Below are 72089 nucleotides of genomic sequence, written 5' to 3'. Positions count from 1 at the left end.
CTGAGCAGCCTGGACACAGGACAACCTATGACTGCACAGACCTGACTGTTTATCTGCTGCTGCAGTCAGCAATTTGTCAGGGAGTTGTGCACATCCGGTTGCCTGAGCTGCTCTACATTTGGAAATTGGAAGATCACTAGTCACACAAAGGAAAAGGCTTACAGGTCTGGAGGGCCTGACTTCAGCAAAGAGCAAGAAATCAAAACTGCAAACCCTTCTACTCACCCACTTTTTTCCTTGGGCATAAAGATGTCCCATCCCAGCTTGCTTTGAATGTTCATTTGGCCCTTAGGCCGAGAAACAGAAAGAAGAAAACTGAGTCCCTGACATGGAGTAGGTCTTTCTTATAGGAAACAAACCTGAAATGTCCCGACTGAAGATGGAAGCATTAGCCAAAGCCACCCCTTCTGCAAAAGGACCTTTCCCACCACGTAACTCCTCAGAGCCTCCCTTAGCTGAAACTGAGCCAGAAGTGAATGAGGACTGGACCATGGTCCCACAGCTGAATGTTTTGGGACTTGCCTGGAAAGCAGCTGAATTCTAGTTGCTTATTCAATATTTTCATTTTTAATTCAGTGACAAGACAGTTTAAAAAATGCATTTCCAAGACTCCCCAAAAACAGGCTACAGTGTCATACCATTTCCTATGTTGCCTGGGTGGTTCCTGCATTGCTAAATTTGTCCAGACATGTGATTCTGAAAAGAGCCTGGGGAGAGACAGTATCCCAAATGGAGCACTGGCTGACAGCGATGTGAAACAGGGAGCAAAAGGACTGTCACCTGCAGCTTGAGACCTCCAGAGAAAGGATAGTTTTCAAATTCCTTTGTAAGTAAACAGGAGAGGCAGCTGACACCATCTTCTGTTTCCCATGCAACACCTGCAGCTCCACATATTTGGCTGAAGTGTGGGTCAAAAAAAGGGTAACATTAATATAATCAAAGTAATGTAATGGATTTAACTCGGTGGATGATTTCTAAACAGCCCAAGGTCTTTTGGGCTGTGGACTATTGGGATTTGGGACCTAAAACTTGTCAATCTTTTCCAAAAATGCCAGTGAGCATTTAGGAAATAGAGTTTACCTTCAATGACAACTTAATTGACACTGTGTTCCCAGTGAGCTAGAAAGGCTTTCACCCACATGGAGACATTTCCAGTGCCCTCAAAAGTTGTGGTTTAGAGCTTCAGTTCTGGTTCTATCCCTCTATCCCATTTCCCACTGGGGAGAACAGGACAAAGAGTGCTGGAGACTACAGTCCTGGCATTGCCCACTACACAGCTGATCATAAAGAACATGTAGGATTCTCACCCTGAAAAAAAAATATCTCTGAATCATATCCTGAGTATTCCCTAAACTCTATATCATCTTACTTACTTTTTCCAGTTTCCTCAGATGCATTTTTATTCCCAGCTTTATGCACAGTATCTTCCAGAACTCTGTGGTTTACCTGCATTGAGTAGTTCCTTAGTTTACACCTCTCAATACAGATCATGTCTGCAGCTGAAAGAATGTCCCTCCATCCCCTCCCAACACTACATATTCTCATAAATCTTTGAAAAACCCTGTTGATAAAGAGCAGGTTGTTGGTTGTTCTCACCCCCTTGGCAGGTAAACCAGCCTGGAGGAACAAGGAGCTCTCTACCCTCACGCCAGTGGAGGTACAGCCTCCCTACCACTGTTGCCAGCAGTCTCCAAGAGTACAGAATAACAAAAAAAGTACCCTAAAGAGCCAAGGAAATGTGACACTGTCTAAATTCAGGTAAAAGGATTTTTTACACTAGTTGCTTTGTGTGGTCAGGAATACTGATGGGGTAAGGAAGGAGTGGAAGCTGTTTTCTTGCCTTTCAGCAGAGGCAGCATCCATTAGTATAGTGTCACTTATGAGAGAAATATGGAGAACTGCTGTAAGCAGTAGCAAACTGCTTGCCACAGGGCAGATTTTACACAGAATAAGCCATGGGTTCTGGATGCAGACTGGGGGTGCTGAAAGAGAGGAGGTAAAGATGAGAGCTTTGGCATGTGCGTGTCCATACCCAAAACCCCTCACTACAAAGCCCAAACTAGAATCTGTACCATTTCAAACAGGGGGAACTCTAGAAAATCAAACTGCTCTGTGAGTAAAAATAACAGATTTAAAACCTAAAATATCTTTTTCATTCTTTACTTCTAGTCCACTCAAGTTTCAGTGGTTTCAAAGGACTTTCTTGAAAGAAGAAAAAAAACGGAAAAAAAAAGCCTGACCAGCAATTTGAGCTTATGTTTTGTGTAACAGTCTCTTGCTTTATCTTTGATTCAAACACAGGCTGCTCAGTTCACTAACATGTCAGAGCCTACAAGTTAGCTCATGGTTTACTCCTGCAGCCCAGAGAGTTAGCTGAAGGATCCATCCCATTGATCTATTTTTATTATCCTGTTTTTTTGTTTATTTCCTGGAAGATGATATTTTTCAAATTCATTGATGGACTTTTTAGGTATTAGCTACTGAGATGCTGAATGCACAGGTGCTCTGAAAAACCTGAAGTACTGGGTTACAGAATAACTGATGTGATCTTTTGACTTTTGCATCTGATTGTTAAATTAAGAAAAAAGAAGAAGAAGAAAAAGCATGAAAATACTATATTTCATTAGAGCTTTTCGTCCAGCAAAGAGGCCAGATGAACTTTTTAATTCTACGTTTCATTTTGGGACCTTATTTGTAATATCAAACAGAGTAAGTGAATTGCATCAATCCCTGATTCAGCACATGTAGACCCTTGTTGCTGAAGTTTCCCAGTCAATCTATCCTCTTCCCCCCACTCCTGACATAAATAAAGTCAGGAGTGGAAGATTCCCTTCAAGGAAATTTATCTCTTTGACAGTCAAACAGGTGGTGAAGTTAATGCAAACCCTCAAGAGAACTTGGTTGGTAAGAAGGGCTCTGCAATAACTAACCACAATGATTTACAAGGGACTAAATTGCCAGATTAGGCCTTGATAATTTTTCAACTCTTGACTTCATTATTACCTTGTGGATCTGGATCTTACATCACCTCTAGGAATGCCTGGGATCAAATTAAAGTGGAAACACCTGGTTGAAAGTCAGTTCAAAATACAGATTTAAGAACTAGGGAGGTATTTGTTTGCTGGATCTGCTTTTCATGCATTGTAGGCAGCTATAAAATTCTGTTTCTCTGTGTTCAAGCTTTGTCAAATGCCAATTTGCTTTGTGTGTATGCTTGCTAATAATCTCTTTGCAAGCACACTCAGTGCTTAGAGATCTACAGATCTGTCATGTGAAGCAGATTTAGAAGTTAAATGGAGTGTTCAAGTGAGTCAAACTACAAATTCAAAGACTTAGATTGGTTCGAAAATCTGCGGTTTGACCTAACGCAGCATGACTGTCTAAGGAAGAAGGCAGAGGTACTCATGCAGCAAGGATTTGCACAAAAAAAAATATGATGCAGTAGTTAAGATAAAATGAAAATAATTTTTTTAAAGTAACGTGTGAGAACAAATAATTTTTGACAGGAATCTGTAGCTGGAAAATATCAGTGGAACACTCAAAGGAACAGTAGACAGTGATTTAATGTCACAGTACTGCTACCACACAGCTCACCTTGAGGAGAGTCTCCTACAAGCCTTCACGCATTTCTTCCCTCTGCATCTTAGCTCTCCTTCACCAGCTCTCCTGTTCAGCTGGGGAACTGCAGCCAGCACTCATGGCTGCATTTCCATAAGTCAGGGACTTCAGCACTGGCACAGGAGAGGCAAAGCTATACAACACTACAGCAGTAAGAACCCTGCACACGACACCAGGTGGAAAGTCAAAAATTTATCTAGTCCAGACAGCTGCCAGGCCACTTAATGAGAAGATGGCTATTTATGGACTAGAAGAGAAATCCTTTCAGTTAGTTCTGCTGCTGGTACACAAGCAATGGCTGCTTCATCAAAGAGTGTCCAGCTCCAGTGAATCCTGCTGATTTTAATGGGACCCTGCCTGGATGGCTTCAAATGCCAGTTCTGGTCTAACAACCTTGATGGGTGAAAAAAGTTCAACCACACTTCATATGTGGAAAGACTTAATTTGATCTGGAACCATTCCTCAAGGGTACCACTTCAGGTGGCTGATAGCACAACTAGGAACGACATGGCATTCAGAGACCAGGGTACTGGTGAAGCTGGGAAGGACTTGTTGCCAAGTTTCAGAAACCACTGCATTGCTTGGTCCTCTTTAACGGGTGAGATTCTCCCATGTGTTTGATAAAGATGTATCTGCAACAGGCTCCTGCCTGGGAAAGAATCAAATGTGCTTGACAGAAAATGACTGCCCATGGGCACTGGGGCTTCCTGCAGATGTGTGCTCTTTGCCTTTGTCCCCACATTTGACTTTTCCAGGACTAAAGATGCTTTCATAGGGCTCTAGGTGGGCAGTGCAGCACAGAGGCTTGATGGGAAACTTCTCTAACTTAGAAGACTGGGCCCAAAAAATCACATCCATGCATGGACCAAACTGCAAGTGGTAACTCCCTCTCCTGCTTTGTTGAGGGCACTTGAAACTTCCCAGTGTAGGAAGGGAGAGAAGCAAAAGCACAGAGATGATAGTAAATAACTTCCCCTTTCCACCTTGTGAAAATAACATGACAGATGGGGAGCTCTCACACTGCCCATGCAATTGGGCTCCTGTTCCCCTGGGACCAGACCTGGCAGCCCCAGCAGGAAGAGAAAGCCAGGGTGCAGCACCTTGGCAGGTGAGAAAGCTCAGAATCCTGACCATGACACTGGAATTGTCTTCAGGGAGTGAGACTCGAGGAAAAGCTCCAGACAGTGACAGAGCAGGAAGTTACAGCAGCTGTAGGAGCTGTGGTTAATGAATTTCCCAGTGGGGCTTTAGCTTTTGCTCTGCCTTGCTCCCTCTGGCCCAGAGTGCCGTATTAGTTTCTCCGCTTCCCAGCCATCCCAGTCCCACAGGCTGTTTCGAGTAAGAATTTTCAAGGCAGCAGATTGTGTTATGAGTCCCCAGTGAGAGTATAATTTTAGGTCCATTTCCAAATATTTAGTAACAAAGGCTCGACTTCCCAAGGTGAATCCCAGGAACACTGACAGGATCTCCACATCTGATCATTCAAGCATCGCAGGAAGAAAAAAAAAAAAACAAACAACAACAACAAAAGATTTGTTTAGAAAACAAGAAACTTGGGTCCCACAAGCTCAAGGGTTGCAGGATTTCATGTGCAATTTTCTCCCTTCAGTAAAATGGGGTTACCTTGGCTGACCTGACTGCTCCTATTAGATGCTCTAGGTCTTCAGAGGAGAACCTCCACAGGGGACTGCAAATATTTATAATACCAAAAAGACAGAGAAAGGTAAAAGCTGCTTGTTGGAGAGTCTGGAAACACTTACTTCCAAATCTATGTTAGCCACTAATTTCAGCTAAAAGTTAGCATCTTGTCCAGATATGAAGATCTTGGGGACAAATTCTCTTCTGGTCCCTATCCCCATCTCAGTCCCAACCCCAACCTGGCCTGGACAGTGGCTTGGTAAAAGTTACTACTGTTCCCTTCAAGCAAAGTAGAAATTAATTATTTCCTGGAGAAAATACCATCTACCAACAGCTGTGGCTCAGAAGTGTTCTGCCTATAAATAAGGATTCCATACCAAAATATAGTTAAAATTATTTTTTTAAACTTACCCCCAAAGCTTATAAACTCTTCATCAGCCTGTTGTTACTTTGTTTGTTATCCCATATAGTAAGAACAATTACACATTTTCTAATTGCTTCATTGGTTCTAGTTTGCTACACAAAATAAAGATGTAAAAGAGACTGAATGACTGCTTGAACAACTTGGATTTTCGGAACTAGTCCAGTATTCCTTCAAAATTCCCAGATTAGTCCTGGGACTAACAGAGTGCTTTATGTTGCACATGTTGACAGATGATGCATTACATGAGTCACATGTTAGTTTTAAATGTCAAAACTGTTAAAGAACTGAAGAAGTGATCACTTCTATAATTCAAAAATAAAATACAGAAGACAATTGTTAAATGATCTTTGTTTAGAGTCACTGCAAGCAGAGAAAAGCTGGCATTTTTATCAGGTTGTTTGGATTGTGGATACAAGAGATGAGGAAATCCACATGTCAATACCTTTGCTGGACTGTTCTAGTTTATGATGTCTCCGATGGAAGCCTTGGTCCCATCTATTCCATGCTTATTTCCCACCACAGTGAGGACTTGCTGGACAAGGAGCTGGCAACCCTCAGCATTTCAAGCACTGCAGTTCACAGGCAAGCCCTTGCAAAGCAGAGGTCTTGAGGGGACACTGGGCCCTTGGAGCTTTATCTACGTGAGGGCTCCCACTGCTGCTACCACAGTGAATTAATAGGGGCCACGAGACAAGACCTGGCGATGAGATCTCTGAAGACACCAATAAAACAAAGAGCACTGACACTGGATAAATTTGAAGATATTTGGGAGACCTTAATTCCACCCTCTGCTCCAATCCTACTGTTGACATATAGCTCCTTACCTTACATGCCGAAGGTTTAACTAGGCAGAAGCTCTTTTTTAAAACAGTGCAGAGGTCAGTGTTCCTGGCTCAGCGTGGCAGGAAAACCTAACATCCTTAATCACTGTGGGATGCTTCTGTCTGCCCATTAACTACTGAACTATGTAGAGATCTATCTTGTATTGAGTAACATCTGTTCTAAACATGGATCCAAATGCACTTGCCTGTTAAGAAAATATTACAAGTTTAAGCTAACTTCACTTATCTGTATGTTAAGTGGTTACATCCGAACGAAAGTTTGTAATTATCTTCTAAGGGCTTGTTTAGATGTGAGAGTTGATGGAAATGGGAGCATGACAGGCAATCCAAAGGCACTGGCCAGTCCCAAGTCCCACAGCACAGAACTTCTTACTCCAGAGTGTCCTTCTTGTTTAAGTTGGGCTGAAACAGTTTGTGCTTATTGCATGATATGAAGGTAAGCACCCACACACGCACTGAAGAGCAGCTATTTCAGAATAATTCTTGTGCATGGCTGTGTGCAGAAGAGCCCTGGTGGTTGAGCTCAGGACTGGGGCTGCCTGCAGCTGCGATGCAAAGGGAGGGCTGGATGTCAGCGCGAGCAGACACTGTGCACGCACACACCCTGCAACAGGAGCTGCTAGAGCGGGTACAAAGGGGACATCCCCAGAGCCATCTTAGCACCCCATTCTTCCTCTCCCACTAAGAACCTGTCCCTGGATACAGCTACTAGATTTCCAAATGCTTCAGCATTAGCTATTTTCCATATCTTACTGCCACAGCAGCTTTTACTGATAATTGGATTAGGAGAGAAAAGCTCCAGTCATCCCAGTGCCATAGGCACTGGCCCAGGCACACTGTTTGCCAAAATGTTTTCAATCAGAATAGATAACATTTCAAAGACAGTTTGGTCAGCCTCTACAGACAGGGATGTGTTTAAAGGTTTGATTTTTTTTTCCAAATACATTGTGGCTCCTTAGCTAAGTGCTACAATTTCCCTGCTTAAGAAGAGGGAACTAAACATCCTGCCAATTTAACTTTGGCACAAACACACTGACACTTGATCCTGACTTCTGAATATTCATTATTTATTTCAAATGCTTTTTTTCTTAGTTTTGTGGAAGAAATTAATTGTTTGTGTATTGTCAGCACTAAGCAGATAGATAAGTATGTAAGCTGGAATGTTACTCCTGTAGTTATTTTAAATATTTGGGTTGTCTACTTAAGCTATGTTTAAATGAAGTTACTATGGATTTCTTCATTTCACTGAAGCCATTATAAAGCCACACTTTCTGTCACTAGATACATCAGCATTTAATGGTCAGGAAAAATCATGGCAGGCTAATTAGAACACGAGGAGTTTGGGGTTTCTGTAATTACATTTTTAACTTTGTTGGGTACTGTCCCTAGACTCCCCAGCCTTTTTTTGCAAGGTGTTACTAAACACCTGGAATTTAGGCTTAGGAGCTTCAGAACAAAGTAGCACTTAAATAGGTGCCTTCATCAAGCATTCTGCCTGATCTGCTGTTTCAGGGACTGTTCAAAGACATCTAACAGTCTCATCTCTGTGATAGTTTTATTTGCTGCTTGTGTGCTACGAAGTTGGCTGCAATAGAAAACTGAGCAGAGCCCCAAAGCATCTGTACTTGGAAAACCTGGGTTTTAATAGAAAGAAGCAATCTCCTGAGGTTAAATACTTACCCAATTACCATTTGCATTATGATTATCTCCTTTTGTTGAACAGAGGACTTATCTACCCAGAGACACAAAAAAAAAATTAGGAATCAAATTCAGAGGTTAGGTTAATAATTTTATATGCATCAAAACTTGAGCAGGCACACACTTTCAGAACCATAGTGGCCAATAATTTACTCCTTTATGCACATTCAATACACAGCTCTGATCTCTCTGAATTTTCCCAAGTTGCTTCGGAAGACAAGACTCATAAGGGTTTGTCTATACACAAAAATTAGGACAGATTATGATGGTGTTTGAACATTAAGAATAATGGTTGCTGCTGAATTATTTATTCATTATGAAGCTAAAGGATATTGTTCCTGATTAGCTCACCTCACACAGGTCTTCTGCACAAGTCCTTATGATGTAAGGTAAATATACATTTATTGTGTGTTACCAACTCCACATACACAGACAGGCCTAATGGGGGAAAGAACAATTTATACTACAATGGGCATCCAGCTTAGATGCTCCAAGCTGCATCTGCATTAATACATAAAATACAAAAAAACCCTATAAGTACATGATACAGGAAACTACTATCACCAAAAGCAAGGATACTTGAAGCCTAAACTTGTCTATCTCATTCCAGTGACTGAGTGGATACACCAAGTTTAGAGATCTGGCAACCCAAGATTCTTTGTAAAGGCTAAGTAATAGAGCAGAAGCCCTAGAAGCCTCCTATAGATGAGCCAGTGATGTAAATTGTCCTTCGCACTGGAAAGTAGAGTACTACAGAATGATATTCAAACACCCTTTTTACGTGGCTTTAAGCTTAGCATTATTAAATAGGAGCTTTCTGAGAAAACTGTCATCAGCTTGTTACACAAAGACAAAAAATACCAAGAAGTTCACCCATGTCAGCTCATCTGAGTTAAACAGTAAACTTTCATAGCATTGTTCCACAGAATGAAGGAAAATGTTCCTACATCAAGCTACTAATCTGAAGTACTAAATTAGAGCTTTTACCTGAACTGCTTCCACTAGGTTGGCTTTATGTGAATTAGCACAGTCTATCAGTCACAGCCCTGAAGAGACACAATTCTCATGGTTTCTGATTGTAGTGTTATAGGAAACTCTTACCATCAAATGGTATTTGCAGCAGTTTAGGGCAATATAAACAAAGAATACCCTGGTTCCCACTCCATCCTGTCACAAATCTCTCCCTGCTTCACATGAATCACCCATGCAACTGAGAAGTCATCAGAAAACCTTCTTAGAGAGGTGAGATTGACTTCTTTACATTATTTTTTTCTAATGTGTGGCTAGAAGTGACAGGAGTTTTGGGATTGTTTCCAAAATAGCTCATGCATATCAAAGAAACTACCAAAAATTATTTTGGAGGCTTGAATTAAATTTAGGCACAGTCTCCCACTCTGCAAGAAAAGCACTATACAGCCTCAAATATCCTCCCCCCCAGCGAATCTCATTAGATCTATATGGCATCTGGTATTCCCTTTCTCTATGTGTATCAGTGAATTTGAATAGAAGATGAAAAATTAAGAGAATGAGTTTTAAAATCACGCTCACAGAGTACAACAGCCACAAGCCACCCCCCAGCCACAGAGCTGAAGAACTGAGAAAAAGTAGTGAATTCAGAGAAACCAGGATGATCACACATTCCATAACAAAGCAAAACTCTGCAAGCCTTGAAACTTGCTTTTAAAGTAAGCATTGTAAATTGGCAGAATGCTTTATAGAACACCTAGGTATTGCTGGTCAGCTTATTTTTCCTTTGTCAGGCTAGTAAGTGTCAAGCATAAATATATCAAACTTTAAAAGTTGCTTTTTAGTCTGCCACAGCAGCAAAGATTGAGACATCTTAGACAACAAAAGTGCAATACAATGATGCTATGCAATAGAATTAAGTGTTGTACTTGGTTTTAATGAGTTGCTGTAAGAACATAGGAGGTAACTTGGCCCAGGGGAAATCTTCTAATGACTTTTTCAAAAGAGCATGGAATTTGGAGTAAGGGTTAATGTAAACATTTTCTTCTACTTTCAATTAGTTTCTAAACAGAGTTCATTAACAACCCTGTTCTTGACACAGATATCACTTTATATGCGTGTTACATATATGCAGCAATAACTACAGCTGTACTGAAACCACATTTACTTTTAAACTCACTAAAAATTGCATCCACACCAGATCATTTTTTCCACAGACTTGAATGCAGCTCTACAGAACACCAAAATTAATATTCTTTATAACCTCTCTGACCAGCTACTTCATCAGTGAATTTAGAAGACAAAACTGTCAGCTCCTAAAGCAAATTTCACAGTACCTACTGATAGCCTTCAGAGATTACACTGTAAACCATGTAGCTGACAAAATGGATAAAGGAGTTGAGCCATAAATATTTGATCTGTGTTGACACCAAAGAGCTGTGGAATAAGTAGTTTGTGTTAGTTTAGTCTTTAAAGGAAACATTCCAATCACCATTTTAAGGAAAAGGTGGCTCACTTTAATAACCACAGGCATTGGTCACTATTTAACAAGACATCCTAAAAAAGTAATCACAATTTTTCTGATAGCAGTTTACAAGTGGATGGTATACATTAAGATACAGAGGTAGAATTTCACTTTTACAATGCTTCACTAATACAGATTACCAAATTCAAGGCACAAAATTGTTCGCTTTACAAAAAATACTGTAAAAATGTCATTTGCTGTTCTACAACATGAGTACAACTCAAAAAAATCTTTACACCCTTTCATATTCTGAATGTAGAGTTGCATCAGGCATTATTCTATTTTTCCTTTACTAATAATTGGCATATGACCAGCACTTACATAAACAGTTTGTATCTCAGCTGAGTTGCTTTGTCTTTTAGGCACAAGACCAGTTAGAGAATTTAAAACCGTTTCCTTGGGGGAGGTGAGAGAAGTCAGAAGTAAGAATGAGGAAGAAGAAATGAAACATGTAGTTTCCATAATAGCAAATTGGACTCTGACATATAGAGGGAAATGGAACAGAGCGTATTTCAAATTAAGTCAACTTGGAAAAAAGTCAAATTAAATCACTGACTGCATTCCTAAAAAAAGAGATACCCAATACAAGTTTGCTCTGACAGCATGTAAGACATTCATTTGCCTTTGAGTCGGCAGAGATTTACAAATTTCTTTTCATCTTTGTTTAAATAGAACACACACAGTCGCAACAAAGGAGAATTACACCACAATTTGGCCATGTGTCCTTTAGAGAACTTGGGTGAATGAGTGAAGAGATGCATTCAGAAACTGTCCTTGAATTTGCTGTAAGATCATGAGCAGTAGCTTGAATTGCAAGATTTCCCTCCCTTCCTAAATAACGTAGGGAAAGCCAAACCATTTCTGAAACATTCCATCTTCTGGTTGGAGACAGCTCTTAGAAGCCTTAGCAGACTAAGGAAGAGATATCACATAGTGCATCCCTACAAGTAGTTTGACTAGTTTACTGTACAGAGATACGGAATACAGTGATATTCTAAAGGACAATGGAGGCAGCTACATTGTAAATTAATTTTAGTTACCTATCACATTTCCCAAGTACTCTAGTCAGTTTTATTTACAGTATATAAAAATCCATTGATTTTTAGAGTTCAATACACAGGTTTAGGACTCAAGAGAATGCCACAGTAAGATGTTGACATTTGCATCTGTTAGATGCAAGTGCACTTTGCAATTCAGTCATGTAACATTATTGCATTCACCTATAAATGTTAGTCTGTCCAAAACTGTTAAATTCCATTTTTTGCTTCATTGTTGTTTGTAGCCTGTTTCCGTTGAGCGATGAAAGGATACATACACTTGTCCGCTCCCAGAAATCGGTACATGCATACAACTGCTTCAAATGGCAGAATACTGCGAAAAAGAGGTTATAGATTTGTTAGAAGACAGCATAAAACAAAGAACTCTGCTTACATGCACATGTAGGCACATGTACTTTATCTCCTTAAAAACAATATAATACCTATTGGAGAGTCTTCTTAAAAGACTTAAGGGATTTTTATTTCACAGGGATACTTTCAGAGAGAATTTAAATTCTAGAGTCCCAACCATACAGGCAAGCAGAAAGGAGAAAGAAGCTGTTTATTCACATGCTTCCATCTTAGGCCAGATTTTCTGTTTCTTCACAAGCAGTGTGATAACTTGTTCTAAAGAAGAGGGGCAGGGGGGATGGAAGGGGGAGGGGGTGAGTGCAATGGTATCACAGAAGGCCTGGTAAAAGCATCTGCTAAAAGCCACATCAGCAGAGGTCATCAGACATTTAAGATATTCTTTAATGTGGGATTAGTGTTAGTTAATGCCATTCTTTGATCACCAGATGTCTAACAACCTTGATTTATATTCTAAACACAATCATCCATCCTCAAGAAGAAAGATCCAAAGTAAAAAGAGCAATTTCCTTCCCCACTTCAGATAAAATTCCAAGAGGCGATTATGTGATGGATACCTGGCTACAGATCCTCTCCTTGTTCTCATGTGAACAAAATATTGTTTTTATGTCAAGTGTAATACTCAGGAGCTTTAGTGAAGGAACAAAATGGGATTCCTCTGCCCTGGAAATAGTAGCAAGCACCTGTTCACTGGCAAGAAGTACAATTCCAGCCATTAGGAGTAATGACCACTGAAGCCACCAAGAAGATGATGTCACTGGTACAGGTATCTTCAGTGCCAGCAGTACTGCTTGTGCAGTGACTGAAGGGCCTTTGATCTAAAGGCTGCTGCCTGGGGCATGGATTATGCAGAACCTTTGATCTCCCTGTTGGAAACTGAAGTGTTGAACCAAGAAAACCCAAAGGGCTTTTGATGTGGCTGTTGCTGCGTAAGGCACTGCTTGTGCAGGAAGCACCCTCTGAGCTTCTGGGTGAAGAAGTTAGTTTTTAAATATAATGACAGTGGCCTTCATTTAGTGTCAGAATAGACACATACATCTCTTTCAGGAAGGAGGTGACCAGTGAAGATACCTCTATTTTTTGGTGAGCCTGTCCACCAAGAGACACTTGAGCCAGAGGAGAATAACCACCTTGTAAGTGGAATAAAAATCACCAAGGTGCTCAGTTTCAACCACCCCTTGCAGAAAGAAAATAATACAATGCTCTATTTTATAGGTTCCCCGTACACATTACAGATTTAAAATGCAGACACCTGTGGAGCTGTTCTCTATAAACTAGAATTCGAGTGATGGTCTATCACAGGAATTGAAGCAGCTCCTGAATTATCCTGCATCATTGAAATATCAGCCTGATTACAGATTAAAAAGGTTTTCATCCTAAAACTGCAGTGTGTTAGAATGAAAGTAGTAATTCCTTTAAATAGGCCAAATTAAGGCTCTGAAAATTGATAGATAAATTTTCAGTTTATCTACCATATCTGTGCAAGTTCTGAAGAATCTGCAGGTAGGAAGGGCCTTCTCACACACTTGTTCTAGAAAAAAGCAGCTAGAGATTCCTCTGCTGGTAGCTGCCTCATTCCTAAAGAGGAACTCAAACAGTGGAATTAAGTCTCTTGAAAGGAAAATAGGAATCCAAGGAGGATGGAAGAAAGTTAAAACAAAGCTCCATAGATACACAGGATCTCAGTTAAATGAAGCTTCGCAAGCAAGCAACCAACAAGCATGCAAGCCAAGAGAGACTTATGAATTCTAGCAAAACAGCACCTATGGCCTGTGTGGGTGGGAGGGTGTTTTATCCAGAAACTGGACATGCTTGTGTATTTTGTGGACTGCATTGCCAAATAACTGGCACTTCAGTTCTTACCTTTTCATGAAGGTGACCATATACATGAGGCGTGGTGTGCAGATCATTGGCTGGTCCGTAAGGATGGCTCTCATAGCCTGCTTCACACAGTATTCAGGTTTCAAGGGTGGCAGGAAAGGCTCAATCTCTTTTCTGGAACATTTGATTAAGACAGATTAATATGATACATAAAGGACCAGAGACCCCAATGAACAGTTCATTAACTCAACTTCTTTGGAACATTTTATATTCACTGTTAAGTTAAAAAGACTATAGCTCAAAACCTGCATTGCTGGTGTGCAAAAGAACAGAAGACCGTGAATTCAGAAAGTTTTGTGTTTAACACTACCATGTACTAAAGCAGATATAATATTTAATATTTTTATGGTAACACTGGCATTACCTTTAAATACTTTTATGACACTACAAGCTCAGAGCAGAAGGAGAATTCTACTCACCTGATCCTGCACCCTCTAAACATTCCTGTATCTACAAGATAAGGGCAGACTAAAGTAGTTTTTATTCCATCCTTTTCAGCAGCCTTCAATTCATGGCTCAAAGACTCATGGAAGCCTACAGCTCCAAATTTGCTGGCACAATAATCCTGTGTTGGCAATGAACAAAGCAGAAAAAAAATAAGACATATGAATATAAGAATGATGTTCAAAGCCATCATACCTGAGGTGATTCTGCACAGATTTTCAAAGCAGCAACAAAAGACACCCTCTGAACAGTGCATTACACCAACTCATTTATCACTTTACTTTTGAGGTAATTAGTACAGAACCATGAAAGCAGGAAAGCTGAATGTAGGAGGATATTACCTTGGATTCAAGTCTTTGAATCAGAAAGGCTCACATGACAAGTTACTCCAATTACCAGTTTGCTTAAAAATAAATGGAGCAACAAAGGACTGAGATACCTAATACTACCTCTGGTCAGATTTAAAATAGCTTGAAGAATTGGCAGGGCATAGGTGTAAAAATCTTAAAAAGTGTTATTTTTAAGGTTAGTTTCAACAGAAGACACAACCAATATTTGAGTCTCTATTTGAGACACACAAATAACTCACATGCTACTGCTGTCTATGCAATTATTTTTTTATTGTTGCTGAACTTAGCGTGTTTTCAATTGGATGTGTCCATCTCTGTTGGTGGCCACACCCAGTCTAGGAAATTCCTTGCAGCTTTCTCAAGACAGTGAACACTCTAAAAAGCCCTAAGTTATACCATCTTCATTCATTTATGTTATGAAACACTGAAGTTTAAGGTCCTGAATTGAGCCTTACCTATACACAAACAAGCCTTTGCTTATGGGGTAATATGACCCTTATTTTAGACACCTTAATTAATTAATTTTCACTAACTGAATGCTTTTTGTTCACACTTGCATTTGTATTAATAACTCAAAAAACAAGACAAGCTCTAATCCTAACCTATTCTTATGCACCAGAGAAGTCTCTCAAACTGGAGTTCTCAAACAGCTGCTAGTGAAGCAGGCGAGCCATATATTCTAGAAGGTTTGGAGTCATTACTTCATAGAAACAATAAACATTACTTTTGAAAGCTCTTGCCTTTGGTTTCAAGCTTAGCTCTGAAGATCTTGACAGGAGTAGGCTGAATGGCACCTTTCAAGTTCCTAAATTTATCAACTAACTCAAAGATCACCTGGCACTCTGAAACCCCCACCCATCCTAGGCTTTTGCTCTAAGTTCTAACTCCACCATGCAAGTAAATGAATGCAATGCCTGCCCAAGTTCTGTGGCTCCCAATCACAGGGAACCATGTGTTGATATGGCACTCAGCACTATAACCTCCAAATATCTTTGATTTGACCTTATTTCCTCTCACCAATAATATTAATAATTATTATAATAATTATTAAAAATTATTATAATAATTATGAAAAATTACTATAATTTATAAAAACCCTTATATTTTGCAAAAAGTGCGAATTTTTTTGTTCATTATAGTCTAACAAACCTCCACTCCAGCAGTACTGAATAACCCCAAGGAACTTGCAACTGTCACAATGTGTCCATGGTTCATTTCCAGCATCTTGGGAAGGAATGCTTTAGTGGTCTACAACATAAAAAAAGAAAAAAAGTACACGTAAACAACAAACAAAAAGCCACTTCATGAACAAGATAGATTAGCAATGAGTTCTCAGAATTTCTCAGTTTATCATCAAGAATATAGAAATACAATCAAGGTACAGGTTTTGAACTTGAGTTTGTCAAAATGCTAGTGGAAAATCAACAGCTTGTTTGTGAATCCAGATAGCAAGGTAGCAAGGATTGTATCTCCAGCAATCCTAAGGTTAAAAGATCAATTGAGCTCAGACATGTTTATTTTTCCAGAAGAGACTAGTTATCAGAAGTAGATAATTTGACCTTAAAATGGAAGTCACACTTTTTTTTAGACAGAAAATGAAATGCCAAGTGTTTAATTACACCATCCAGCACATCTCTGTTGAGACCAGTCCCAATTATCAGCTCTAATTATTGACAGTGCTTTTTAAGTTAGATATTGCTAATTTTATCCAAGTAACATCATGTATTAGGCATATCAAATTAAAAGAAATACTACAGGTAGAGTTTTTGCTGTTGTTGCTTTTTACTCATGATAGAGACAACATCTGCTACTTTGAGTTACTTCCCATCTTTACAAGTATCCATAGCACTGCTATAGCTAAAAAGACAAAATATACATTTCTGTTACTAATTCCTTAAAAGTTTAAAAACAAAACAAAAAAACCCCAAAGCTAGTCTCAAGATGAAACTTTCATTTCAAAATCCAATTTTTATGTTTTGATTATAACAAAGTTTGTTTCTGTTTAAAAACCTGAGTCAGAGTTAGCACCTTTAAAAATTAAGTTTTATGCAACACTTTGAAGGTACTTGCTGGAAGATCACCCCTACCAGAATACCTAGCTTGGTCATATCTCTTCTGAAGCTGACTCAACATTTCCCCATTTTAAATAAGTATTAAGCAGAGTATCATATTTACATCAAAAATTAATGAAGAAGTAAAATTGTATGTGTAGTTATGTTGTACTTCAGCTCCTAGGTTGTCAGTGTACTTTATGAGATCACTCAAATTGCCCAAGAACTTCAGACAATGCTTTTTAATCACAAACATGCCTAGTTAATATGTTAATCTATTAGTGACAGAGCTGCTAATCTATTCCAACTCACTCAGGACCATGAATGCTTTATCCTCCCAAAAACCTACTCTTCCCATGTAATTTGTATCCAAACTCAGAGCATGCAAATGCTTCTTAAGTATTTTCTACTTGCTTAATTGTTGGTCTGAGTCTTGTCAGCTGCATTCCTAAAAAGACATGCAAACTACAGCTGAATCCATCTAATTCCATTCTTATGCTGTCTGCATTTTCCAATCACAGACGTCAGGACAGTTTTGCTCTAATGATTTTCACATGTTCTTGTACAACATTTTTGCCTGCAGGTGTTAAATGACTAATCCAGACCTCCTAACACCACACAAAAGAGTGTTTTCACTGGACAGCTGGCAGATGATAGAAGATTAACAGACCTCCTGACTCCTTGCCTTTTCTACTGTTGATTCATATAATTCCTAGATTCTGTCATAACTACATAACAAAGCTAATTATAAAAAATAATCTGAGAGCAAGCTGCCTTACATTTATTTCTTTCCTCATGGCAGGGATCTCTAAACCTCTTACACAGAGCCTCGGACAAGAACGCAGTTTGCTGTTAAACTAATCTGTGCCAGGCACACAAAGTTTCAGCCTCTCTTCCCATGTTGCGTGGCAACAAAGCCCAGTCATCATCGGGCAGCACCACCCGAAAAAAGAGGCTTCGCTTGGACGGCACAGAAGTTTTACAGAGTGTTCTTTATTTGCAGCCTGCCTTGCACACTGCAACGCCAATGGTGTGTACACTAACCCTGATCCTTCATGCTATCCCTACAAGACACCCATGCTCCCAGCTCAGTCCTGCTAAACAATTTACTCCCCTCCCAAACATTTGTCAGCTCCATCAGCAGATCCCACTTAGTTCTCAGCTATCTGTCCACATCACATTGGAATGACTGATTGCCACCTCACATTGCCAGAAAGCTTGATAATGCAGACTGAAGCTCTGGCTGCAAACCACAGCAACTACAGAAAAGGGGCCTTGAAGTTTGTCATGGGGGAGAGAAAGAAGGGAAAGAAGTAGTAACAGATTTTTTTTCCTACCACTATCAAGGAATGAATCAGTATTGTCTTCCAAGAGATGAATAGGCAAGTGCACCAAGCTATTATCTTTACTATGGCACTGCTTTCTTCTTTTTTTCTCCCCTGTTTTTAATATGGTGAACTATAACTATGTGTCTATTAGTGTCTATGTTTAGCTTGGCTGAGGAAGAGAATTTTCAAAGTCATTCATATGTGTACCAATATACATATATATGTATATATCAGTATGTAACGTAACCCGACTAGTAAATTTCAGAAAGCCCATTCAACTATGCTATACCATTTCAAAGTGTCAAGATTATAATAACTGAGTTTTCAGAGCTTGTGGCTAAAGTAATCCATTTTTAACCAGATGAAGTTGGTACATGACAAACACAGCTTGTTAAGGACACTTTTGGGTGTCGCCTTCATCATCCCAAGTGCAGACTTGAACAACTCCCAGCAGCAGAACTACAGCCACTTCACATAAGTCATCTCTTAAAAGCCATTTATGGCTAAATTGGAAAAAACCATAACTCTTCTGCTTTAAAGACAATTAGAAATTAATGGAAATCTTTGCATGAGGCCTCAGTGTTCTGACACAGCCTGTTCAGAGCAAGGCCCTATACTTTGTCACGCCACATTATACCACAAATCCATTTAAAATCTGAAGCTGAGAGAGTCTATAAAGATAGCATTAACTACCATACGTAGAAAACAGCAGTCAAGTATCAACATCTCCACTAAATGGATGTCAGAGAAAGGGATGTCATCTCGATTGCTGCCATCCTCCAGCCATCTGCAGCAGCTGGGAGTCAGCACTCGAAAACAAGCACTGTCAGAGGCAGACACACCCTACCAGGGGGGATGCATTTCCAGGCTCAGAGTAAAGGCTTGCCCACTGCTCCTCCCAGCCTCCTCTCAATGGGAAAAACAATCCCAAAGTGAAGTTATTCTTTCGTGGTATAAGCAATCCCCAAATAAATCAGTGTTCTTACTGAGCTTCTGGCACCACACACCTCCTTGATCAAAGCAGCTCCCTCCATACTCCAGTTCCCAGTTTTTCTACCCGTTACATAAACCAGATCAACCTAGTTTCTTGTTTCTAGTTTCTTTCAGTTTCAGCTACATCTGCCTACCAGACCTGAAGACTTCTGTGTGCTTGTTGTACTGCTGACAAACTAGTTAAGAGTTTTACCATTTTAGGGCAAGATGCCTCCTGGGTGGCCTTCCCATCTGGAGTTTGTCTGAACAGGTACACAGACCACATTAGTCTTCTGAGGTGATGCATGGACATGCTAATCCTCCATTAAAAAAAATATTAGAAGACACCAAGAAAAAGATGGGTTTTGTCCATGGCATTAGAGGTCATGAACCAGGCCCCCAAAATAATTCAAATCAAGTCAAGTGGTTTAATCGAACTATCTGCCTTCTGGTCTGATCCTTGAAGCTTCAGTTTTACCTCTCACAGCTGCAGAGGAAGACATTTAACCAAAACATAGAAGTATTTAAAGTCAGAGCTGGGTCATTTATTCACGACAAACACACCACAGTTTTCAACACTGAGGGGAAACCAGTAAGTAGAATATAGAGGATGAAAGGAACTGTGATGCATCAGAGTAAAATAGTCAGGGAAGCTCTGCAGTACTCAACATCAAGAAATGCAAGTTAAGCATCTTCTTCACCCAAAATTAGCTTTTTTTTAAAAAAAAGGAAAAGAAACCCCCCCCCCAAAAAAAAAACAACAAAAAACCAGAAGCAAAAAGCAAACCCCAAAAGCACAGTGAAAACATGAATTTTCTAACTTGCAGTACACTTTAGATAGACAGAAGCTAGGTAGGATAGACATAATATATAAAGCTGTTGCAAACAGAGTAGAACTAGACTTTTAAACGAGTTCAGCCTTAAAGTTTTCTGGAACCTAGAGATCAATTTCTAATCTTCTGAGCATTTTTCTCTATGCTTTTGAATATACCAGCAAGACCAAACTACTCCCAGTAGCTGTAACCAAACTTCTATTTCATGTGCACACAGCTCAAATGACTTATTTCTCACAAGTGTGAAACTGAACAAGCATTTACATGTCACTTCATAGCTTTCGTAATCTGTTCTCAACATTCTGGTTTACGGCAAATTAACTTCTAACAGTCTAGCACTTCTTCCCTCCCCTTCCTCAAATTCTTTAGTTCCATTCTTAATGAAACAAAACTCCAAAGATTGTGCAACACAAAGAGCAGCACAGCTGCAATGTCAAGACAAATTAGTCTAAATACAGCAAATGAGAATATGAAGAAACACTGTGTTTGGGAAAGTGATTTTTTAATTAAATTTTGGATTAATTATTTTTAAAGAAGAAAGCAAGTATCCACAGAAAACAATGTTAGCTGTATGCAGCTCAAAACAACAGATACTGAATGCAGAAAGCACACCAAAGTAGAAAAGTATGTGCTACCTCATGTTTAGAAAGTTTTCCTTTATAGCAGAGAAAGAAATAAACAGGTACCAGCACATAAGGTCCTCTAAGCCCCTTTTTCAATACAATAAATTTCTTCATACTTTCTTCCTTCTGTCAACAGCCTTTTAAAAGTACCTTAATGGCAAAAACAAGCTGTATTACTATAAGGTTGAAATACCTTTATGCCAAAGCTCATTTTCCATACAGCTCCTTCAGGTAAGGAGCATGGCTATTTTTTGAGGCTTAACAAAAGAGGTGAGTTTTTGCATCACTAGTTATACTCAACAGAAAACATTTTCTCCCAAGCCACAGCTATTCCTGACTGCCAGAGCAACTGCCAAACAGCACAAATATGTTCACTTTTGGGTAAATGCCTTGTTTCATCTTCACATTAAAAACTAGTCAGGCAAATCCAAGAAACAAAATTGGTGTGGTTAGGCAAGGACACTCACATCCAGAAACCTCTGGTAAAAAAGATACTGGAGACCATAGCAGCCTACTGCCACACATGAGATAATTTGTTAGTTTAACTAACAAATCAAGAAAAGTTTTAAATCTAATATACATGTTATATCCTCTCTGTCCCTTAGCATGAACATTCAGTCTTCTTCCTATGCTTCCTCGCAGCCTAGCGCACTGCAAGTTCTTATTCCTGAGCAGGACAGCATGTGGCCATTCCACCACAGAACCAAACAGATTTCCACATGCCCCAGTTTCTTGTTCCATTCCAGTAATTGAGAAGAAATGCACCAAGGTCTGACAAAAGAGCACCTCTAACTCTTCTGCAGTCTTACCTGAAGCAGGTTTGTCCAAATTACGTGGTATTGCACTAATGCACCACTATATATGCTGAAAGGGAAAGGAAGGTGCCTGAAAGGCAGAACACCCCTAAGGCAAGCTTATCAGTAAACACACTGAAGTTATTTCCAGCTACAGTTATACAGCCCAGCTTACTTCAGAAGACAGCTACTTTACATACAGCTTATAAACACAGGTTAAAACCCCACTTACAGGATTACAGGGGAATCATCACCAAATGGTTTAAGAAAAGGCTTTGAAAATATACTCTAGAACTCTTTCATAGGAGGATTTATCCAAGTTAGGCAATGTAATATCCAAAATTCTGTCTCACGCACCAAAGTATGAAGTTGCAAGCCTGCATTTAACCATTTACTTTCCCTCAAGCTTTTTTATTTGGTTTCAAAGAGAACTGAGAGTAATTACTTGTCATTTGCATGATCATCTCAATTACTTTTCCCATACAGCCTCCACATCCTTCCTGAACTTCACTCTACAAGCATCTCTGAAATGTTAGTTTAAGGTGGGAATAGTAACTGCACTATGACTACACAAAAAATACCAAGTACCAAGTGGAAGACTAGAGAGACCACACAATACAAAGGATGTGGCTCTGACAGTAACAGGCTGAATACAGCAGGCAGACACAAGTCTACAACTACTGTTGACCTTGCTAACACAAGGGACCAAAGCTGTACTTTAAAGGACCTCAGATGTCTCTACTGACTGTTTTCAAGAACTGCTGGGCCCCTTCTGGATAATTAGCCACTGTCTAAGTAAATATTTGAATAGCTGTGGAAATTAGAGCTATTTTTGATCTTTGGTATCTATTCTCAAGAAGATAATGAAATATAGGTCAGAATTACAGTCTTCCTAGAGTAATGAATTTAAAAATAAAGTCACATTTCTCTGAATTTTTTTAATGACTACCCACACCCTTTTCAAGTAAAAAGGATCAGGAAATAAACATGACATACTCAAGCCAAGCTTCCATAGGTGGCTGTGTTAAAACCAAAAAAGGAAACTATTCAAGGATCATCCCGCAGTGTGCCTTGCACAGGCCCTGCATTCAGAACAAAAAAGCTAGACCTTCCAATATTTCATCTCAAAAGAAGTCCCTTTGTTATTTATCTCCTGGCAGGCAACACAACCTCCAAGTTCTCACTGAAGGTTTATTTGTCCTTCACATAAAAACCCACTGTTTTGGGGCCACAGGGATTCCTTTAAGGTTGAACTGCACCAGCAGTTAATGCTTAACATACACGCACAGTAATAATTCTACAATTGCCCTGCAACCAGAAGCCCATGAAAGAACACGACAGACTTAAACAAAAGTCTGTAATGATGAGTAACACAGAAGCAAAGCCACACATACACCCCCCCAATACCTTGGATAGCCTACATTTGCGGACAGAGTGAAAATACGGATAAATATACTCAGTTTAAGAAGTGATGATAACAAAATACAGTAAATACCCTAAAGACATAAGTCACAAATTAAATGAAACATCAGCTAATTTAAAACTCTATTTAACTTACTAAGAAATAAGTATACATTTCTTCTCTCACAACTCTTCATGAAATACTGTATTAAAGTACATGAAGTCTTAGATTACTAAAAACACAAGCTATTACTTGATTCACATGGTTTTTAACTTATTATTAATTTATGGAAGTAATTTTCTCTACCCTCACGACCAATCTACATACATAAAATCCCCTGCTTTTGAACAGACATATCAAATAAGCTGAGAAGCACCAAACTTAAAGCACCAAACTAAGGTTCAATCTTATTTATGGAAGTTTGTAAGTGGGTTTGTTAGTAGCAATAAGCATCTGACACTATTTGCTGAAGAACAACTATGCTACAGCCCACATTTACATTACTAAACTGTTTAACATTGGTACTGCTTAGGGTTCAGTTCCAGAATTTCTCTAGTTTTCAAAGCCAATAGTCACCACTTTTCCTATGAAGAGTTCAGTTATCATGGTGGTTGCTCTTTTACATGGAGTTAACTCATGTTGAGTTTCAGACAAAAGCTGAAACTGAATTAAACAGTTTCCTTAATCAGAACTTAGTGTCACAAAGCTGTTTACAATGGGTAGACAGTAAAGATAAGATAAGTAATGCTTTTAAACAAAAGAAAAAGCACACAGGAAACTAATACCACTAGTTATCTCTCAAACATTAATCATTGATTTCCATTCTTTACTACTAGAACTAATTATGCTATGCCTAGGGCAACTGAACATTGCCTGAACTAAATTGCCTTTTGTATAGTTTCTTAACAAGGCTTAGCTGTAAAAGGCTGTGTATACAGAGAGAGGGATATGGAAGGACTTAGGGAAGGACATTGCCACAGAAATTTTTATCACTGTTGCCTTACCACTTCACTATATTGTTCCCCCCTCCTTCTTTTCAAGGGCTTAATTTCCTGTGATCTTACCCCAAACTGGGGCAGAAAACAGCTTTGTTCTCCCCCTCTCATCCAAAGTGCAAGTTAAGTACTCAAAAACACTACCTATTCTCACTTCAGAAACTTGCCTCTTGAGCATCAAGGTGGAAAAGGTGTCACTGCAAGCTTTATAGTGCTCTGCTGTTAATCAGATTTCAAGGTCTCTTCAGTAAAGCTTTTCTGCATCCCCCACCACTGCATCAAACTGGATTGTGTGTGCACCATAACCTAGAGCAGGGGTTTAGGTACTTAGAATATGGGCAAAGGTAGCCCTAACTTCTTAAGAACACTTTTCACTTCTGTTTAGGAGACACTGCCTTATATAGTTGCTGGGCATGAAGAAATTCAGGTATTTGAGATGAACTACCCTTGTTATCACTATACTAGCAAATGGAATTCAGAGCCTTTAGGTTATTTGTATACAGTCTCCACCTTTCTAATCCTGAGAATTCCTGTATTTTTTTCTTACTATGAGATTTTAGATATACATGTTTTTCAAATTATTTCCGTCCTAAGATGTCAGACCTGTCCTGTAAATTGTCCAGTCCTTCTAATGCCTATACAGCCACCAGCCATTTTTGTGCAAACATCTAGTTGCCTTTAAAGGACATGCTTGTATATATACAATGCCACAAATGCATACTGACTTGTCCACATGCACTTGCTTGTATTGCTTGGCTAAGGTGTAAGTGTTTTCTACATAAGCAGCAGTACACAACTGCTTCAGTCACTGATTATATATATTTGGACTTCTTCCCCCAGAGTCATCTGCAAGTCTTGGATTTCATACGGCTATGAAAAACGAAGCACATCCTCCCAGACTGCCCAGAGGGGTGGTGAAAATCTCCATCCTTAGAAGTATTAGAAAGCAATTTAGGCACGAGCCTGGACAACTGGCTCTGGATGGCCCAGCTTGAGCAGGGGAAGTGGACCTGATGACCTTCAGAGGCCACTTCCCACCTCAGCCATTCTGTGATTCTCCACTTAAGGACACCAATTCCCTGCTCAACAGCCCATTCCCTCTTCCTCTCACAGAGGAAGAAGTTCATAAACCAGTAGAGACCATCACTGTGCTAACTGCAAGTTTACCAACACAGAATCTTAAGTAACTGGAAAGGATGCCAACTCCTCTGCTACATCTCTCCTGTATCTCTCTGACAGGAGCACTTGCCTGCAATAAATTATCCTGCTCTGAAACAGTGTCTGTTCTACTTCCATTTCTCCTCCTCCTTTAGTCTCAGTCCCTTCAGCTGGAGGGAGGGCTCAATGAAGCAATGCAGAACACCCAGTTGAATTTTTTGTGGAATTAACACTTTCAGCCAAGTTCAGCACATATATGTACCATACTGTTTTCAAAAATTGATTATGACCCCCTGGCTATCAGAAGTCCTCCAGTAACTATATTACCATGCCAGCTTCCTTAGGACATTCTGAGCGCTCAAACAATTTTTCACACTTTGAATTGTAATGGTTTTTTTAAGGCTTGGTCAGAGCAATCCAAACATAGTAGATTATTGACAGCTAACAATGAACAGGGAAAAAGACTATCTCTGCCTAAGCCACATAAAAGTGCAAAACATAATTGCCAATGATGTTTGTTGTAAATGCTAAAGTAATCTAAAAGATGAGACTGAATAATAGAGGTAAGATGGCATAGTAACAGGGCAGTTGGAGGTCCAGCTACATATTTAGCCCACCTTACACTGAAAAAGAAGCATGTCTAGACAAAGTGGAACAAATATATACCTGCAGACTTCTCCAGACAGCACAAATTTAGGGCATATCTAAGCATGAGAACTGAAGGTTTCAAAGTACCCACTTTCAAAAGCTAACCTCTTCCCTCCTGGTCAAAGGCAATTTATTAGACAAGCTGATGTTTATTCTCCATTAATATTAATCTCATTGTACTCTCAGACTATCATAGCTATCAAACCACAATTACTATTTATTTAAGTGTTACACAGTTTGCAGCCACTGAGGAGTAAGATGCATCTTAGAAAGTGAATCCTTCTGCTCAAATCTCCCAGGCCAGTATTTGAGCTTTCTATACAGCCAAGACTAACAAAGAGCTCCAATGTGGTTATGAGAGCACAGATGCACTCCTGCAAATTCAGGAATTTAAATTACAGTCTAAGTAGGTTGCAGCACCAACCTTTTATTCTTCCACAGGCAGATCTATCAGTAAAGATGACCTAAAAATAGGTTTATTCAAATGTCAAATTTGGAATTACTTTATAGTTTTTCTATTCAAGTGAAATAGGAAGTTAACACTCGCCTACTCCCTTCCACAAAAGGTGGTTTAAGCCCTGCTGAAGTCAAGTGACTAGAAATTCTTTGTTTATATACTGACAAATGGCCGTGTCAAAGGATTTGTAGTGTTTCAGAGCTATGTTGACATTAGTGTAACAAACACATTAGTCCCTCACCTTCATTAGCACAAGTTTGCAGCAAATGTCCAACCATTTGGAGAGCAGTTATTTATTGCCAGCTATTTGATAATCTTGACAAAAAATGAAAACATGCCCCATGAGTTTCCAAAAACCCACATAACAAATTTATTTTAGAGAAAACTATTAGATAAGAGCTCAGAATATTTTGTTCAGTGAACAGGAACACAATCCAACTTTGAAATACACATTTTTCTCCAGCTTGCCCTAAGCTTTGTCATCTTCTGGAATACTAGTAAAACTTGGTATTTTAGTCTACAGGTTTCCAAAACATTACTAGAGAACAGTACTGTCAGAACTACTTACGAAAAACATGAAGTTATCATTCATGTTTTATGATTTATGTAACAGGCTTTTTAAGAAGTAGCTAAGCAGAAAAGGACTGTCATGTTTTATAGATACCTTAAGGCCAGTACCTCTGTAACAATGCAATTGCTAGAGTACTTGCAGGCAGATGAAAGCCGAGTCACTTTACTCATCCTGCCTAACTCAGTCCCCAAGTCATCGTTTTGAATAATTTCCTCCATAACAAGGAAAGTGAATATGTTACAATCGAGTATCTCAAAAGAGGAACAAAACTAGAAGCAAAGTTTCCCTTCCCACACAGCAGTGTTACTTAGTGGAAACAGAAAACTAGGGAAGATGATACAGCTGAATAGAGATTTAGCTTCAGCATTTCTTTAGGAAACAGACCCTAAAAGATTATGACTTCCTGCAAAGTAACTCACTGAATGAGAAGTAACATTTTAAAAATGCATGAAGCTTTTAGGTTTTTAAAACTCAGGTGTTTCTGTTTAGTATTTCTCCCCACCCTTCCACAAAAGGGTGTACATAAATAATCTTAGCAGGTAAATTTTTTGCTTCATAAGCCAACAAATGATCAAACGACTCCAGCTATTACAGTGACTAAACCAGCAACTAATGCAATTTTCAAAGATTCTGCTTGCACAGGCATTTTAAACAAACATCAGCAAACTACTCACTTTCTTAGTGGATGGGTTTTCAGAGAGTGAAATACTTCCTTTGCCTGTCTGTGGAAATTATGCTTATTTCCCACAGGCTAAAACATGGCTCGAGCCTGTTTTTTCCCCACATTCTGTGTTCATAAAACTGATTTCCTGAGAAGTCAAACAGTGCAGTGGGCACAGAGATCAGAGCAATCATAGCATTGTTTCAAGGTAAATAAGCTAAAGCTGTTAGCACATTATCTGATGCGTACAGAAAACTAGCTTGCCTTTATCTAAGGGTTTTTAATAGTTGTAATTAAAATACTGCCATCTCTTTTGAAGTCAAGTTGTTACATTCATACTGTTATGCCAGTGGAGAGTTTGCTACAGCTTGAAATAATTTATGACTACTTAATTATTTTGAGGATGTAAATCCTACTGAAAAAAAAAAATCCAAGAATGAAGCTTCTCTAGGATAATCACAGAGGACCTGTTCAGCTATATTATTTTATCCTATTCCTCACCACCTTTTCCCCCACATACTGGCTACTTCAAGAGTGAAATGCTGATGAGGCGGTTCTAGTCTCCAAATAGAAAAATGAATCAACTTGGACAAGAAAACTAGCAGTTTTCCTGCCCACCCTACAGACATGTTAGTGAGCTGAACCAGCTCACCCCAAACATCGGCATAAAAACTAGTGCAAGGTAAGATACAGATTCAAAGGATGATCCCACAAGACAGACTGCCACCACTAAGCTGCCTTGTAGTTTCATCTTAGATCAACAGAAATTTTAGACAAGTTACTTTTAAACACACACTCATGAGCTTTTTCAAAACAATGCTGAAAAGGGGAGCACTCAAGAAGCTGTCACGCAAGTTCAAACAGATGGCAGAAGCAACTAGCACCAGGGCACATTTAGGTGCAGAATTCAACAGCCAAACAAACTTGAATTTCAAAAGGCTCACACCAAGTCAGCCACCTCACCTCCACAGCTGTTCCAGCATTCCTTGGCCTACGATGCCCTCCTGTCCCAGTTGTGATAATTCACTCATGTCAACTGTTAATTTGACTGACATATAAATCATTTTACTAATATAATTATTTACAAGAACAGAGTGTTCATTCAGAAGTGTAAACACAGATGTAAATCTCCCCCCCATTTGTGACATATCTGCTTTCAAACTAAACCCTCAACTCCCCAAGATTCTACTAATCTCAAAGCCTATGCCTACTCACCTATACTACAACTGCATTTTGAAAGACTGAAAGACTCTGCAATTTTTAGCAGACAAAGAAGTCTAAGACCACAGTAAAAGTATATAGCATCACATTTAAATCAGCTTCAGTTTGCCATTGCAGAAAGGCATCTGCCATTTTTCACAAAAGACAGAGAGGTATCAGTAACTCAGTTTTACCATCAGTGTCAACAGCCAGAAACCTCAAAGGTCAAAGGGAGCAAGGTTTATCAAATGAGTGATGCACTGGCTTTTACATACAGAGAATTGTGGAAAGATTTAGTACTAGAGATACATAACAAAAACCTTTCCTCCCGGCAGAAAAACCCCGGAAGTGAAATCAAAGCATGAGAAGCATTGGGAGAGAATAATAGTTCACAGCTGATACGGATAAAAGTAGAAAAGATTTAAGAAGTGCAGTGCTAAAATGACAGAGATGGTGCTAGAAAACATAACATTCATCTTTCCTCAGCCTGTCTAGTCAGAGTAATTGATGGCACTGAGGGCTATGAAAAAGGATTGCTTATCCACACAGATCAGATAAGATAGGTCTTAGGCAGCAGGACACTTGGCTGCATCATAATTAGGATTGTTTTTCTCCACCATTAAGCGCACGAACACAACTGTCTTCTACAATTCTGCTACAGTCACTTGGTTATTACAGGAAGTTAATAACATAATGACATAACATTAACTTAGCTGGTTTTCATAAAATAAAGGTGGAGGTTACCTGTAGATGGAAGAATCTGGAACTTTAAACGCCATTGCCCTCCTAACCTCTACAGGACAAGAACAGGATACACATGGTCTTTTAGATGAGTATTTCACTGAAACATAGAAGAGCTGCTCTCTCCATTTGCAGCAAGGTTAGGCACCACACTGGCAAAGACCATAGTCACATTCAAGGTTTTCCTGTCTCCCCATATCCTTCACAAATAACTGCATAATTGCAGACCAAAGCCAGGTCAGAGGTTTTTGCTTATTCATCTGACCTACTGCATTCCATAAGGAGGAGGAATATAACCATCACACTGATCACTCATCTAGGACCATGTCTGGAGAGAAGATTAGCAATCCTGAAAACACTGACACAGTTCGCTGACAAAGACTTCAAACCTCAGAAAAAGTCACAGAAGACTAAAGAGCAAGATTATCACAAGTGCCTTACCTCTGCAAACTATAATGCAACTCCAGCTTCATTTTTAGATGGATATAGAATTGCAAGCCACTTAATTAATATTTCAGATACATTTCAAGTAGTCTTGGCATGGTCTCTTCTGGACAACTTTCTCTTTCCTTAAGTGAACTTGCACAATGCTTTTCTGTGAAAAATTACAGTTTCCACCTAAATTCTTCAAGCTTAATACAGTTTAGTGCACAGAAGTAAACAGCTGATCACACCTTGTGCTACCACCTCGGATACCAATCCACAGGCAACAAACAATCCACAGGTCAAAATCTGAGAATCTGTTTTCTGTTCTTTGAGACTCTAAGATCCGTGCACCTTTCAAATGGTGCAGCAAATTAAAGTCCAAAGCATGTCAGAGAAGCCGTCACAAAAGCTTAGGTGTAACTGAAGCAGCTCAAATAAAACATTATGGAAGGTCATTTTAGAGTTGTTAACTGTCTAGAATGAAAATTTAATACTTTACATCATCAGTGAGAAGAAAGATAAACGCACAAGTTTAGTTGTCATTTGAACAAAAGAAGCCAGCATTCTCTATCACAAAAGGAAGATGCTCTAGCACAGAAAGTATACTTGGGAAGGCTGGTGTTGTAACACATGCAAAGAATTTTCAATATGATTTTCTCACAGCCCTGAGTGTTGCTAACTAACCAAGAATGCTGTAATTTATTCTGCTCACACTCCTTGAAAGGTAACTACTTATTTATCATTGAGATACAGTAAACAACAAAGAACCAGGACAGAAGAGACTCAATAGCCCTTAAGAACTAGAGCTGAGAAACATGTGAAACAACTACAGTTCGGTGGGCAGCACTGTGGAATCCCAATTATAGATGCTCAAACTCATGATTCCCACACAAGGCAAAAGAAGAGGCGTTTTGCATAAGACTACAACCTACCTACCACCCCATCCCTACAGGCTCAATTATGCATGTTGACTCTTCAGATGAGTACACTGCCAAAAGATTAATTTTTATCTTCTTCCATTACTACTCTGAAACTGGTATAAGATTGGTGCTATTGTCAAAGCTCAGACATACAGGCACCTAATAAAAGGGATTCCGCTGGTGTCCCCATAAAAAAAAGGAAGATAAAACTTCAAAAAAAAACCCCCAACAAATCAAAAATATTAACGCTTTTCAAGTGATCATTATAACTAAAACATGTTTACAAAGCTAAGATACAGATACACACAAAACTGCAAGATACAAGCTACAAAATTAAAGGCTGCATGATGGAAACTGACAACTGTGCTTGACACAATGCTAGTCCTCATAGACCATAAAGTAAACCCATGAGGAAAGCTCTGAACCAGTAGTATTGTGCCTACTTTAACTCCAGAAATATATATCCACCCCTTTATTGTCCAAAACTTGTACTAAGTACACTGCTTTATAAAATGGGAAAGCACAGTTTTCTAGGGCCAGCATCTGGCAGCTGTATATTTTCTCATCTGATAGATTCCCTCTAGTTTTTTGAGACATGAACCCAAAAACATATGAACAGCAGAACCATACCAAAGCACTTACAAGTTTTAAGTGACTAATATGACTATTTCCATAGCTAAGAGAATGATTGCTTTTTCCTTCATACTCACTACCCAGCATGCTACCACAGTATATGAAACACATGTGCTGTCCAGGGTAATTTACTGGTGGCATGGAGTTGGAATTATTGAGCAAAGAGTTAGTTTTGATGATACTTTTTGGATCACATACAAGTGTTTTGCTTGAACTTGATCCGGCACATTTTTCAAAGAAACAAGTCAAGAACATGTATATTAAACTTTGTAAGTCAATTTATGTATCTTGGGGTACAATCATGAAATTAAAAAGAAAAAAAAACAAAACAACTAAAGCTGACTTCACTGATCTCAAATACTAAATATAGCTGGGTGGCCTGCAAGTGGAATATTGTGTCTATATTTGATCACCATAGGTGCTAGAATCCTGAGTTTGATGGCAAAAATCAAAAATCATGTCAACAGGCTACAAGACTTAGCAGGGTATAGTTTCAAATAACAGAAGTTGCATTTCTTTTTCTGCAGAAGATTGTCTGCACATGATGTGCAATACTTCTTTATTTGAACTAAACAAAGAACAGGCATAAGTGAGCTTTATTTAATACCAGGGAGCTTGAAGACAAGACAGTACATATATGCTGATACACTATAGATAACTATAGCCACTGCAAGACTTTAGCACTCCTGTCACTCTAATGAGACTGATAAGTATAGCAGCTGCATCAATGGGTATTTGATTTAGTAACTCTGTATTGACCATCTTCCCAAGATATATTTAAATTTTAGAGGTTTTCACGAATGCCCTAAATACCTGAGTACTGTTTCTCTCTCCTATCAGTACTTATCTCCCCCGTACCAATGTCGGGCTACCTAAAAAATTGCTTCAATTCCTACAGAGATGCCAGCATACCTTAAATAAAAAAAAAAAAAAAAAAAATCAAGCAGATGTAAATAAATGAACAAAACTGCTCAGGCTGAGAAAGCAGTATACAAGTCTTTATAAACTCCAGGTCCTAATCTCTCTCTATATAGTTTTTTTTTAATATGACAGAGCTGGAGCAGAATGCTTTTGCTTCCCCCTTATGGTAAGTTGAAGAGAACTCTAGGAAGAAAGCTTCAAGTTTCCCACATGATAGGGAAACACAGATCTCTTAGAGCCAAATACTGAAGACCTGTTGTACAGAAGGATTTTTATGCCACAGAACTTCAGAACCTGCTCATTGCACTGTCCTGGCCCCTTCCCCAGTGACTAAAACTAGGATTGCCCTGGTATTATAGTGATAACCAATATTAGTATCTACTTATCCAGTAACAGATTCCAGAAAAAGTGTTAGCATAGGTACAAGACTCAAATTGTCCCAAAATTAAGAATTCGTAGTTTTATTCAATAAGTTTCCGTTCTCTAAACCACAGTATAGTGATACTTAAATTTTATTGTAAAACTACAAGAAAAAAAATGCAATTCCTATATTTACTAAAACCTAGTTCAGAAACAGCTTTAAGTTATATTGTGACATTTTAGAATTTTGAATCCTGACACATCATAGAAAGAAAATTTCCTAGTCTGTAGAAATTCAGTTCTAATAATTGACAAGTGCAGCCAAGTAAGTTGTTATTCTTGCAACAGACTGGCAGGAAAGATAGTGTTACACTCCTGCTACAATTTTATGCATCTGCAAATTATAGTAAACCAGAGCTGGCTTATTTCAAATAGGGAATGGATTTTGTCCCTATGTTTTCAATATCAGAAGCATTCAAGTTATCACAGCATGAAATAACAGGTTTTTAATACTGCAGTGGATTTTATGCTGTGGAAATTGCTACATGATGCAGTGGTGACATGTTTATATAGAACACTCATAGGAAGGATTACACAAATCATGCATGTCAGCAAAATGGAAAGCATCTGTTTAGGCTGTGGCATGCTGCTAAGGCTCTCTTGACTGCCAGTTTGTGATATGGTACACAGCCCAGTTGGAGTCACAGCAGCAAAACAGTGACAGATTTTCATGTCACTGCCTACTGCAGAAGTTGGGCAGCCTTCTGATGGTAGCTGCTAACATAAAAGCAAGATCAGATCACCTGCATTCTGCATGGAGAACAGGCAATTAATCTGATGTCAACAAGAAACAGTACTAGAGCTTTATTTTCAGTTTTTACATAGAAACACATTGAGGCTTGATTAATGATAAAGGGATGAAAAAGAATTTCTCCCAAACCAGACTTTAAAAAACAAAACAAAAAAAAAAAAAAAAAAAAAAAAAAAAAAACACAACACACCAAAACACCAGAAAGTATAGACACTTTACTACTGAAGCAATACTACATGCAAGATCCATGTCTTTACAAAATCCATTTACAGCTTTTTGGACTAAACGCCCTCCAAGAATACTTAAAAGCCTACATAATGCACCAGAGCATTAGTTTTCCTTTTGGACCACCAGTTTAGCTGACACAGAAAAGACTAGCTGTATAAGACTTCACACATCTAGACACATTGTTCTATTTAAGTCAGCATTGACTTGCATCAAAAAAAGTTGGCTTCAAATCAGCTGATTCAGACGATATCTTATGAATTAAGTAGTATTACTTTCAACAGAAGTCCACCCACTATTGGTCAAGCCAATCTTTTCTGGGATCATGAAGAGGAATACAAGGAAAAGAGCTTTGCCAACAGCAAAAAAAAAAAAACAAACAAAAAAAAAAACAAAAAAAAAAAACAGCAAAGCACAACACAGAATACAGGAAGTTTACATATGAACAGATCCTCAATTAAATCGAAAGGGTGTTGACTACTCTTTTAAAACTTAAGCCAAAATCTCAAGTTCCGCAGTCCAGACATAGCTGTACCTTCTTGGAGTAATTTTTTTTTTAAAGTCACTTCACACTAACATTTAGAGATGAATGGAACTGTTATGGAAAACCAATCATAGCAATACTAGACTCTAAGTTTAGTTTTCTATTACTGTAAGAGACTCAGAACACAAAGAGTGCTTTAAAAAGATCTCTGAAACTGTTACAAATAAGTGTATGACTTAGGCCTGAAGGAAGAACAGCTGGAGAATTTAGGATCCTCCCATATTTTAACTCATGGTGATGTCATAATTTAGAGTTCTTGGAAACTGTCAATTCAACATTTAAGCCACATCAATAACAGTCATTAAATCTACTACACATATATATTGGCTTAAGCACCAATTTCACTTTTATTAAGGGGAACACACAGAACTCTTAATTACAAGAAGTCACATGAGCATTCTCAGAACCTCTCAGATTGCTTTAAAATATATACTTTGAGAGTTTAAAAGAGTTTCTAAACATATTATCTCCTGTGCACTCTCTGCAAGCTTTACAATACATTGGAAAGAGACTGCTCTGCCATTAAGTGTTTCACAGTGCAGATTTGAAGGGGCTCCTTTAGGGTTATGAAGCAGCATTTCATTTCCATGTTAAAAAAAGTTGGCTTGGGAGTGCCTTCTAAATTTTGAAGATAAGGCATTTTTTAAAATTTTATTATGAAAAGGTAAGATCAGTCAAAGAAGGTTTAAATGGAAGTATATTTCAGATTGCTTAATCCTTTTGTTGTTATGCAAGTGTATTTCATAACCTTATTTGAGGAATCAAAGAATAGTTTTAATACTAACAATGGCCTCAGTCTAACAACTAACGCTAACCCCAAGTGTGCATCATGCCCTCCTACAACACTCCAATTTATGTAACTCCACACCACTATGGGTCTAAAAATAAACCACATCGGAAAACAAGGTTTAGATGGACAAAAAGAGTAAGACCACATACTCATTTCCCTCAATTAGCATCTGCTAGTTGTGGAGACATTACCATCCCAGAAACTATAGTTAAGATTTTCCTACTTCTACAGGCAACCCCCAGAGAAAGCTATGAGGACAAATACACAGGATTCCTGAAAAAGTATACATGGCTTGATTTCTTGAGAAATTTTTTTGCTTTTCTTCCCAGCCTTTAAAAGGAACAATTTGCCTCCAAGGCAATTCAAACAACATTTTCAGCAGGAGTTTTGAAGATTTTTTTTCCAGAAGTGTGAAAGTTTGTTATTGTAACCATCATTGAAACAGCATCTTAAAGCTGCCAATGTGCTGGCAGAAGAATATGCGAGGAAGACTGAGAAGCCATTCATTAACAGCAACAACCTTTAAGCAGATTCAGAGATTACTGCTTGTAAAGGATTTCATGTCCAAAGCTACAGAAGCGACCACGAGACTTAGAAATCTGGATTCTAGGAGAATACAGCTGATTTAAAACTATTTGTTAGCAATCTTAATACCAGGATTCCTATTAAACGAAACAGTCAGTTCAAAAAAAAAAATGCCCAAAGCAGCGCATCTACAAGTGAAAAAGAACAAGTGCGAATGTCAAAGAGATAAGAGTCCAGCAACATCAGATCATTTCCCAAAATTAATTACCAAAAGGGGCAGCAGAAAGAAGTTTATATTTACCCAGAAGTGTGCGTGACAGTTAACCATCATGGTCCTCTCAATAAGCTCGTCAGGACACTCCAGAAGATGGTGCCCGGAGACCACACCGGCATTGTTAACCAGGACAGACACCTCACCAACCTCCTTGCGGACCCTCTCAGCTGTTAAGTAGACATTCTCTCTTTTGCCCACATCACAGGTGTACGTGTAAACCTGCAAGTTGCAATGGGGCAGCACATCTTTCTCTCCATCTCCAGCTACTAAAGAACACAGATAAGAGAACAGAAGAGGTGGGGGGCAATAAAGTTCTTGCTCATATTTTGACATTCAAACAAGCAGTTTGAGCAGAAACAGCAAATACAGTTCCAAACCACCAAAAACTACTATTTACTTTAGTGTCACTGCAGTACACCAGGAGTCAGCTATCTACAATCGCTGCTACGTGTTTTAGGAAAAGCTGCAGGTTTCTAAGCCGCTGCCGGAGTCCGAGGCTCCGCGAAGCAGATCTGCGCTCACCGCTGCGGGCACAGGGCTGACTCCGGCTGGCAAAAGCACCGCCGGGGCGTCTGATAGCCCTGCGCCCAGCAGGCTCCAGCCCGGAGCCGCTCTCGGGGCCCGCCGCAGGTGAGCGATGCTCCGGGCCGGAGCCGCCGGGCGCGCAGCCCCGGCTCTGTCTGCCCCGGGCCGGGCAGGTGAGCGGCGGGGACAGCGCAGGGAGGGAGCCCCGCCGCTTACCTCCGGGGGCGGAGGCGGCCGCCTCCTCGGCCATCTCCCGGTAGATGTGCCGCACCATGCCCGCCGTCTCCTCGTTGCTCTGCGTGTTGATGTCCCACAGCACCAGAAGCGCCCGGCGCCGGGCAAACTCCAGGGCGAAGAGGCGGCCCAGGCCGCTGCCCGCCCCGGTGATCAGGCACACCTGCCCCGCCACACTTTTCTCTTTGGGCCGCACCAGCCACTTGGCCGCGGCCAGCACGAACGCCCACAGCACTCGGAAAGTCACCACGAAGAACTCCAGCAGGATGTTCATGCTGCCGGACCGCGGGGACGACGCGCACGGAGCCTCCTCGCCGCCCGGCTCCCCGACCCGGAGCCGCCGCTGCCCGGGACCGCCCGCTGCGGGCACCGAGGGAGGCTCCGCTCACGGGGGTCCCGCCGCCGAGCTCCCCCTCTCCGTGCCGCTCGCCCTCGCAGCCCCGCGCCCCGCCTCAGTCACACACGCCGAGGACGGAGCCCGGACACGGCCCTGCCTGCCCACCGCCGCCTCTCCGTCCAGCCCCGTCCCGCCCGCGGCCCCGCTACCGGCAGTGAACATCTTGCTCGTTCGGCCCCTCTATATAGGGCGGACCGGGCGGCCGAGCCCCTCCCCCGGGCCGGCCCATCCCGCCCTGCATTCCCGGGACCCCCCGCCCCCGTTCCGCTCCGCCTCGCCGCCGGGGGAGGTCCCCGACGGGAACGGGTACGGGACGGCCGGTGCTTTGGGCTGCTCGGGGCGGGCGTCCCGGTGCCTCCCGCCGGCTCCAGCCCGCCCCCGGCGTGCGGACTACAAGTCCCGGGGTGCGCCGCGCCCCGCCGGAGCGCCATCTCGAGTGCGATGCTGCAGCGCGGGTGAGAGGAGCACGCACGGGCGCTAAAGGTTCGTGCTCGGGGCTAGAGACGTAGGGCAGCTGGAAGCGCAGCGGGAACCACCGGGTCCCCACAGGATGAACGATGCCCGCGTGACTCGGGATCCTCTGCTGAGCTTTGAGAAACCGCTAAAGAAAACCCCCATGGCTTCTTGGTCTGTCAGCCAGGTACAGAAGTCACTCACAGATATCTCACCTGCCGCTGACTGAAATAGTAGTTCACAGGTGCCAGCACACGGAAAGCATTTTCTTCGGTGTGATAACAGCGGCCGCTCCCTGTAGCTGGGCACCCTGCGGCCACCCGGCGCCGGAGCATCCCGCTGCTGGGCATTTGCCAGTTCCAGAGGATGAGGACCAGAACGTGCCCTTGCGATTTCCTACCCATGGGTGTGCAGGACTCATTCCACTGCCTCTGCTCGCCAGCAGCTGTGTGCCGTAAGTGCACGACGCTGCCCTTTTCCCCCAGTGTAGCCTCCAGTTTTCGGAAAAGTTGTTGGAACTTGGTGAACGTTGCCTCTTGGATTGAAAAGAAATTCGAGTTCAAAAGTTTCGGAAGAAAGTGCAGACGACCTCTTTCTTCAGTAGATATTGCAGGTGTTTTTGCGTGCTGATTTTAATTCCCCCCCCCCCCCCATAATACTGCTAATGAGATCAAGTGATACAAACGTCTGTGTTAGCATAAAATAACACTGTAGTAAAAAAATGAACATCAATACACCTCTAACTAGGATCCAAAGCACTCTCAATAACGTTCTCAGGCGTTAGAGCTGCGCGACACCTCTGCGTGCTGCTAATTAGCAACAAATAAAGTCAATGAACAGAGCTCGGCATTCCTTATCCTCAGTCCTGCTGTGTACACGATTTTTTACACCGGACAGTCCTTTGCTGCTCAAAGTTCTGCTAATTTCTCTTCTTCCCGTACGTGTATGTGGCGGTGTCTCCCTGGGTGATTTTAGGAGCACGGGTAGGCGCGCACGGGATGATGAAATTTACGAGCCGCAGCTTTAAGCAGCCTTCGAAGCTGCTGTGCTGGGCAGCGTTGCTTCCCGAGCCGCCCTCCCTTCTCCACAGTGCCGTTATTGATTCCGTATGGCGAACCGAAAAGATGCTCAGCCTAATGAAAACGCATCCCGGCAGAAACGGAGCCCGTGGTTTCCATTTGCCCGTGCCTCCAGGTGAACGATCGTGCGGGCAGCATTCCCTCCTCAGTCTCCATCCCCGCCGCGGTACTGAGCGCGGGCGGGAGGTGGCGTCCCATAGGCATGAAGGATGGGGTTTAAGGCTGAAATTGGGGAAATCCTGCCTCGTACAGGACGCCTGGAAGCTCCCCGACCGCAGAGCTCGTTCTCAGCCTCCTGCAGGGAAGGCCGGCTCTGGTGGAGGAGCGGCTCCCGCACGGCTCGGGACACGGCCGGTTCTGGGACACAGCCAGCGCCCGGGACACGGCCAGTGACCGGGGCACAGCCAGTGCTCGGGACACCGCCAGTGCTCGGGACACGGCCGGTCCCAAGACACAGCTGGCCCCAGTCCTGCTGGGCGGAAGCATTTCCCGGACGCTTTTACCTCAGGCACGCGTCGGACACCCCGGCACCCGCACAGCGGTCAGGCACAGCAGAGGCCGTCCGAACCCGGGGTCCTGCTGGCGCCCAGGGCCTCGGCTGCGCGGGCGAATGAGCTAAGAGCGCGCCGCGCATGCGCGGGCCCCTCTCTTCCGGCGCTGACCATGGCGGACAAGGAGTGAGTCCCGTCCCGCCCGCTGATATCCGCCGCCATCCGCGGCCGCCGCGCAGCACGAGCCCTATCCACACCGCCCCCGGGGCAGCTGCGCCTCTGCCGGGGCTGGGAGCGGTGGGAGGGGAGCGACCGGCGCGGCGGAGATGGAGCCGCCACCGGCCCGTCCCTTCCGCAGGCGGCGGCTGTGGGCGCCAGGCCTTGGCAGGGTGGGGAGGGAGAGCGGGCCCGGAGCGCCGTCGGAAATGTGGGGCCGGGGCGGCAAGTTCCTCCAGACTGGGCGGGCGGGCGGGCGGGGTTGTGTTGGGGCTGTGTTGCGAATGGTTGTAGGCGCTCGTCAGAGTGATTGTGGCTCTATAAACGTTGTTCTAGCATGTTTTGTCGCGTCTAAGAGTTTAAGATCTCCAGGACAAGATGGAGAGGGGCAGAGAGTGATGTTCAGGAAGTTCTGCCTGAAGTTGAGGAGGAGCTTTTTACCGTACGGGTGACCACGCACTGGAGCAGGTTGCCCAGAGAGGTTATGGAGTCTCCCTCACTGGGAGTGTCCAAAACCATCCGGGTGCAATCCTGTACCATGTGCTCTGGGATGATCCTGCTTGAGCAGGGAGGTTAGACCAGATGACCCACTGGTCCCTTCCAACATTACCTACTCTGTGGTAATCTGAGCAAGTTCAGAATCCTGTAAAATAGATTTCATAGTACTGCTAAATAAGCTTTTCCTTTTCAAGCACCAGTTGAAATGTTCATTGATCAAAGAGTAGTTATCTTGTAATGACTTTGTTTTATTACCAGTTGTAGCAAAGCAGGACAAGTCTTTGTAGTTATGATTGTGTACAGCTTTGGTTGGTCTGTCAGGGTTTCTTGTCTGGTACAGAATGTGAATGGTGCAGATTTTGAAGCAGAAAATCGCCAAGTTCAGTCCCAGGGAACTGTCCTGGATGCTGTTCCAGGCCTGGGAAGGGTGAGAATGAGGAAGATGAAGTGGCTTAAGGTAGCGAGGCTTGCACACATGTTGTGTTTAAGAGTTTTGATATTTGTCCTCTGTAATGTTACTGAGTTTCTTTCTATCAGCTAAAAGCTTTTATTTCTGTTTTCATTTAGCGTAAAGAAGGTGCCCTCTGTGCCCGAGAGCCTGCTGAAGAAGCGGCAGGCCTATGCGGTCATGAAAGCCAAACGCCAGAAGAAGATTTTGGCTATAAAAAAGGTGAATATTCTCTAATCCCTTGACTCAGATTGCTTATTTGCTGGAGTAATTGCTGCTGCTACTACTGATGTGATGCAATACAGAAGTTCACAGTATGCTGATATGTTCATAATGTTTTGGACTAAAATATGCTTTTAGTGGCTGATAACAAAGTTCTGGGCAGAGTTAAGGGTGAAATGTGCAGTTGTCTGTAATTTTGATATTAGTCTTGTACAGGGCCTTTGTGAGGGTGAGCTTGATGTGTGATCAGAGTATCCTAGAACTGTAGGTGGTTGGAAGGGGCCTTAAAAATCATCTAGCTCCAACCCCTGTGCCATGGTCAAAGAACCAGTCCAACTTGGCTTTGAACACAGTTAGGGCTGGCCCTTCCACAGCTAGCTGAGGCAACCCGTTCCAGTGTCTCACTGCCCTCACAATAAAGAATTTCTTCCGTATATCTAAACTAAGTTTTCCATCTTTCAGTTTGTACCCATTATTCTTTATCACCACAGTGCTGATGAGGAGTCAGGAATGGTAACACTGGTTGCTGTGCAACAGCCTGCCAAGTTCTCTGGAGCCTCACTGAGGGTTGTTCTGAGCTGTGTGATATGGATCTGTGTTACTTAGGGGAATTTCTAGAGTTAGGCATGTTACTTGAAGGTGATTTTCACATATGAAAAAGCATTTTCTAACTTTAAGCAATTTCCGATTTATTGCAGTACCGCAAGGCACAAAGGAAGCTCATCTATGCAAGAGCCCAGGCTTACCACAAGGAGTACAGGCACATGTACAGGCAGGAGATCCGTATGGCCAGGATGGCCCGCAAAGCTGGCAATTACTATGTCCCAGCTGAGCCCAAACTGGCATTTGTGATCAGGATAAGAGGGTAAGGTTGGATACAGGTATAAGCAGTTTTATGTTCAAAAGTACTGAAGTTGGCTTTCCTGTTGCTTCTCTGAGGGCTTAAATACTTTTAATAAGATAAAGCCTTCTACCAGTGGCTTGAGAAGTTGTTGGTCGATATTGCACGTACCCTTGAGGTGTATTTAATTAAGGGGTGAATCATTTTGCTGCCTACTGTCTTAAGGAATTTCTGATTTTTAAGAAGACAAGGCTGAAAATACATGCAGGCAGTTACTGTTTCTCACCTTTAACTTGATAAAATTACATGCCCCCTATTCCCAAACGTTCTGCTGAGCTGTTCTTCAAGTGTTTGTTTTGTTCAACTCCAGTAAAGTGTTTCAGAAAACTAAAAAAAAAGGTGTGACTGGAAGAATCATGTTCAGAACAGCTCAAGGATCATTCTAAATTGTTGCAGTGTAATACTTCAGTTCTTTTCATGGAAATAGCTGTTTTAACATCATATTGAAATATATAGCAATAGTAAATTTAATTTATTAAGCTTGCTTTGTGTAATTCATGACGTGTGTTTTCACTGTGTTTTGGGGTTGTTTTTTGAACCTGATACCTGGTGTTTCTGGGATGTTGAGCATTCAGGCTGTTTTGCTTTCTTCTTCAGTACCAACGGTGTCAGCCCAAAGGTTCGAAAGGTTCTGCAGCTTCTTCGCCTGAGGCAGATTTTTAATGGCACCTTTGTAAAACTCAACAAAGCCTCTATCAACATGCTGCGGATTGTTGAACCCTACATTGCCTGGGGGTGAGTGAAAGGCCCACTTGTACCTAATCAGGGTGCAAGTGTTGAGTGGGTTTTGCATTTTGCTATGCTAGACTTGGAGGGGTTTTTTATCTTCTGTGTGCTTTCCTGTCTTTGAATTGAAAACATGGTTAGGGCAGTGCTTTAAAGGTAATGGCTGCTAGATATGATTGCACTCTCATAATGGTGTTCTTGGGAACTTGGTGTGAGATTTGCTTCTCTTTTGCTTTTGTGTTTACGTGTGGGACATGCTGAAATGACCTTCAGTTGTTTGGTATGGAAATCCAAATTGGGGATGTTAACATTAACCTGAAATGTGTCTTGAAAGACTTAAAATGGTTTTTTTTGAACGTGACTGTTCCAGTTACCCCAACCTGAAGTCTGTGCATGAGCTGATCTACAAGCGAGGTTATGGCAAGATCAACAAGCAGCGCATTGCTCTGACCGACAACCGCCTGATCCAGAAACGCCTTGGTAAATTCTGCTGAGCAAAACAGGAAGCCAGCTGCTTGCCTCGGGGTGATCAGTGCTGAGCTGGGCAACTGTCCTTAAGTGTCACTGGAGTACACTGGTGTTTAGTTATTTTCTCTACTTCTGTCTTAATTGTTTAGTACAAAGCAGGCTGGAAGTAACTTCCATCATAAAGTATTGAAAAGAGGTGTAAAGAATCAAATTTTAGCTTTTTAAATTTGTAATGTTCAGTGTAACCTCCTTGACCTTTATGGGGTCAGTAGGTCTTTGAGTAATGAAAAAATGCTGTAGCATGAAAGAGTCATCAGAGCTTTGAACTTTCAGACTTTAGTATTAGATATTTTGTTTTTGACTTTTGTGATCTGGTAAAGAGACTTTTTTAACTTGTTAAAAGAGCTAGGTAGTGATCAGTGTATTCAGTAAAAGCAAAGCATGGTGAGCAGTTGGGATATGGGCTGCTCTGGGTAGCTCCCTTCTCTTGCATGCCAGAATGAGTGAAAGCAACCATTCAAGTCTCTCCCTTTTTTTGGAATTTGATTTGCATTTTGCTTCAGATTAGGCTGTGCCATGGTGTTTCTTTTCCTGTGCAGTGGATAAACATCCTGAAGAGACATGTATTCTGTTGTAATCTCTTTTTAGCACTGTGTTTTCGGTGAGTTAACTTGTAATATGTCCCTGAAGACTGTGGAAAGGCATTAAGGAAACATGCTGTAGCATTATTCAGCAGCCTAACTTAATGGCTAGTGAGTTTCCTTGAGTTACACATTGCAGTGGTTTAGGTGTATTAAATCTAACTTTTCTCCAAAGAGCAGTCTGTTTTCCTAAGTGTGGGTTGTTTTTTGTTGTTCCTCACTGCTGGCAGCAACTGTTCAACAGTTGAAAGTGATGCCTCTTGCCAAATGGTGTCATCTAAATTTTGTCTTGGCTGCAGCTAATACATTTTAATTGGAAATCTCAGTCATTCAGTTTCATGACAAAGTGAGTGGTTTCTGACTTTCTGAAGTTTATCAAAATAAGTAGGCATGACAGTAACAATGTGATAATTTTTAGTTTGTTATTGACCAGTGCCTCTGAAGTCTTTGTGAAAACTATGTCTGAATTTTAGGAAAGCTTGGCATCATCTGCATGGAAGATGTGATCCATGAAATTTACACCGTTGGCAAGAACTTCAAGGTTGTGAACAACTTCCTTTGGCCCTTCAAGTTATCCTCTCCTCGGGGTGGAATGAAGAAGAAAACGATCCACTTTGTGGAAGGTGGGGATGCTGGGAACAGAGAAGACCAGATCAACAGACTCATAAGGAGAATGAACTAATGGTGAGATACGGCCCAAGGCAATCAACTGTTCAGCTCTGCAGGCTGCTGTCATTACATGTCAGGCATTCAAGTTTAATAGATGCTCACTTATTCTTGGGTGGTACCTACACTATAAAGCGGCTTGAACAATACAGGGTTCTGTTTTTATTTTAGAAGTCTTAGTAAAACTTAAACATTTGGGAAGTTAAATTGTCAGTGTCGCTGATATGTTAGGGAAGTACAAACATTACCAATAACTTATTTTAAAGCCTTACTTGGTTTTATGTTTGGAAGCCTTGAGATCTTGGCTAAAACTTTCAAGCTTCATTAATGACCTGTTAATAAGATTGAAGTCTTGTGATTGCAAGTACTGTGTTTTCTAGAAAAGCCTGGTCTAAATTTTCAGTTTGTTTAAGCTTCAGAATGATTAATTTAAAGCTTTCATGTATAGTGACTAAGTTGGTAATTCTGAAAGACTGATTTGCCCATTTGAGTAGTCTATCCTTTAGAAATGAGAAGGTTTATTAACACTTAAAGTGATTTAACAGTGACTGCTGAGTCCTAAAGGTAGGACCGACTGCAAACAATATCTTACTGTTGTTGTTACTCTCGTGTTTCTGCTTTGGTGAGAAGTCTCTGCCATTCATAACCAGCGCTTAGAGTTCTTGTACTTTGCTTTGCTTTTTAGACACTAAACTACCTTCAGTGTTGCCCATATCTTAGTTTCAGTCAAATATCTTTTCAGTTTGACAGGTGTGCTGAAATTTAAGAAAACTTCACTGTCTTAAGGTGTTTAGAAAGGATATCAAACAAAGATCCAATTTTCCGCAAACTTAATTCCTCCAGAGTCAAAGTGGTTTTTTTGAGTTGGTGTGGAGTTTTTGTTGTTTGGTTGTTTTTTGTAGGGTTCTGGTTTTTTCTTTTAGATCAAATACACTTCATAAGTTTACTTAAAAATTTCTAGCTTCGGAGGATTAGTTCATAAAAAATGGATAGTGTTGTGACTTTACAGTTTTAAAACGGGTGCAGTTGCATTTGGATGATTCTGAAATCCAGAAATTAAACTTCCTGAAGAGAAGGAGCTTTTATGTTTTGTTTTGCTGTTTTAGGTTTTTTTTTATCAAGTCCTTTAAAATATTCTTACAGCCAAGGCATGGCAAATTGAACTCACTGGGGTCTGCTTTCTGTCCAAGGAGCTAAAGGAGTCTAGGAGATAGTTTGATTGGCAGCGTTAATTCTTGAAGCTTTTTTTGTAGGCTGCTGATTTCCTCAGTTCAAGCTCCTTGCATGTTATGCTGTTATCTCCCATCTGTAAAGTCAGCAGTTTTAAAGTTTTTTTTTTTACATGACATGAGGAAATTCCAACTTTAGGAAAATAGTTCCTTACTGGGGACAGTGTTCTTGCAAAGCTTTTTAGTTCAACTATGGGAAGATGTTAGTAACTCTGAGAAACAGAATTGCTGTAATGTTTGGTGCCTGGGGTGATGTTAAGTTACTCCCACTACTATTCTTGAATGCTGGTAGCAGAAACTTGGAAGTTCAGTACTGGCAGATGTGTCTTTGAAGTTAGTGCATAACAAAGGCTGAGGAGGACCCTATGCTCCTGTGTGATTTTTGTGCATGGTATGATTTTTAATGGAAGCCCTGCAACTTTTCTGTTAGCGTAGATCCTTTCTCCTCCATCTTCCCTGCTAAGCATCAGATGTATACTGGTGGTGTTGTTTTCAGGAGCCTTCCAATATATGGGAAGCTTCTAGTTAACTGTTGCAGTTCTTGTAAATGCCTGTGCGGGTTGGTATATTGGCAGAGAAACAAGGGGTATTCATTCATCTGGTTGCTCATGGTTTTCACTGGATTTGTTGCTCAGCATCCCATATAAGTGGCATACATTAGAGCTTCATCTTTTCATTTGGGGAGTGACCTTGCAGTTTCTTAGTTTATGCTTATAAGCAGTTATGCTTTTCCTGCAAACTAAATCTAAGATAACTGTTTGTTCTTCGGTCTTCAACTTTCTTTTCCTGCAGTTGTGAATGGAGGGCATGTTTAAAATTTGAGTAGCCTACATGTAGAAAATAGAAGAAATACTGTAGTTTTTACTGAGGCCGTGGGCAAACTGGAATAGTAGGTTCAGGTGACGTACTGGCAGTACTCTAGGTAATGTCATTATGAAGGGCTGTGTATCTGAAGAAGAGTATTCTTCTTTCCTATAAGTAGATTGCTTCCTGCTATTTGTCTTTATTCCTTATTCTATATGTCACTTATTTCTTAAGTGATAATCTCAAGTGAATGAAGAAAATAAAGACTTCCAGTACTAGTTTCTTTGTATAGACTGGGAGGAAAGAGCATAGTAATTGAAAGCAAATGTTGACAGTCAGGCAACATACTGAATTCCATCAATTTTTCAAGCAAATTTTACCCAAGTTGGCTTTTTTGCTTTCATTTTTGTATGTAAACAGTTTCTGAAATGTACCACAAATGAGAGTGCAGTATAAGTTAGAATATGCACAGTGTCTTGGAATGTCTTTAAATATCAAGTATAAGTATCAATGGTTCAAGGTAGCAATGTTTATCCTGCTAGGTCTGGTACTTAAAATACCTGTTTTCAGTGAAGAGATGTTAATGTAGAAGTTAGTTACTTTGTGTGAGACTACTGCAGTCTTAAATCCAGCGAAATCAGTGTTTTAGCCAAAATTACCAACTGTAAAAATGCATTACTTTTTCATGTGGCCAGAGTTGTTTCAGATCTACGTATGCCTAATGATACCTTTTTTCTTTTTTGCCTTGCAGGTAAAGATGCCCAGCTGCAATATTTCAAAGTCTGGTCTGTTAATAAAACAATCTTGCACAAAACAGTCTGTTGTCTCGATTGGTCTCTTCTTGTGATCCTCTTCTGAAGTGGTGGCCTTAGCCAGGTTCAGTTTGGAGTTATGTGTTTCAAAGAGCCATAGTTTGGATTAGCAGTATTACTGCAGATACTGCTTAACCTTCATTAGGAGGAAGAAAATTTGGGAGGATTTGTGCAGGTAACAGATGAGGTTTTGAGTTGCAACAATAAGTGATGAACTGAGCTGTGTGCTTTTGAGTGGGCAGGGTTCCTGGTTATCTGTAGTTATCTGCACCAGAAAGCTGTGTGAAAATATTTTTTTAATGTAAAGCAGCAAGTGTAATCTGTTCTTAACATCTTGAGATCAGGGAATCATAGAGTGGCCTGAGTTGGAAGGGATCTTAAAAATCTAGTTTCAATGCTCCTGCTGTGAACACCTTTCACTAAAACAGGCTTTTCAGAGCTCCAACATGGCCTTCAGCACTTTAGGAATGGAGCATCTGCAGCTTCTCTGGGCAGCCTGTTCCAGTGCCTCACCACCCTCACAGTAAAGAATTTCATCCTAAAATCTAATGAAATCTATTTGAAGCCATTGCCCCTTGTCCTGTCCCTACATCCCCTGGTAAAGAAGTCCATCTCCATTTCTAATGTAGGCTCCCTTCAGGTACTGGAAGGCCACAACTAGGTCACCCTAAAGTCTTGTCCAGGCTGATTCGTTTAGCCTTTCCTAGTGTGAGAGGTGCTCCATTCCCCTAATCTTCCTAATGACCCTCCTCTGGACTTTCTCTAATCGGTTGATGTCCTTCCAGTGCTGGGGACCTCTGAACTGGATAATTGCAGCTTTGAACATCTTCAGGTATTTTTTTATCAAGGAAGCATTAAATACTTAACAAAATAGTAAATTTTGTTCCACATTCAAGGTAATCACTTTAATTGCATAATTTGTTTACAGCTTTAGACTGCAGATAGTACGAAGTAGAAGAACACAGGATTCATGCGGATATGAACAGTTGCTGATAAATGTGTAGATGTAGCAGAGAACAGATTAGAAAGCCAGGGACTAGTAAAGCATGTAACTGCATTCAAACTGATTTCTCATCTTGCAAGCATTTTACTGGAAGAGTCTTAGCTTGCTGAGCCATTTGGTGCAACAGATCAACAAGTGTTTGCTCTTGACTGAAATGTTTTTTCAGGTCAGGTACTGGCAAGCTGTATTGAAAACATCAGTGAAGGGTCTCTAGAAAATTCACTGTTAACTGATTTTTGTGCCAATTTCTGCAACAGCTTATTTCTGCACTTCAGTTTAAATAAAACCTAACAATGCTAGTTTATTGAAGTTTCTTAGAAGCTAGTTTTTAAATGACACGGAAATTTATGATGGCAGTTTAACTAAAATAGTTAGGTGTTCTTGTTTGTGAATGCATTTGGATGCTGCCAAAGAAGCTGAGTGTCAGTGCCTGGGTCAGTGTTTCCAGCTACTTGAACAATAAGAGTTCTAAAACCTAACTAATAATTCCTCTATTGTGAGCCAAGCTCCAAAATGTACTAACACAGCTGCTTGTGTCTAAATACAAAATTACCAGCACCTTAGTCCCTTTAAACTAACTGCACTAAATCAAAAATTTACTTACAGCTACTCATGGACTTAAAACAGGTTTAATGAGTGAATGAGTTGGAAACCATGAAAGTATTTCATTAGACATCTTCATAAAGTGAGTGATAAGCTGTTTTACAAGGAAGAAAAGCGTTTTTGTAAAGTTGCTGGATGAAGGGAAAAATTTTATGGTGAAAATAACAGTAATCACTTTTCATAATTAATGGAATTAATTTTGTCACAGTGCAGTCTTAGTTCAGTTTAGAATTGCACCAATGAGCGATGAATTTTGCATGTTGAGACAGGGATGTACTCAAGAATAAATCTTGAACTTGGTATCCCTGTTTATTTGTTTCAGTTGGTGGTTTGTCAACTACTTCCACTACAGCATTTTCACTTACTTTCCTCTGACTCACACACGTTTTCTAGTATCTTAACAGAAAAGAATTTTTTGAACATAATAAAGCCATACAAATGGACCATGAGCATTGTGTGATAGGTATAGAGCATTAAATATTAGCTTATTAAATTAATCAGTTCTATAGGACCTTGCTTGTCTGGTAAGAGTGCCCTATAGGTCACAGATTTTGTTTGAAGGAGTACATGGACTAAAGCATTAGTGAGGCGAAAGTTAATTTGGTTTTCATGATACTTAAGCAACTCATATTTCTTGCCTGCCTCTGAAATGCTCTTTCAGATAACAGCTGCAAAACGTTACTACATAGTGTGGAAACTAATATTAAAGTGTAGCTGTGTTTGAGGCAGTAATATGGTGTAATTGATCACCTTTTATAGGATAACTTTCAGGATTTTTGGTGTTGCTTTTCAGATATGTCCCATACTAGATGTTTACGGAAACACCTCACAATCTGAGAGTTAAGGTCAGAATTTGCACTAGAAATTGCATGCATTTTGGAGCATTTATGAGTCAATTCAAGTTAAAAATACAGCAGACTAAGACAATCGCTAAACAAAAAATAATTCAGATCCTTTGTCAACGTTCTATGATGAAGCTCAGGTTCTTGGAAACATGTTACTTGTTCACTGTCCATAACTGCCAGCTGCTGACACATTCTGAAATAAAAGTCCTGTGAACTCCTCTCCCCTTTCAGAATGACCAACGTCTTCCTGTTAGTTCCTCAGAACTGAAGCCAGAAGCTTTACCTAATAGCTATTGGAGAAGCAACAGGAGACTGAAATGCTAGCAACTCACAAATTTTTCAGGCAGGCTAAGGTTTATACACTTTACAGTTAATTGATGCGCCTTTCTTTGCTGGTGTCCAGCTCATACAGCCTGTTTCACTATCACCAAGTGTAAAGTCATACATCTGGAAATGGAATGGGAGTCCATCCCAAGGATCAGTGTTTCAAGAGAAAGTTCGGAGGCATGATGGATAGTCAGCTGAACATAAGCCCCCACTTGGCCAAATGCAATTCTTGGATGGGTTAGAAAGAGAATATCAAATGGTATGGGGGAGGCAATAGTACTTTTGTTCCAGTAGTGCTTACACTAGTGCCAAATGCAGTATCTAGTTCTTGTGCCAGAAATCAAGCACATGCCTCGTAATACTCACAGACCTTACTTTAAAGGCAGACATGGTTACAAAATGAGTATCTACCTATAATTGCCTCCATGAAGAAAAGTTGTTTGATAATAGAAAATTCTTTGATCTAACAAAGCTATAATAGGATGAAATGTCTTGAAATTGAATCCAGATAAATGTTGGGCTTTAAGCAAACAGTTTTAATGGAACATAATTAGACACTGGAACACTTAACCAGCAGTGTGCCAGATTCTTTGTCAGTGGTAATTTCTAAATAGAAGCTTTGAGTTTTTCTTTCTTTAAAGCATATGCTAATATTTCTAAGAAATTTGTTGAGGGCAGTCCTGGTGCCTCTCTTGCTCAGCAGATGTCACTAAATGCAGGCCCTTCAGGTACTTGAGAGATACAAGTTACAGCGTTGTTCTAAGGTGTCTGTCCACCCTGAGTGACATTCAGAATGTTGATGGTGAGTGTTACGTGCTTCACAAGGGAATTTGGACTACCAAGCCCAAGCACGGTGTACAAAGGGATAAATCATCCAAACCTCAGCATAAGCAGGGCTCGGGAGAGAGAGGGTAGGACTTCATATACCTCTATGGGTTTGCTGCTTCTGTCTGGAATCCAGATCTGGCAGCTCCCTCCTAAGAAGTGGGACCCATGTGCTGTTTCAAGAATTGAGTAGCACTTACTGTCCATGTTGGGTCCCCAGCAAGAACACTGTTCCTGCTTCATCCAACAGGTTTGTTTACACTTAGTCAATGAGTTTGTTCAAACCATTCCTCCCATGTCCCATTTTCCAGAAGATTGTCCTTTCCAGAGAGCTGTAGGTGAGAAAATCTCAGCATGTTGCTCCTTACTGAAGCTGCACCAAAAGTCTAAGGCAGGAAGAAGATAAAAAAAAAATTGGTTTAGATTAGGAAACTGCAGAGCAGGCAGGTACAAATCTGAAAACAGTCAAATTTAGAATAGAACAAAAACTTAATCTCCCAATCCCAGGCAAAATGTTTTGCTTCACTATTTTCATCAGGTCTAGGTTGTAGTGAGAATTTCTTTGTCTCCCTGGATCTTTTGCATGGTATGTCCAGTCTCTTCTGTAATGTTCCCATTCTTGGCATACTTGATTTTTTCTAAAAGCACTTGTACAACACCAGACTATTCCAGGCATTTTAGATCCCCAAAACATGTAGGTTTAGATATAAGATTTTATATGTTGCACTTTTTCATGAGTGAAAAGGCTGGAAAAGGACTGAGCTCAAGTGCAAGTGCTAAGAACTAGGATGTTCAGAAACAATTTTCTACACATAGTTTTTTAGTCTGTCTGATCATCTGTAGATGATCAGACCAGTAATTTCTAGCCTAATTGGTGAAAACTAAGTACATGTGATCTTGGCCAAATAAGAGCAAATTTTTGAAGGCCCAAGCTGTAAAAAATATTCCCTGATTAATTTTTCTAAAGATAAAAAATCTGCTTTTGCATGTGTTTTTGCAGTCTGAATACTGCTAAGTATTTCTTAATATAAAATATCAATTGCAGCAAATATCTTTCATGATGAACTAAGTAGGTACTTGGAGGAAAACAATAAAAAAATAAGGGCATGTGCAACTGCAGGGCCATGGGGTGTATTTGGGGAGGAAATCTCCCATGCAAAATTAAGTCTATGGCAGAGGAGGAGAAGGGAACAGAGGGAGGTGTAAGCAGAAGTGTAACTCCTCACTTGCTTAGCACTGTTTTGACAGTCCAGAGGGGCTGTAAATCCAGTTTAACTAGCCAGCATGCCACATGCTTTAATGCTTCCCATCCTGAGTTGCTCTGGCAGTCGGAGATGTGTTGTACAACTTAACCAGTCCTTGGAGTCTGCTTGGAGTGTTGGATGTCTCCTGGTGAGTGTGTGCTGCCCAGACCCTGCTGCACTGTCATGGAGTGCTATCCATGGCACGTTTCCACTCTTGCTGCACTTTGTTAGGATCTGTGCAAGGATTACCTCACTGACATGTCTGATAGCAGCTGTTATCCACAATATTATGCCCTTTATTGCACTTTAAATTCCAGTTGAAGATTTCAAGTCCTGTTCACTCCAAATACCTCATTAATAGAGTGACACAGTAGTACTTTGTAATTTCAGCACAATGCATGTTTAGTTTTTTGATACTAATAGTGTATTTCGCATGTCATTATAACAAGGTCTCCCAGATAAAAAAAGAAATAAGATACAGTGAGCCAAGACAAGTAGGAAAATGGGATTCAAGGAAGGCTCTAGGCTTACATGTACCTATAGATAAAACAGATGGGCTTTATTTAAGCTTCTTTTGCTAGCTATTATTTAACAAGTGAGCTGTAAGAGAACATGTTTAACTAGCAATACTGGCCTTTTTTTGTTTCAATGCTAATTTTCTAATTTTAAGTACTTTGCTTTTTTAACATGAAACGCTTTTCTAAAATTTTGATATTCCCTCCTACTTCTGAAATACAGTAGGTGAGGCTTTTCTTTATACAAATGGTCTCCTAATATACACATACATGCATGTCTTGTGAGAGAAGCCATCAGAAGTGAAAGTGAATAATCATAGAATCATATAATAGTATTGTGAGTTGCAAGGGATTCACAAGGATCATTGAGTCTGACTCCTGGCTCTGCACAGCCCATCCCTCAGAATTACAAATACCCAATAGCATTGTCCAAACTCTTGAACTCTGCCAGGCTGGTGCTGGGACCACTTCCTTGGGGAGCCTGTTCCAGAGTCCAAGCACCCTCTCGGGGAAGAACCTTTTTCTAACATCCAACCTAAACCTCTCCTGACACAGCTTCAGGCCATTCCCTTGGGTTGTGTCCCTGGTCACCAGAGAGTAGAGATCAGTGTCTGCCCCTCCTCTTGCCCTCACGAGGGAGCTGTAGGCTGCAATGAGGTTGTTTGTGTATATTCAATAATTTTCTGTGACTGAGATGGGTTCAAACTCACATGTATAATTCTGCAGCAAAAATTACCCACGCTTCTGACAAATTGAGTTTTTCTGAGTAATGGCTATGCTTTCTTTTGAAGTCAGCATTACATATGGTTTGAATTATCCTACTGGCTTGAGTATCTTTTGGTCTATAGACATCTATTACGGATTTTAAATGAATTTAGACTTGATGTAAACAGAGATTCCTTGCCCTGCCAAAATGTGCTTTACTCTGGACAGGCACAGTAAGAGAATTGTAGGAGACAATTTTGGTTGTTGTAGTCCTGCAGGATTGAGCTTGGAGTAATGCTTTAAATACCAGTTTGGGTACCTATCTGCAAAGGGAACTGTGTGCAGAGCCAGGTCTGAGCAGCAGTGTGCAGAGCCAGCAGTTTTCAGGTGGAGTGAGAGTTGGTCTGGACCAGCAGAGGGGAAATATTCCTGGACTACTCCCTCTTAGCTCTGCTCTTTTTCATTTGTTCAAATGAACAAGACCCTCTTTTGACTATCACTCATTACTTGATTATTTTAACTTAAATTGGCTTAATTTCTTACAGGTTTTACCCCTGTGTTTTGTGAAAAGCTATGAAAAAAAACAGGGTATGAAAATGAAATAACACTTAAATTTCTATCCCTTCCCTTAACATGTTAAGGCTTGTTTTAAGACAAGCCCATTGATTCTTCACCATACAAATAATATAGATTAACAATTAATTGTGTCAGAGTAACAAGCAAAGACCTGAGATAAATTTGCAGAGTTTTTGTTCTGGATGCTCTGCTAGCACTTTCTGGAAGATTGTTGTTGTACTGAAATATCTAAAAACTAAAATAAGTGTAACTTTTAAATCAAGTGATAACATATACATGTAATCTTTAAAATACAATCTTAGTGAGTCCTGTTACATTAAAAACATTGATATGCAGTTAGATTTAAATCCACTTTTTGCTAAATGCCTTGATTATTACTGGTTTTGTTCACTCCCTTGTCACTTTCTTTTTGCTTTCACAAAGCATGCACGATTGAGCAAAAGAGGCTATTTCTGCCTCAGTTATACTTCTCAGAATGCAAATTTTGATTCTTGTGTTTAGTTTCTTCTCATGCTTTCAGTCTGAGTGTTCCTGAACCAAACTTTTACAATGGGAATGAACTTCTCCTAACTTTTTCTGAGAAGCTGAACTTTTGAATACATTTTTTTTTCAATGGTAAACTGCTACTTCTGAAATAAACCAAATAAATATATTCAGTTTTTCTTCCTCTTTTTTTTTTATGTGATGTTTTTTAACAGTATAGATAAAGCTGAGTGACTTGTCCTGCATGGGAAATGGACAGAAACTTGTAGGCAAAGTCCATGTATCCCCGAAGAAAAGCAGGTCATTTCTCTCTCTGGGAGTTAAGATGATGAAATTCTCCCTCCACACATTAGTTTTCCCAAGGACTCCTGTTACTTAGCCATCTTCAATGTCTGCTCTTGAAGTGCTGAACTTAAACCCGTGTATTTGTAGTACAGAAGTGCTATATTAGTTGCTTCTGGGTCTTTAATACCTTCAGGACCCTATCGAGATGCAAAAGTTAGTGGTGGTGACAGCTCTATCAGACACAAAGGCTCCTGCAGCAACATGCTGTGGAAATGTTCCTCCTGGTAACACCCTTGTACAAAGTTACACATAGCTGAGGGCTATTGCTCTAGTGTGTTGAAACTATTTTGTTTTAAGCAATTGTGCTTAAACTGAGATCCAACAATACTACTATTTGTTACATGAAATTTCATTAGTATTGCATCCAGAGCAGGCCTCAGCTGGGAAGAGAAAATAGCCCCCAGTCCAAAAGCTGCCCATTATCCATCTGGAGCCTTCACAAGTGAAGTACAGATCCTGTAATCAATTTATGTTTTGGGTGCTGATGAATATGAAGTATCAGAGCACATATCTGAAGTGTCAGAGCCATAACCTCCGACAAATATTTGGTCACTTTCTAAAAGTTCACTTAGAAGAAATAAAGCCCTTTTGTGGGGTCTGCATTCTAGGAATGGCTGGGAAAGGCAGGGCGCGTAGTTTAGAAGAAAGTAATAACCAAAACATTAAAAATAGTTGTAGGTACTCAACACTCAATGTAAATTTTGGTGGCTTACACAAAGCCTGTAGGGACATGGCGGGTGACTGTATCGCAGTCAGTTTGTAAATGAATCTCTAGATGGAGCCAAAACAGATCTCATGCCTTAGTGTTGAAGACAGAGAAATTATTTTTTTCTACTGAAGTCTTGCAGCCATGAGAAAACATTCAATGCCATACCAAACCTTTGTATCCACCTGTAAAATACCGAGGTTCCTTACTGTTCTTTTTTTTTTTTTTTTTTTTTTTTTAGGGCTTAAAACCTAAAAAATTGTAGTGCTATCAGTCCAAAAATTGCGTATCAGGACATTTCACTACATATTAATGGCTAATGTAATATCAGAATCCCTTATCTCATGGTCAATCTTCACCTTCATTACATGCACACAATCAGTAGGAAAATCTTATGATGTGTCCTGTAATATTTGCCTGCACATTAACGATTTTCTGAATTGTCAGCATTGATAAGTGCTAGTCACACATATTCCCTTTTGGTGCTGTGTTTATGGTGTGACATTTGTTTTGCCTGTCATTTACAAACCTACTGCTTTAGAAAAGCATTTACCAGCTTTGTTGCAAGTGCAGACTTAAGAATCTCAACACTCTTCTTGTCTGTGGTATCTGTTGATAGGTTAGGACAGAACAATGCTTAAAACCATCTTTTCATTGAGAAAAGAAATTGCAGACTACAAATATAACATTGAGGGAAAATAACCCCTGACCAATTTTATATGTTATTCTTGATTATTTTCATAATATAGACCACATAATAATAAAGAAACTCTTTAAAGTTGGGTTTCCTTTCATTTTCCCCTCATACAGCTTCATAAAAAATGTGTGATTTCACAGGCTCCCAGTGATAACTGATGCACATAAAAGGGCAGGAGAGCATCTATGCAAAAACTGACCAAATTACAACCAAATTGGTTGGTCCTTTTTGGCACAGAGCTTCCTCCTGCTGTCTCACTGGAGCTAAAGGTAGCTGAACTATAGGACATGGCAAATTTGCACCACACTGGGTTAAGACTAAGAGAAAACAGCAGCTCTCAAATAGACAGCTTTTTGCACTGCCTGTGAAAAACTGCTTAGAATGCATAATCTCGGGTTCATGAGACAATTGCATCCTCACAATTGCTTTCTTCCTTGGCAAAAAGATAAAATCCCAGCAGTTACTTACAGGTGATGCAGAATACCCAGTGAAGCAAGTTGAGAGCCATGAGCTTTGCCTTTTGTGGAATCCATCTCGCACTAATCCTTTAAAGATTCAAGTAACTAACATTTAGTTGTTAAAAATCCTACACTACATCATTTTATTTCTGACTTCATTGCACAAGATAACTTCTCTTTTCAGAGTGTATTACATGCTGAGTGACCCATAAAGCTTTTGCCCCTAATAGTGGAGGATCTTTGTCATATCATAGGACTGACTGATAGAAGAATTGCAAGCATGAACTGCATTGTCAAGGTAATAAACCCACAGTCTGTTACAGTGATTTATTCCTATCATAGTGACCTGCAAAGTGAGAATGAGGTAGATCTGGTTAATGCATGCAGAGTGGCTCTGCCATTATCTGCTGTTGAATATGGATGACTGTACTAGGTGATATGGCAACTCTATTTCTGCCATGGCATTCCTCTATGATCCCTGTCAAAGCACTAAGAGCCAAATAAACATTCACAGTGAAATGTCAAAGAGTAGAATTTTAGTCTCAGAGCAACAATGAAATATGATTTTTGTGAACAGAAGAGTGTGCTCTGTCGTGACAAGGAGCTAAGTTTAAAGTAAATGAGAACTTGGATAACTAATAGAGATGAACAATGAAAAAAATACATTGGAAGGAAGCTCTTGAAGTCAATCATCTGCTTAAAGAACAGTAACTTCAAATTTAGGTCAAGCTGTTCAGAGAACTGAGTTTTGAAATTATCTTGGGATGGAAATGATGCAGTCTTTCTACATGACACCCAGATATTCTCACATAATTAATTTTCCTTCTTGCAATATGGCAGTTACCTCTTGTTCCTTTGTGGTAGTGATGGTCTGTGTCCATTCTTTAAGCTCTTCTTAAGTACTTCGAGATTGCAATTAGAGCTCCTTCTTTCTTCTCTTTTAGTGTTTTCCAGAAGCTAAACAGACCTAGTTCTTCAGTCTCTAGTAATATATGCCCATGGTATGGGGGTTGGAGCTAGATGACCTTTAAGACTCCTTTCCAGTCCAAACTATTTTGTGATTCTTTGATTCTATGATTCTATGACACTATGTTCCATATTCCTGAATTACCTTAGAACCCCTCTAGATTTCCTTTTGTGCTGGCATATCTACTGGAAGGTCCAAAACTGGGCGCAGTATTGCAGATGCAGCTTCATGAGTGCTAGGTAAAGAGAAATCTCTTTCTTCAGCCCACTTGCCATGCTTTGGCTAACGCTGGTCAGTGTGTAGTCAGCCTTCACCATTGCAAGGGCTCATGTCCACCAGGAATCACATCTTTTTTACCAGGCAAACAGCACCCACAGCATTTCCTGAGCCCACTAAGTGGGTCACCTGGTCACAGCAGGACGTCAAGCAGGACTTGTCTTTCATAAACTGATCCCATTCAGTCACATAGAGCTGTGTGTGTCTAAGTGATATAGCAGGTTGCTGACCATTTTCTCTTGGATTAGGGAGGCAGCTTCCTGCTCCTCTTCCCTGTCTTCCAGCTCAGAGGGCTGAGTACCCCGAGGACAACTGGTCCTATTATTCCTCCATCCACAATCTGGGATCTCGTCTCTCTTCACAAAGGTCCTATCTTCTGCTTATCCTCTCTGATGTTACTGTATGCTCAGCTCCTTGTGACTTCCAGCACCTGACAATGCTGGAACGTGTGAAGCTCATGACTGCAGTCACCTCACACCCATAGCTCAGTTGCTTCCTTGTTTGAATTGTATTGGTATTTACAACATGACTACATGCACTGGCTTGCCATTGTGTGTCAGAGGGACCTTAGAATTCTGTGCTGTGGCTCTCCTCTCCTCTCCTCTCCTCTCCTCTCCTCTCCTCTCCTCTCCTCTCCTCTCCTCTCCTCTCCTCTCCTCTCCTCTCCTCTCCTCTCCTCTCCTCTCCTCTCCTCTCCTCTCCTCTCCTCTCCTCTCCTCTCCTCTCCTCTCCTCTCCTCTCCTCTCCTCTCCTCTCCTCTCCTCTCCTCTCCTCTCCTCTCCTCTCCTCTCCTCTCCTCTCCTCTCCTCTCCTCTCCTCTCCTCTCCTCTCCTCTCCTCTCCTCTCCTCTCCTCTCCTCTCCCTTCTGTTTGTAGTTTGTAGCCCTTGTCTCTAGAGTTTGTGTAGGCAAGGACACTTTTGCTTTCAGAATTCCTGTGTTTTACTGATGGTATCTAAAAACAATGTGTAAGGGACAGGGATTCTGGGAGAGAAAAATGCCTCAGTTCATACTACCATGAAGAATTGAACCCCACTGCATTTAATGGTTGCAACTGTGTGTTTCCTAATTTTCTATGTACCTGCCTGGACATCTCGAGCTATTACTTACAAAAGCCTTGAGAACTCACAGTGAGAGTAATGGGATCTGCATTTTTGCATATTAAGGACTACTCATCGCAAGTGCCTTGAACAAACCAGATCCAGCATGCCTCAGATTAGGCAACCAAAATCAGCAGGTATTTTGAAATGTACCCTTTGTGTGGAACAGCCCCTCTTTTACAACGGTGAAATTGTTCACTTTGTGGAACACATGCATGCACTGTAGTGAGAAAAACTCCTAAGAGAATTCATAGCTCTGTCTTCAAAACAATATGTATTAAATCATTTGGAGGGCCACACACTGAGTATCAAAGGGAAAACAGTGTTGGATTATAGTTCATTAAGTGAGCTTCGTTCATCCAGTGCACCAAAGGAAACAGGAGTGCTGCCGAATAAAAAGCCTGTGGCTATATAATGACACTACAGCTTATTCTAAGGGTCAGTGAAGGACAGACATGACTTCCATTATAGAGATTCTAGCATTAGTACATTATGGAGGGTTATTCTAATTGTAGGCTTCCCACCACAGGTATCATAGGAAAGACTTTGCCTTTTTTGTTTAATGCAGACCAACCCCAGGATGTTTTATACCGCTTCCTCAATATACAATGCAACAGCATTCTGCACTGTTGCTTTTTTAGCGTTACACCACTAACTGTTTAACAGCCTTCTCTGCCCACCACCATTTACCCAGTCATTTTTCCATCCTTCATACATTAATGACCTTAATTGATCTCAGGAAGATGATGACAGTGACAAGAACATAACTACTGAAAAGAAGCCAGTAAGATCATCAGGCTTGTCAGCTGGAGGAGATGCCAGCTTTCTGGGGGATAGAATTTGTGACTTTGTGTCTGTCAAACTCAATTACTTTTGTGAGGCGGAAAGCCAAAACTAATATTTTCTGCCTTGCTGCCTATTTCTGAGTGGTTACATTTTCATCACAGTCATCACCTTTTTCTAACTTGAGTGGATTTGAGTTGTCTATTTGGGATGAAAGATGGAAAAATGAGGGAATGATGACAGTTAGCAAGCTGTGACATATCCACTGAAACATCTTGGCTGCCAGAAAGCCAGCATCTCCTCCAGCAGGTGATCCTGCTTCTGAGCCTTCACCTTCCACACCATATACACTGTCCTTGTGTATTTAAATTGTGATTAAGTCACTGTATGTGTTTTCATTCTATTACCTTCATTCTTATGGTGAAACCTGCTTTGGTCTCTGTTGACTTGCTAATAGCAATGATCCACTGAAGTCAGCCTTTTCTACCAGGAGGAAACAGAATAAACTACACTGGGGATAGAAACCCAGTTAAGATTGTCTGTTTTTATTTAATGGATTCATAACAGACCCAGGACAGGAACTGAGTGAATTTACATGTTCATGTCAGGTATCCAGCTATTATAAGGAGTACTACAAAGATTCATGAATCCAGGTTTCCTTTAGCAGTCAAAATCACAGTGCTTGCTCCCTGTCATATGGGATAAAAGATTCACATAAATTTACATATCTCTTTCTACTTTATTTTAGGACACACACGTACAAGTAGGAGAAGTCACTTCCCATCATCTTCATACCAGATGTTCCTGGAGAACTCAATATCTGTAATAATTTTTTTCTCTTATCCATGTTTACACAAGGGAAGCATAATTAGAGATTAGGATAAAAAAGGCTGTAAGAAAGCAAAACAATCCAGCAAAGAATTAGTAATTCTGCTGTACTTCTTGTTCCAGGAAACAAATAACTATTCTTCAGTGATGTTGCACCACAGGAAGGGTGCAAGAGCAACAACACAGATCTTGGGCTGATGTCATTGTTTTCCATGACAATAGTTTCTTGAGGTAGTCTCTTTAGCAGTCAGGTCTTATTGCAAGATTTCATCTATTACTGGTGAGAAAGAAAAGAGAACACCCACAGACACTCTCTTCTGGGAAGTGGGCAAAATGATGGTCTGGTTTTCTTCCAACAAATAAACTAAGAGCAGCTAGATTTCAGTGTGCTGTAGAGATTTCTCAGAGGCAGATTCTCCCTCAGTGGAATCAGGTTAACTCTTTCTGCTTGTTCAGTGTTTTCTTTTTAAAACTGTACCACTTTACACAGGAAATGTTTGGTATTTACAAAACCCTCCCTAAAATGGAAAATATTCTGTTTTTGTACTAAGACATGCAATGGCCTCTTATTATCTAGGACAATAAGGGTTCAATTACTCAATTTATGAAGAGAAAAGCTTTGAAAACATAGTGTCTCAGAGGAAGGTTATGGATAGCATGACATGTGCCTGAGAGTAGCTCATACGGAGGTGGTTTAAGCTGAGCTGAGTTTTTGGTATTAGTGCTGGGTTAATATTGCTGTTTGGAAGCAAGTCTTGTAGAGAAGTCCTTGTGGCTCTTCAACATTCTGCCTAGTACTCAAGGCAATATTTATTAGTGTATGCAGAATCCCAGACCAGGCTGCCTGAGACATTCACACAATGGAGGTCATGAATAAATAAGCCCTCTGGGAAACTAAACAACAAGGGACATGAGCACAGAGGTCTCTTGAAGAATGACTCTCATCTGATTGTCCAGCAGGGCTGATGCCAAGACTGACCAGTTAGAGCTCCATGCAACCAAACTGGATCCATGCAGAACCTTTCTGCACTGACAAAGCCAACCTTTTCAGTATCCTTCTCTGGCTGAGAATGGAACCAGCTCATGGAACAGCCAGGCTAAAACTGTAACCACAATGGTGCTGAAATCCAGACAACTGCATCAGTTCATGTGAGGCCTTCACCAGAAAGTACAGCCAGAAAAAAGGCTGGCTCTGTGACACCAGCTCTGCACCTGGGACTTGGTTAAAATCTGTACCACAATTTCACTAGATAACCAAAGGGTGAGTTCAGAGATGAGGATTGCATATTTTTATGATGAGCTGTAAAACATTATTTGTGTTTCACTGAAGTTCATGTGTCTGAAAGTTGCAAAACCAAAATAACTCTCTAGGAGAGACCAGGAAGAGTCACCTGCAGAAGCAAGAGACCAGCAAGAGTTATCTGTAGGAGTAAGACACAGAGAAGACAGCTGCATAAAGATGTGGGAAGAAAGATTGTATATTATGTCAAGTCACTTCTGAATTATCTTTGAGTAGTGTCTCTGGGCTGTGGATTAGGTATATCATAGACAAATGTCAGAACGGCTGAAACTACCAGGATTTATGAACTACAGACGGGACTGTGCTAGCATGGTTGCACTGCTGCTAGGGCAGGTTTTCAAATGGAAACCACATTAATCCCTGGAGCTCCAGAGAGTCACAAAAATACCCTGCTATTTCCCCATACTGTTCTCTGCAAGAAGCTCATTTCATAAAGAACTTATAAACAGAGGCTTTACCTAGCTATTCTATATGAACAACACATATCAGTAGAAGGCGAGGAAAAAAATTACCCTTACAGAAAACAGTTATGACAGAAGAAAGAGGGGCAATAGTATAACAAAGTAGAGGCATTTTATTTTACATAATTTTTTTAGAGGTGGGAAAGAAGAGCCTATGAAGCAATATGAAAAAAGCCTAACATGTTTTAACGTTTTTATCTACAGGATTCAAAAATATTTCAAATAGTGTTTGACTCAAATGGAAAGTGAACAGTTCTTAAAAAAAAGGTTAAAATTAAAACCTTTTTCCAATTAAATAATTTTCATTTGAAAGAAAACTGCACAGCTCTAATCTTTAACAGAATACCCCTGTCAGGCATGCAAAAGCTAGTGTCCTTCTCCACTGTCACCAAGACCAAGCCAAAGCAGTTCAGGATGGTTTGCCATGAGATCATAATCTAAATACACTTTCCCTAAATCTCCTCCATCTTGAGCATCCCCTCCCTCCTATTCTAAACTTGTGACTGAAAATTCTGAAGTTTTTTTTTCTACCTTTCCTCCTTTCACATGCTTTTCTCTCTTTTGTGACATAATCCACAAGCCTTAAACAGAACTTTGAAGAAAAATGCATTGGTGTCTTTCTAAAGCACTTTCACTGTTTTAGTCAACCGAATAAATCTAAATGCTGTTTCCAGTTATTTATTTGTGAATAACTCAAACCAGAATGATTCAGCTCATACAGCTGGCGCAGATTCAGGAAAACCAGTAGGCTGAACTTGATCAGATCTTTATCAGTTAAAAGGTATTGAGCTTTTTAAGCATAGAAGAATATTGCTTAACAAAGGTCAATGCAAAAGCCCATGTAATGACAAGAAAAAGTTATTTTTGGGTATTAATGTATTGTCTATCAATTCTTTATTTTCCTTGTTTAGCAAAAACCAGAAGAGGCATGCCACAGCACTTATGCATGAAACTAGAACTTTAACAAAAGAATCAGCGTGAGGGCTCTGAGCAAGTTCTAAAAGTAAAATCATTAAAAATATTATTAGGATCCTAAAAATTTATTTTAAGGCTGAGTCTAATTCTAACCTTCAGAGACACAAGACTGTTTACCAAATAAGGCATCAGATTGCTTAGTTTCTTTGAGTTAAGCCATTTATTTCAATATTATTTAATGGTAATGCCATCAACCAAAATTTGACATATTTAGAACCGTCTGTTTTGAATTAGAGTCTACAATTTCCCAGATTGCAGCAAGAAAGTTAGGGACAACATTATGTTGTTTTGTTTTTGTTTTTTTCCCCCTGTATTGTCTATTATGATTACAGAATAGCAACTATGTAAGTTAAAAGGCCACCAGATTTTAATGATGCCAAACCACTCAATTGGCAGCATTAAAAATACCATTTTATGAATCAAATTTGATCTATCAATTGAAACCAAACTCTACAAAGCTCTTTCAAATAATTACGGAATAGACCTTTACAAGAATGAAATAAATTGTTTTTGCTGAAATGACCGAGGAAAAGATCTAGGTGTTCAGGCCTTGGTAAGACTTTGGATCTTTTAGATATGGGACCAAGGAAAAGCTTTCCACCTTATCTCAGCTAACATGCTAAAGAGATAAGTATTTTCTGGGGTATTCAGGATTTAAAAGATAGTTTTGAGATAATTATGCAATAGTGCTCAGATACTGGTGTCCTAGAAATTCTAGGAAGGATTCCTAGAAAAAAGTCCTTTGTCATAAGGAACAGCCAAAGAGCCCCAGTGCAGGGCAGAATGTTAAGTGCAACCAGCTGCAATCCCTGGTTCAGGGATCTCTGCCACAGGCATCAGAACTGCTGGACTGATATTTCAAACAAAATGAAGACATGGAGTAAACAGTCTAAGGGGCTGAAGGAGTGCAGGAGAGGGGCAGCACTGACATCCTGGCTGAGTGCTTCAATTCAGATTAAGCCTTAGGCACATAGGATCAGAAGCAGCATTAAGGATAAATGATTTCTGCACTCTGATTGATAAAGGTGGTCACATCAAATGGAAAGAAAGTTTCTCAGGGAGGAGAATGTCCTCAGAATCCATAAGATGACCTGATTGTGGTTCAGATTTTTTAGGATACTCCAGGATGCTGCAGTTGATCGACATGAAGGCGAGTATGATTAGATAAATATCTGAGATTTGGAAAAGCCAGAGAAAAATTATAAATAATTCAGCTACAGGAAACAACATTTCTACCTCTCTAAATGAAATATATGAGAAGGAACATATTATTGAAGAAGCAGAATATCACAGGCCATACATTCAAATATTTGTTGCATATTCAAGAGTTTTCTGAACCTGTGAAGGTTCACTCTGCTAAGTTATACATCCAAATCCCCCAAAAAACATTAATGGAAAACATAAAGTAAAATACATTTGATTAGGACTGGAACATAGACTAGTGAAGCTATCTATATTTCAGTTAGTGATTTGGATTTTAGTTCTCAGAGAGAATTAGTTAAATTAATTTAAAAGCAAGAAGAATATGTCTTTCAGTTTTACGCACCAGTTTTGAGCCCCAGTTCAGCAATCCTATCCAATTACTTGGCTCCAGACAGGCACCTCCTTCAACTAAAATTGTAGAAGCTAACAAAGTTTTTGGTAAGGCTGCTGAAAACTGTTCTGACCAGACAAAGTTATGATGAAGTGTCTCAAAACTAGTGTTTTTTTCATTTTATCCTAACTAAACAGAAAAATTAGTTATTGAGGAAATACTCTAGGAAAACAGAATAGAGTTCATTAAGCATACAAGGTATTTGCAGGATATCAAAGCTGAAATGTCATGAAAACTTGTAGCAATCTAATCAAGTAAAAAAAAAAATCTTGTCAAAGGTTGATACGAATAACCTTCAGCATGTTGAGAGGATGACCATATCCACCTGCAAGATTCACCCTGTTTGAAACAGAGCCAGATGAAAGTACAGGAAAACCTCGAGATACACGAGGCAGTTGACAAAATATTAAAACAATATGACTGAGATTTTTCAAGTTATAAAATCTAGGCTTGGTTAGCCAGTCAATTCCCTTTATTGGAAAAATGTCCTAAGGGCAGTTTTGAAAATCATCCATAAGTATTCCATTTAGCTATAGTGCAAGAGGAAAGAAAAATACATAAAAAGAAAAAGGAAGAAAATACCCCACCAAAATCCCACAGCTTTAACAGCTTAGTCATGAAGATACTCTCTGAGAGAAGGACAGAATGTTTATAGCCTGATACCTGAACATATTTCTTTGCAATAATTAGAGACAAAGAACAGATTGTATGGATATTTATATAGCAGTTGGCAAGGTATTGCAGCATGATTTATGTATGATCACTTTAATTTACAAGGTTTTACGTGTTCCATTCACTTCCATGACCTATAGATACTGACCTGAAATGGAATAAATATACTTTCTGACTTAGAACAACTATTTAAGAAGCAAAATGCAACTTCTGTACTGGACAAGACCTAACAATTTAGTCATCACAATTTCTTCTTTTGATAGCTGGTGACATCTAGTAAGGGGAAGCAGAAATTTATCTCCCCAACAATAAATTACCTAACTATAGGCCCTTTTAGTCTGCACATTATCTAATCACTTTAAAAATTCAACCTATGCTTAAATTTGGGCTGTCCTTCAGATCTCCATTCCACAATTTGGCATTTAATTTTGTACTACTGTGTCAAAAATAATCTAGGTATTTTGTTGAGTAATCCCTTCTTCTAACTTTTCACTGTGATAATATTTACATGTATGAAGATTGGACTAATTTAGTTTTTTAAAATATATTCTCTATGTATCACACTTACATTGCTTCCTGGGTTTTTAAGTAATTGTTTCATTTCTTTGGAAATATGACCACATTTCTAACTCATTCAATAAAAATGCTTAGCAGGTTTATCACCTGCTGATTCTTATGCAAACTTGTCTGAATTTTAAAATTGTAGAGCACCTGCAGCTCCTACAGACTTCTTCAGAAATCAGAAGAAAGTTTCATTTTTTCACTCCAAAGACTGATATCCACACAGTGAAACTTGGCATATTTGTTTCCCCACACCTTGGCACTACATGTTAAAGGAGATGTTAGCATTATCTTCCTAAAACAGCTAAATTTAGGGTGAAATCTTTGACAGTTCTTAAAAGGTCTGAATGAATTTCGAGACAACTATCACATTTTTTCAAGTTTCAGAGATGGTTTACACACTGTGACATTTTTCTGCAAATCCTTCAGAGTCTTCTACAAACTGAAAGAGATTAAGAAGTCACTAAAGAGAATATTTCTTACAAAGTTTTCAGATTAAAAATGCCAATGTCTTGACAATAAAATAGTTAGCTGGCATTAGTTCCTGAGCAGCTATCCACAGGTAGGGAACATTTAACAATGGCATCCACTCATTGCTTTTTTACCCATCTCATCTGAAATACCCCCCTGAACCACAAACAGCTACAATCCAAAGGGTGTATCAATGGAGGAGTATATATCAAATTTAAACTCAGTTTCTCCAGATTTTCAGGCCAACTGGTGCAACACATGATTAAGAAAATTCACAAGAGGTTTTTTTCTGCTTGTTTTTAAATTGTCTGAACATTTGCATCTCTTGCTTTGGAGAACTGGACTGTTGCCCTTACAATAGATTTGATTAAAACACTGGGAACAGGGGGAAGAGGGGGAGTGAGGACAGAGCATGACTTCAGTAATGGGAAAGTATGGAGAATGAATTTATTATCAATAATTACAAACAAAATGCCGCTCAAAAACTACACACCAGAAATCGTCTTTTTGTGGGTTCAAGGAGCCATCCAAAAGCCTGGAAGCAAACCAGGAAATACCAGATTTCTGGCTGTGCACAATGTCAAGGATCAATTCACCAGGTTTCACTGAAGAATTTAGAGGAACATTTGACACTCAAATAACTTTTAGGCAATTGGTGGCTTTTAAAGAGGACTAAGACATGTTTCATGCCAGCATGTTGCCCTGGCACAGCCTAACAGGGGACTTAAATATTTCGGTTCCCTCTCATCGAGTAGGAACTTCATGTCAAAAATATTGTATAGTTACTTTGTAAAAAAGCAGGCATTTAGTTAGGATCAATTCTTAATATTCAAGTTAAGAATACTCACAAAAACTAGATTTAGCCACATAATGTTGCTCGCTCTAATTGATGAAAACACATTTTCACAATTTTAAGTTCTACAGACAATTCAAGGGAGAAAATCCTTGTTACCCCTTAATTCAATTATTTTTTTGTGAATGTTCCTTTTTTTTTTCATGATGATTGAAGCTTTTACTTCTCATTTGAGATTGTAAGAATTCTTCCAGTATGGCTGCAAGGTTTTTATATTGCATTTTGCAACCAGCTGTGATCTGTAAATCTATTAGAAAGAGTGTCAAATGCCTATTGTTTGGTCCTTGAACAGCAAAGTTCTTACATTTTTTCTTTGTTTCCATTTTCAGTAATACTGTCATCTCCAGAGAAAACTTCATAAATACAATCTGTCCTATGCAAATAAATTTTGTCGAGTTGCGCTTGTTTCCCCAGATATCTTGGGTGTATAAAAGGAGAAAATGAAATAAACCTACCTAGCAATTCTTCTCAGCACAGTCTTAAAATACTCAAGGCAGAGACCATCTGCACAGAGCCATAAATAGATGGAAGGAACATCACTGGGAACATTCTCTTACCATCTATGCCATCAGTGTGTTAGCCATAGCTGTGGCAGAGGAGCTCAAAGCTCTAAGTTGGCTGCAGAATCACACGTACTGGACTTTTTTTCCGGGAGAAACGATGCCATCCAGTGGAAGTTTAAAATTATCGAACAAAAAGTGTCGAGGTGGAGAAAAGATTTCCTTGGTATTTCAAATTAAGAGATGAAATCAATAAATTTATTTAGCTAAACGATTTACCATCAAAAGATAGCAAAATTATATTAGAAAACTAGTCTGATACTCTCAGCTGATTTAATTGATAGGGGACCCCCCCCCCCCCAAAAAATCATGGTAATTAGGACATCCTAAGGGCATCTAACCATACCTTTGATTGCAGTTCTGAACATGAGCAGACCTGTTGGAATATGGTGCTATATCTCCATTACCCTTGAGTTTCTCTTTCAAGGAAAATAAAACTCTGTGTGTGTGTGTGATCAGGAGAGGACTGAGTGAGCCTGTTCACTGCACAACACAGAATAAACATGTATAGGGCAAGACCCAGAGAGACATAGACACATCCAGGACCAACAGAAATACCCAATGTTTGCTAAAGAGAATAGTTTATACAAGTAAAAAATATTGATATAGATAATGTTATAAAATAGAATATATTTTACATAACTATAATTATTGATGTAAAGCCACACAATATGCATAAATATTGCATCCCATAAAGTCAATGTATGGTATTTATGAATTGCTTACATTTGAAGGGTTTTAAGGAAAAGTTATTGAGTACCATACTGCACAGGAAGGTAATTTTTGGATTCCAGTGATCAGAAGCACTTAGTTCTTAGAATAATATTCTGAACAATTTTATTCTTTCCTGCCACTTTGCCCACAAGTCTCTCTTATTTTTCTTATGTAACTGTTTTGTTTCTTTCTTCATACACATTTCTGCATCCTAATAAAGCTATTTCAGTAAGTCTTTAAAGACATTCAGGTGAAGCTTCATTTAAAGGATCTGTGTAATGGTGGTTAAGGGAAAGCCCCAAACCAGGAACTATTTATTGCGTCATACATAATCAAGTACTTTACAAAAGTTATTTCTCTTTTGCATGATCTGGGACTTTCTTTTGTTCCTTTAGTAGATGATTAATCAAATACTGAAGTTTGGTATTATAGTTTCAAATTAAACCTTAATATTGGAAAATGAAGTTACAGCAAAGATTGAAAGATTGATTGACTGACAGATTGAAAGACTCTACCTACCATGATCTTAACAGAGTAACTACCTAGAACCTTGAGGTAAAGACAGAGGACAAACAAATGCTTTGAAAAAAATATTAAAATGTAGTTAAAATATTTTTTGCAGACAAAATAAAGATAATTAAATTTGAAGCTTCTGTATTTTATTTTGCCCTGTATCCATTGCTTTGTAGGCACTCCTGATCACTTTGAGAAAGTCTACTTTGCCAAAGCACTTTAAAAACCCACCAACAGTATCCATTTTATTTGAAGACATCTTTCTTTCATTCATGAGTCACTGTATTGGGTCTGGCTGAGATGTTGTTAAATTGCTCCATAGAAGCTCTCATAATGCTGCGCTAGTATTGGTAGCTGGAAAGATTTTAATAATTAATTTGTATTTATACGTTTGAGTTTTTTCCATATTAAATTGCATTCCAAGTGAATTTCGCAGTATTGACTCTCTAATAAGTTTAAAGTTGCATAAAAATGTGTATGTTAATAGTATAGTAAAAATACCCCTTAAATGAATACACATGTTATTATAACCAAGGAAATTATTAGGAAAAAAGGATGAAATGGTGTAAAAGATTGTACCACAAATTATCTTCTTGGCAATTATTATAGAATTCTTTTTTAAAGAGGTTTAAAATAAGAAAGACTATTGAAAAAAAATAAATACTATATGTCCCTTTCTTATCTAGTTTGTTCCAGGGTTCTTCTGCAAGTAAGTACAATCTAGAATTCTTGTGGATTTCTTTTTCTTGCACCTATAGTTGCATTAAAACAAAAAGTCCTGAAATGAATTGCATCATACTGTGTAATAGCATCATACTTAAACATAAAATACAGACTTGTCTGCCCCTCTGCATGTAGCTACACTGCCTCCTCCAGTGCCCATGGCAGAGTAAGGAGTTCCTGTTTTCCTTCCTGTCTAGTGAAAGGATTTCTCTCCTGTACTACTGTGTCTCCCAGGGATGGCTTGAATCCGTAAGCTAGTCTTAAGCGTGGTGCCAAATACATTATCATTGTTTAAGAAACTTCCCCAGAATTTTTGGTCATGCCATAAATGTATATCCATGCCACAAGGGAGAAATAGTTGCTTCAATTTTCTCAGTTGCAATAAGGTTAACTTTATTTTTCTGGCAGAGTCTGTAGGAGATGAAAGATTTTGCATGGTGGTCAGTATGGCTCTTTGCCTATATAGAGTTACAACCAATTTCCTAGTCAAATTCCAGGGTGGGAAATTACACTACAGTAAACTGCAGTGATTTCTGTATTGCTAAACAGTATGTTAAAGTCAAGCCAAAGATGACAGGATTTTCTATGGTATGTTTTGTATTATCAAAGAATGCACCACCATGGCAATAACAAAAACTATTTTTGTAGGAACTCATTTTTCCTCACAGCTATTTTATTGTGTTTTATACAGATTCTTTTCTCACCTTACCCTTTCCAAATTCTCCAATCCTTAGGATCTAAAATATGCAGCACGGCAAAAGAGAGATGGACTGGCATCCCTCTGACCTCAGTGATCCTCTCTAGAGAAATAAACACAAACTATTTGTTATTTCTCTCTGGAAGGCCTTACTTTCCTGAAGTAGCCTAATAACTAATATTCCCTTCATATATAATAAAAGTTTCTTCCCCCATAAATATTTCAAATTAGACACCTTTGGTTTTCCATCTTCCCTTCCACCATGCATGCCTCCAGTCCTCCTAACACCCAGCTTCAAAGATTCTTTCACCCCCACCTGCAGTTCTATCACAAGCACAGTTCCCTCACAGAGAACAGTCTCTCTGAAAAAGTGGCATGAGAGGACCAGACTTTTGCTTTAATTCTATTATGGGGAAAACGTGGGCATTCTCTTTTTCACCATCATTCCCTTTCTATGAAGACCAGAATGGATGACTTGCATGGGCACACACTTGTCATAATTTATTACAAAGAACAGCTTTGAAGTGTAAACTGTTCTATTGTTCCAGTGGGTGGAAACAGAGACATGGAAGACGAAGTCAATATTAGATTACCTAAAACAAGCATGTAAAAAGAAGAGGTTTTGTGAAGACCATAAGAAAGCCTAACATTTGCCCCAGACCTGAAAGACACACAGGGGAAGGAATGTAAAAAGGGATAGAAAGCCTGTGTGTCCTGTTTCAAAGGAACAGGTAATAGTGAACTCAGCCTTGAAAGAAAGCTAATGAATAGACAACTGAGCAGTTGTTTGCCTGTAAGTTATCTACACCTTGAACACTCCTGGTAGAAGAAGTACAAAGGGTGAGGAGGGCTGACCTCAACTATTTGGATTTTGTTGGGTAAATATTGTAAGCACAATGTGGATTCTTGTTACTGTGAGCACGTCAAGGAAGGAACTGAATCTAAACAGTGAATGATAGCAACTTTGGCACTGGAGAAGTCATTTCACTGCTACTTGGAACATGTGGGGTCACATGAATATATCTGATCTGTTTTTTAGAAAGCTAAGAATATTTCTGCCAAGTGACAGAAAGGACAGCAAATTAAAACCAAAACCCTCTCTTTATAGTAGGATGCCAACTAGTCAAAGGAATTAATATATTGTATGCAATGTTGGAAATGGCTGCAAAGCACCAAATATTTTTTCATCTGAAGTAGAGGAGATGGGATGGGTTGACAGCTTTGGAGTCTCTGTGCAAACTTTGGTGTTGCAACACTTTCTTCATTCTGCCTCTGAAATATATTCTGCACACAGAATATTAGAATCTTATCATAACTAAGGTATTTGATGTAATAAAGAGTTTAACCAATTAATTTCTATTAAACTCTTACTGCACATTAAAAATCAGAGGGACATTTTTTTTGAGAAAGAAGCATTCATGTAATGGGATGGCAATGTTTATATGGCAATGTGAAAACTTTAAAAGTAGCAGGAAAATGCAAGATGTATTAGTAATCTAAAACAACTGTCCTCTCAATAAATTTGCTGAAGTTCAAAAATGTCCTGGGACTACTGTGCTTTCTACCATTAATTTCGTGCCCTGCACACTGTCCCTCTGACCAGAGCTGCTGTGATGACTTCCCACCTTAATTTCATTAAAAAATTTACTAAGCTTATACAAAGCAGTAGTTTTCTACTACACTGACTTGTTTCTACCCCTCAGGCAATGATCAGGGATTGTTCAAATAAACAGTTGGGTGGCAGAATGTGGCAACCTTCAGCAGAGGAGGCAGCAACACTGCAATTCAAGGTGGGTAATTAGCCAGCCCACATAGACCCTGATTACTTTCTAAGGAGAAATTACTTAATGTGGAGAAATGGACTCAGAAACACACAGCACTTGGATCTCATCACCAAGTTCTCCAGCGGAGTCAGAGAATTATGCAATATATGGAGGTTGGAAGGGATCCATAAAGACCATTGAGTTCAAATCTCCGCTTCTCAAAGAACTACCAAAAATTAAACCATATCACGAAAAGCCTTAATCAGACACTCCTTGTAACTTACAAGTTTTTTGCTCCCGAGATGCCCAAGATGCAAATTATCTTTTTTAAGTATGAATTTAAAAAAAATAGTGTAGATATGAAATAAAAAATAGTGTAGATGTGCATAACTACTTACATTTAAGTTGTTTTTTTTTTCTTTTCAAAAGAACATATAATATTTCCCCTTTGTGCAGACATGTTGGGCTAGGGCTTCTCAAAAT

General features: G+C 39.8%; 2 protein-coding genes across 3 annotated transcripts; one reads left to right on the top strand and one right to left on the bottom strand.

Moving 5' to 3' along the window:
- Positions 1–11958: 11958 nt before the first annotated feature.
- On the bottom strand, positions 11959–36688 carry RDH10 (retinol dehydrogenase 10). Of its 2 annotated transcripts, none has more exons than XM_062489561.1 (6): positions 36397–36688; positions 35683–35921; positions 15942–16040; positions 14418–14563; positions 13981–14112; positions 11959–12082 (listed from the first exon to the last, which is right to left on the bottom strand). In XM_062489561.1, exons 1-6 carry the CDS (start codon positions 36686–36688, stop codon positions 11959–11961), a joined length of 1032 nt encoding a protein of 343 aa, XP_062345545.1. The 2 variants fall into 2 exon arrangements, with proteins under 2 accessions (XP_062345545.1, XP_062345555.1); XM_062489571.1 differs by having other exon boundaries at positions 35683–35918.
- Positions 36689–38988: 2300 nt separating this feature from the next.
- On the top strand, positions 38989–46469 carry RPL7 (ribosomal protein L7). Its single transcript, XM_062489584.1, has 7 exons — positions 38989–39020; positions 40116–40218; positions 40917–41083; positions 41717–41854; positions 42216–42325; positions 43428–43638; positions 46405–46469. Exons 1-6 carry the CDS (start codon positions 39007–39009, stop codon positions 43634–43636), a joined length of 741 nt encoding a protein of 246 aa, XP_062345568.1. The 5' UTR covers positions 38989–39006; the 3' UTR covers positions 43637–43638; positions 46405–46469.
- Positions 46470–72089: the final 25620 nt, after the last annotated feature.

Source organism: Cinclus cinclus, chromosome 1 (assembly GCF_963662255.1).
Source record: "Cinclus cinclus chromosome 1, bCinCin1.1, whole genome shotgun sequence".
NCBI lineage: Eukaryota > Metazoa > Chordata > Aves > Passeriformes > Cinclidae > Cinclus > Cinclus cinclus.
The sequence above is the reverse complement of the archived record's forward strand: the minus strand, read 5'-3'. Positions and strand labels throughout refer to the sequence as shown.

What these genes read in the sequence shown, in the direction of transcription:
- RPL7 (XM_062489584.1), top strand. An exon ending in GAACCCTACATTGCCTGGGG is followed by an intron (nt 41,855 to 42,215) that starts GTGAGTGAAAGG and finishes TGACTGTTCCAG; the next exon opens with TTACCCCAACCTGAAGTCTG. An exon ending in CCTGATCCAGAAACGCCTTG is followed by an intron (nt 42,326 to 43,427) that starts GTAAATTCTGCT and finishes TCTGAATTTTAG; the next exon opens with GAAAGCTTGGCATCATCTGC.
- RDH10 (XM_062489561.1), bottom strand. Translation starts at nt 36,688, where the DNA reads ATGAACATCCTGCTGGAGTTCTTCGTGGTGACTTTCCGAGTGCTGTGG. An exon ending in TCAGTACTGCTGGAGTGGAG is followed by an intron (nt 14,564 to 15,941) that starts GTTTGTTAGACT and finishes TTGCCAACACAG; the next exon opens with GATTATTGTGCCAGCAAATT. An exon ending in TTTAGAGGGTGCAGGATCAG is followed by an intron (nt 14,113 to 14,417) that starts GTGAGTAGAATT and finishes CAAATGTTCCAG; the next exon opens with AAAAGAGATTGAGCCTTTCC.